This window comes from Mobula birostris, chromosome 11 (assembly GCF_030028105.1).
Source record: "Mobula birostris isolate sMobBir1 chromosome 11, sMobBir1.hap1, whole genome shotgun sequence".
Lineage (NCBI taxonomy): Eukaryota > Metazoa > Chordata > Chondrichthyes > Myliobatiformes > Myliobatidae > Mobula > Mobula birostris.
Genome location: NC_092380.1, coordinates 32887578 through 32959666, shown reverse-complemented (window position 1 = coordinate 32959666; position 72089 = coordinate 32887578). Strand labels below are relative to the sequence as shown.

At 45.1% G+C, this 72089-nt stretch overlaps 1 protein-coding gene across 1 annotated transcript; it reads right to left on the bottom strand.

The window, feature by feature from the left end:
- Positions 1 to 15070: 15070 nt before the first annotated feature.
- LOC140205471 (paired box protein Pax-6-like) lies at positions 15071 to 44190 on the bottom strand. Its single transcript, XM_072273079.1, has 8 exons — positions 44182 to 44190; positions 37558 to 37723; positions 32030 to 32188; positions 25529 to 25611; positions 21186 to 21336; positions 20262 to 20359; positions 17966 to 18122; positions 15071 to 15156 (listed from the first exon to the last, which is right to left on the bottom strand). Exons 1-8 carry the CDS (start codon positions 44188 to 44190, stop codon positions 15071 to 15073), a joined length of 909 nt encoding a protein of 302 aa, XP_072129180.1.
- Between the last annotated feature and the right edge of the window lie 27899 nt (positions 44191 to 72089).

The window sequence follows — 72089 nt, the reverse complement described above, 5'->3', positions numbered from 1 at the left end:
CAGGGGATCTACTGATCATCCCAACCTAGTGACTCTTGTCCAGGAGACCTACTGACCATCCCAACCTAGTGACTCTGGTCCAGGAGACCTACTAACCATCCCAACCTAGTGACTGGTCCACTCAAAGAGCCATCGAGCACTACAGGTCCTTTCACCCATCTAGTCCATGCCATAGTGTTATTCTGCTTAGTTCCATCGACCTGCACCTGGACCATACCCCTCCCATTCATGTATTTATTCAACATGCTCTTAAATGTTGCAATCAAATCCATATCCACCACTTCCACTGGTCTTCCCAATCCAGTGACCCTGGTCAAGATCCAGTGGTTATCACACAGCCAGTTCCAGTGGTCTCCTCTGGCTCACAGTCCACTGCAAGCTGCGGTCTGGGGCTACCACTTACTATATTAAACAAACTTCACATCTCTATGAAAACCTGAACTTTCCTAGTCAATGAGACTGAAGCTCCAGTGGTTTAGGTAGATCTGTTTCACACTCTCAGTGAAAACAATCCACATAATTATAGAGTCCTCCCCTCGAGAGAAACACAGGCCAGTGTGATTAGAGAGTCATCTTCTCCAGACAAGAACAGGCCAGTGCGATAAGGGAGTCACATTCCACAGAGAAGTACAGGCCAGTGCAATTATAGAATCCTAGCCTCTAGAGCAAGGGTTCCTACCCTGGAGTCTGTGGACCCTCAGTTAATCATATTGGTCCGTAGCATAAAAAAAAGTTGGCAACCCCTGCTTCAGAGGAACACAGGTATGACATTACAGGGGCCCACTCTTCACTGAAGTTGAAATAACCAGGCCACCACTGACAATGATGACCAACCGAACTGAGACAAACTCTGCCAGGCCTTGGAAGCTCTGAGTTGTTCAAGCTGTTCAGTGATGACACAAGATATACCTAAATGTAGGAAAATTGTATCTACATTTTTATGGTTATAATAATGTTCAAGTGCATTAGAAATAGCCAGTGAATCAATAGGTCGGAGGAAGAACTGGAAGTTCGGCAAAGGCCTGACTTGTGATACAGTGCCCTTTGTTTTTCTACATGAGTCTTTCAAAGGCACCCTGGACCTCGCTGTAATATCCTGAGGGCGAATTCTTTCTAGTGAGAAAAAAAATTAATGCTACGATCAAAAATGGTTCAAGATTCGGGACTGAATTTAGTGCAGCATCCATTTTAAATGGTGTATGTTCAACATTAAAGGATCAGCAGGGTACTGGTGAAGAAATTCCAACTGGGTGAGCCCTGAGTTTGATCTACAGTAAAAAAAAAAGTTTTCTATTTACAGGGTGCAGGTAAAACAGGCAAAATCTGCTTTTAGTTGTCCATACATGATCATTTCAGAGGACCATCAACAATTACTCTTGTTGTTATATAGGGGTAAGATCATCATCTTAAGGTGACTGGAGGAAAGTATAGTGAGGGATTTTAGAGGTAGGTTTTTTATACCGAGTGGTGGGTGTGTGGAATACACTACCGGGCGGTGGTAGAGGCGGATACCATTAGCGACATTTAAAAGACTATGCACATGGGTGAAAGAAAATTGGAGGACTATGTAGGAGGGAACCGTTAGGTTAAAAGGTCAGGACAACATGATGGGCCGAAGGGCCTGTACTGTACTGCTCTGTGTTCTTTGCTCCATGCCCTTGTGTAAAGGAAGCACTGAGGTTTTAAAAGAAAAAACCATAGTTTTGTAGTCATCATTATGGACAGCAATAAAGGACAGTTGTGCCTACCAGTCCTCAAGCCTGAGACAGGAGTTTAAATTCCATCATAGAAGGTGGAGGATTGAAATTCAAACATTGAGTAAATCTGGACTTTAAGAAGAACCTGGTGGATTGTTGTAAAAGTTTTGGCTTGACAAATGAAAATATAAAAATGTAAGAATCCTGAAACCAAAACAGAAAACGCTGGAGAAAGTTAACAGGTCATGTGGAAGGAGATGCGAAGTTTATGTGTCAGGTCTAGGATCCTTCGTCACAACTCATGTCCCTCCGCAGAGGAAAGGGAACTTGGTTCCCTATCCAATCTAGCTTACCTGCGACCCGGCTCAACAAATATACCTTGCTCTTGAACTACCTTTTCAGTTAAGGGGCGATAAGGGTAAACATTAAGTACTGACGGTCGTGGTGAATAAAATCGTTTTTAATTCTATGTTATTTGATGAAGTTAAACTTTCCAGTGGTGGGATTTGAATTGGGATTTCCCCTTGCTCATTCTGCCTCTGGTTTATAGGTCCAGTAGTTAAAACACTTGGGGTGCATGGGGTGTCCAGGGAGGGGTAGCACCTCTGCTGAAGGACTTGTCGTGTCAATTCAGTAACTCCTCACTCACCTTTGGTCCCTACCGGACAGTCAGCTCTCACCTGTGATTCCAAGTAGCTGTTGGAATGCGACAATGGCCACTGCCTGGCACACCACTTCAACAGGCAGGCTCAATCAGGTGGGGGTAGCCAGGGGACCTTATACCCCAGTGAGATAGGGACATGGCTGTCTTAGCATGAGAAGTCAGTGCTGGCGGACTGGGTGGATAAGAACTATAGTGAGATCCAACGACCAGGAAGGCCAAAGGTGAATGGCATGATGAGGCATAGAAGTCACGGTCAACAACTGCAGCCAAGGAAGACCCCAGTTGTGACAACTACGGGTACGACTTGACTCAGACGTCCAAGGTCGAGGGCTTGGAACTGCCGCAATGCAACCTCTTTTCCACATGAAAGACTCTTCCGAACAGGTTTCCCTGTCATTGTCAGGTATGCTGGACAACCAACCAATCAATTAAAATACTGTCACCATGTAGTAACTCAAGGGCTAAGGCAGTCAAAAGCAAGGTATGAGAAAGTAGTGAAGGTGCAAAGCTAGGAACTCAGAGAGAGAGCTAACTGATACTCCATACACAACAGTGACCACGTTGTCAGGTACACCCTCAGAGAGAGAGCTAACTGATACTCCATACACAACAGTGACCACGTTGTTAGGTACACCTGCACACCTGCTCATTAATGCAACTATCTAATCAGTCTATCATGTGGTAGCAACGCAATGCATAAAAGTGTGCAGACATGGCCAAGCAGTTCAGTTGTTGTTCAGACCAAACATCAGAATGGGGAAAAATGTGATCGAACTGTCTTTGACCATGGAATGATTGTTGGTACCAGAGTATCTCAGAAACTGCTGATCTGGGATTTCACACACAACAGACTCTAGACTTTACAGAGAATGGTGCAAAAAAAAAGAAATAAAAAGAGTGGCAGTTCTGTGGCGAAATTGCCTTGTTAATGAGAGAGGTCAGAGGAGAATGGCCAGATGGATCAAGCTGACAGGAAGGTGACAGTAACTCAAAAAACCACATGTTACAACAGTGGTGTGCAGAAGAGCATCTCTGAATGCACAACATGTCGAACCTTGAGGTGGATGGGCTACAGCAGCAAAAGACCACAACTATAGACTTGGTAGCCGCTTGGTTAGGTACAGGACATATCTTTTAAAGTAGCCACTGAGCATAAAGTTAAGTTGATGCACTAGGAAAGTAAGATCGAAAACTGATGACAATTCATGAGTTTGAGTGTGAACACAGCAGGCTATACGGTACATGGAAATCGTATTTAGGGGTTAATGTGAGGACTGTGTCCTTAAAGACCTATAACCAAGGAGCTACAGAACAAATGGCAGATTAGGCTGGGTCACAGACTCAATGAAACAAATGACCTCCTTGTGAGTCATTAGTTGTCTGTATTTCCATTAAAGTCAAAAGGTGTTTTGGTGTATCCTTGATATCTGACCATATTCTTATTATCAATTACACAGTAAGCATTGTAACCCACTGCTTAGACCCAGACTCAGCACTCAGTCTATTGTGGCATGGTAATGTAGAGGTGGCGTGACGCTTCACACTGCCAGTGCTCAGGATTCAATTCCCATCATTGTCAGTACATTGACCATGTGGATTCTCCGGATGCTCCCATTTCCTCCCACATTCCAACGTACAGGTTAGGGTTAGTAAAGCCATGGGCACGCTATGTTGGCACCAGAAGCGTGGTAGCAATTGCGGGCTGCCCCCAGCACGTATTCGAACGGTTTATCATTGACGCTAACAATGCAGTTCACTGCAGGCTTCGATGTTTGGATGCATACGTGACAAATAAAGCTACTCTCCATTACTTTTACAAATCCACTGGTAGATTTGGCACTGACTCAATGGGCCAAAATAGTGTTTGTCATAAGAAAACGTGGCTAGTAACTAGAGAGGTCCAGTTTTGCCATTGTCATTGGGACTAGAATGGACCTGAGGAGAATTTGTGTTTCATGCAGCTCGTTTTTGCAATGACAAATGTAGTGCTGAAAGAGGAATTCAATCAAAAATTTAAAAATAGGACCAGGTCATTGTTTGAATGTTTTTTTTAGAAGTCCCACAGAACTGAGAAAAGGCCAGGGGAGCAGGACTAATTAAGCAGCCTTTTTGGAAAGCAGAACAGATGAAATGGTGCAGAACTCTCTAATTCAGCTGGTAAAGTTTCCATAAGGAGTGAATTACTGAGATGGGTCAGTTGTGTATATTATCAGTAGCAGGTAATTTAAAAATGCTATCAAACATTTCATATGGACCTCAGTCTAACTGACTGAGAGAGCATGGGTAGGGGGAAGGAATGGGGCTTGTTTTTGCTGTTGTTGTTTTGATGCTTGTTGGGCCGTGAGGTGAGGTGAAGAGACAACAGAGGTGGTGCAGCGTGGCGTCCGTACTTGGTTGGGGGCTGGCCTCTCTTGTTGGTGCTGCCCTCTAGTGTTCAATCGGTGGAATAACATGCTGAATTGCAGGGAACTGTACCATCAACTTGCAGGACATGTTGCTCAGGGTCTTGGACTATAAGTGCGCTTTTGCTCACTATTTTGAAACTGCTGTGTATGTTTTGCACCTTGGCCCTGAAGAATGCTGTTTCATTTGGTTGTATCCATGTATGGTTGAATGATAATTAAACTTGATTTGATTTGATTTCTCTTCTGTTGTGTTGTTCTTCTGCTGAACATTGTGGGCATACTTTGTTGGCACCAGAATGTGTCGCCACCCTGATTAAAAAGTAGCTCTTTTTATGCACCCCTAGTGTGGATTGTCCAACGTAAAAGGATTCTTCGTTGCTGTTTCTGTAACAATTTTGTTTTACCTGTCAGGGTTGTCAGCCCTGAGATGACCCTCGAACCTGAAGGACCACTCTGGGCACAGATGAAATGGTGAAGATGGGCAAGATGAAATAGTTGCAGGCTGCCCTCAGTATATCGTTGCGTGTGTTGGTTGTTAATACAAATGATGCATTTCACCGAATGTTTCAATGTAAACATGACAAATCAACTTGAATCTTGAATCTTGAATCTTGACCTCCAAAAGGACCACAACCTTGCTGTGCTTTGGAAACTTGCACGCCTCAATGACCCAAAGAGGTAGGGCTTTGTGCTTTGGCTCTTGGTAGAGTCACCCGTGCCAAATAAGTCAAAGGATAGAGGCCAGACAGAGTGGTCCTTCAGGTTCGAGGGTTCATTTCAGGGCTAACAACCCTGACAGGTAAAACAAAATTCTTGCAGAAACAGCAACGAAGAATCCTCTTACGTTGGACAATCCACACCAGGGGTGCATAAAAAGAGCTACCTTTTAATCAAGGTGGCGATCGAGATTTCAAAGGCAGGGTTTCACAGCAGATTCTCTGAGTTGAGGAGCAACTAATCAACAAGAGAGATTCATTAGAAAGGGCCAGTGAAAATAGCACAGGTACAAGCGGAGCGGCCATTCTTGAGTGTGCCAGTCCTTAGAGTGTCTTTGGCTCATCGGCTTAGATGAGATTAGATTTGGGTGAGATAGATTGTCTTGTAAGTTACTCTCCCTCTTCTTATTTGTTCATTCCTCATGTTAGTGCACAGTATACTGAGAATTGCTCCAGGGGCAATGTATTGCACTGTGTGTGGGATGTGGGAAGCCTGGGAGACCTCCAGTTTCCCAGACAAACACATCTGCACCAAGTGCACCAAGCTGCAACTCCTGAGAGAACATGTTAAGGACCTGGAGCTGCAGCTCGATGACCTTCAACTCACACGGGAGAATGAGAAGGTGACAGACAGGAGCTACAGGGAGGTAGTCACCCTGGGTTGTAGGAGACAGGTAACTGGGTGACTGTCAGGAGAAGGAGGGTAAATGCACAGCCAGTGCAGAGTACATCTGTGACCGTTCCCCTCAGTAATAAGCATACAACTTTTAGACACTATTGAGGGGGACAACCTACGGGGGGAGCCACAGTGACTGGGTCTCTGGCACTCAGTCTGGTGCTGTGGCTCAGAAGAGCTGAGAGGCGAAGAGGATTGCAGTGATGATAAGCGATTCTATAGTCAGAGGTTCTGTGGGCACAATAGAAACACCCCAGTGGTAAATTGCCTCCCTAGTGCCAGGATCAGGGATGTCTCAGATTGGGTCCTTGGCATTCTCAAGGGTGAAGGTGAGCAGCCAGAAGTCTTGGTGCATATTGGCGCCAGTGACATAGGTAAGCAAGGTGAGGAGGTCCTGAAGAGAGATTTTATGGGAGCTGGAGATAGAAAGCTGAGAAACAGGTCCTCCAGGGTAGTAATCTCTGGATTGCTGCCTGTGCCACGTGCCAGTGATGGTAAGAATAGGATGATTTGTAAGGTGAATGCATGGCTGAGGAACTGGTAGAGGGGTCAGGGTTCAGATTTATGGATCATTTGGCTCTCTTCTGGGGAAGGTATGACCTGTACAAAAGGGACGGGTTACACCTGAACATGAGAGAGTCCAATATCCTTGTGGGCAGGTTGGCTAGAGTTGTTTGTGTGGGTTAAAACTAATTTGGCAACAGATTCATGAAATGTATGGATCTATTTCTTTTAGGATATTCCCCCCCCCCCCCCCAGCACTAGGTGTCTGTTGTCCACACATGTGCATTGTCTCTCTCTCGCTGCAATGTGAATACACCAGTTAAGACCATCTCCCGCGAGCTTGCCTTCATTTAATTGATATGTGGTTGTGCACAGACACAACAAAGTGGTGACAATCACGAACCTGAATTTCAGATAATATCATCAACTGCACCAACAGTTACAGGACAAAACATGAGGAGTTAAGTAGTACAAGAAAGTTGTCACAGACGTTAACAAACACGTGAGTACGGTGCATAGTCACAATGAAAGACACACCGAATTTAAAGTGAAAATAACGCGCCGATGGCTTCAGTCAGGAAAGTTAATGAATTTGATAGTGCTACTGAAGGCTGGGAGTCGTATATGAAGCGGGCTGAACTGTATTGTAACACTAACAATGTGAAGGAGTAAAAGAAAGCCTTTATGCTTCTTAGCTTAATGGGCCCAAGAACATTCAGCTAGTAACCCCTGTAAAGCCAGCAAGCAAGATGCTCAATGAAATTGTTACAATTTTACAAAATCACTTGAGCCCTAAACTGCTGGTAATAGCTGAGAGATCTATATTTTACAAAAGGAACCAGTCAAAAGATGAAAGCATTTCTGAATACAGTGCGGAACTGCGTAAATTTTCCCAATACTGTGACTTTAGCGATGGACCTTCTGATGCATTAAGGGACAGGCTTGTATGTGGCATGCATAGCCAAAGCACTCAAAAGAGGCAATTATCCAAAAGAGACCTAGCCTTAGAATGGGCATTAAGTATTGCAATATCATTAGAGACTGCAGCAAAGGATGCAGCAAAGGATGCAGCAGAAGTACAGAAAATGTTAGACATTAAATTCACAAAATGCCCCTGAATGGTGCAAAAAGCTAAAAATTATTGACATGGCAATTCCTCCCATGATGCAAATAACTGTTGGTTCAAAGAAAGAGTCTACAGAAAGTGTCATAGACAAGGTTACGTACAGAGAATGTGCCAGGTAGACAAAAGGCACAACTGAGTGAAATTCTCAAACACAAAACTAAGCCAATGCATAAAGTTACCGAATGTAAAACAGAACCAGACAACACAGAGTCTGACAAAAGTGAACCGTCATGCCTGGAACTGCATAGTATAACTGAAGCAGATCGCAATATAATATAATATGGATCACAATAGATGTGTCTGGTGTAAAACTGAAAACGGAGCTGGATGCAGGGCCAGCTTCGCCTATAATTCCAGAGGTGGTTTCTAAGGTATCATTAGAGAAGACCTCAGTGATGCTAAAGACCTACACAAGCTAAAAAGTGTTCCCCAAAGTCAAACTGAAAGTGAATCTGTCATATGGAGGCCAAACACAGCAGTTAGAACTTTATGGATTGAAAAATGGAGGGCCAGCACTTTTCGGATGTGAATGGTTGAGAAAAATCCAACTAGACTGGCACTCAATCAAAGTTCTCAGTGTGGCATCAAGAGGCAACTGCAGCCCAAATGGTAGCACTAACCAGAGGCTGGCTCAGCTGCTTAATGCTAATGAGAAAGTGTTTGAGAAGGGAACAGATAAACAGATTGAAAACTTGTCCAAAAGCTGTTCGGGATACCAAAAAGTTCAAAATGCATCCCTGTAGGCACCGCTACACCCTTGGGAGTGGTTGTCATCAACCATGGCAAAGAGTACATATGGATGTTGCTGGGCCATTCATGGACTTCATGTTTCTGATTGCTGAGGATACTCATTCAAAGTGGCCAAAAGTTACAGCAATGAAGTCAACCACATCAGCAAAGACTGCCTCTGCTCTGAGGACTATCTTCACCAGAAACAGCTTACCAGAACAAATTGTGAGTGACAATGGATCACAGTATGCGTCAGAAGAATTCTGACTGCTCATGAAGAACAATGGCGTCAAATATTTCAAGTCAGTTCCTCACTACCCAGCAACAAATGGGTTAGCTGAAAGGTTTGTCCAAACCTTTAAGAAGTTCATTAGATTGATGGACAAGGAGGACATTTCTCTACGGCACAGGGTGGACAACTTCCGTATCAGAACACTGTTCATGTGATGACAAATCAAACACCTGCAATACTGTTCATGAACAGGAACCTGAGATCTTGCATAGACCTCCTGAAATCAGATCTGTGGAGCGAAGTGCAGAATAAACAGTTCAGCCAGTTGCCAAGTGAAGCAGCAAGGAGCTTCAAGATTGGACAGAAAGTCCTAGCACATAATTACTGAGAAGACAAGTGGACACCCAATAGGATAGCTACAAGAACTGGACCACTGATGGACACAGTGGATGTTGGAGATCAGACGTGGAGACATCATATGGACCAGACAGTGAATGCTCAACTGTAGAACACACCTGAGTTGACTGCATCTAATAAGACAGACAGGTTACAGTCACCGAACTTGTTCTGTCTCTCTCGCTGCAATGCCTGGAATTTCTGGAAGCAATTTGGAAGGCACAGGAAGAAGTATTCTAAAGGAAAGATGACACAACCGTTGCTAACAAGGGAAGTCAATGCCAACATAAATGCTGAAGAGAGGGCATATAGAACACAGAAACATAGAAACCTACAGCACATTACAGGCCCTTTGGCCCACAATGTTATGCCGACCATGTAACCTACTCTAGAAACTGCCTAGAATTTCCCTACCGCATAGCCCTTTATTTTTCTAAGCTCCATGTACTTATCTAAGAGTCCTGTAAAAGCAAAAATTAGTGGGAAGTTAGAAGATTGGAAAGTTTTTAAAAACCAACAGAAAGCAACTAAGAATATCATTAAGAAGGTAAAGATAGAACATGAAAGTCAGCCAGCCAATAGTATTAAGAAGATACCAAAAGTTTCTTCAGATACATAAAGTCTAAAAGAGAGACATGAGTGCATGTTGGACTACTGGAAAACAAGGCTGGAGAGATAGTAATGGAGGACAAGGAAATGGCAGACAAACTGAATAAGTATTTTGCATCAGTCTTCACTGTGGAAGACACTAGCAGTATGGTGGAAGATCCAGGTGTCAGTGGTCATGAAGTGTGTGAAGTTACCATAACTAGAGAGAAGGCTCTTGGAAAACTGAAAGGTCTGAAAGTAGATAAGTCACCTAGACTAGATAGCATACACTGCAAGGTTCTGAAAGAGATTGTGGAAGCATTAGTCATGATCTTTCAAGAACACTAGGTTTTGGAATGGTTCCGGAAGACTGGAAAATTGCAAATGGCACTCCACTCTTCAAGAAGGGAGAGAGGCAGAAGAAAGGAAATTAAAGGCCAGTTATTCTGACCTAGTGGTTGGGAAGATGTTGGATTTGATTGTTAAGGTTATGGATTTTGGGTACTTGGAGGCACATGAGAACATAGGCTGTCGTCAGCATGTTTCCTCAAGGGAAAATCTTGCCTGACAAATCAGCAGAATTCTTTGAAGAAATAACAATCAGGATAGACAAAGGAGAATTGGTTGATGTTGTGTACTTGGATTTTCAGAAGGCCTTTGACAAGATGCCACACGAGGCTGCTGAACAAGGTATGAGTCCATGGTATTACAGGAAAGATGCTAGCATGAATAAAGCAGTGGCAGGAGGTAAAGAGTGGGGATAAAGGAAGCCTTTTTTTGTAGGCTGACATTGACTAGTGGTGTTCCACAGTGATCTGTATTGGGACAGCTTCCTTTTATGTTATATGTCAATGATTTGGATGATGGAATTAATGGGGGTTTTTTTGCCAAGTTTGTGGACAATATGAAGATAGGAGGAGGGGCAGGTAGCTTTAAGGAAATAGAGAGTCTACAGAAGGACTTAGACAGATTAGGAGAATGGGCATAGAAGTGCCAGGTGGAATATAGTGTTGGGAAGTGTTTGGTCATGCACTTTGTTGGAAGAAATAAAAGGGTTGACTATTTTCTAAATGGAGAGAAAATAGAAAAACCTGGGGTGCAAAGGGACTTGGGAGCCCTTGTGCAGGATTCCCCAAAGGTTAATTTGCAGTTCGATTCTGGTGTGAGGAAGGCAAATGTGATGTTAGCTGTCATTTCCAGAGGACTAGAATATAAAAGCAAGAAGATAATGCTGAGACTTATAAAGCACTGGTGATGCCTCACTTGGAGTATGCGAGCAGTTTTGGGCCCCTTATCTTAGAAAGGATGTGCTGAAACTGGAGAGAATTCAATGGAGGTTTACAAAAATGATTCCAGGATTGAACAGCTTGTCATATGAACAGCGTTTGATGGCTCTGGGTCTGTATTCACTGGATTTATGAAGAAGAATGAGGGGTGACCTAATTGAAACCTATCGAATGGTGAAAGGCCTTGATAGAGTGGTTGTGGAGAGGATGTTTCCTGTGGTGAGAGAGTCCAAGACCAGAAGGCACAGCCTCAGAATAGAGGGGGGTCCTTTTAGAACAGAGATGGGGAGGGTGGGGAATCTGTGGAATTCTTTGCCACAGGCGGCTGTGGAGGCTGTCTTTATTTAAGCCAGAAGTTCATCGATTCTTGCTCGGTCAGGGCATGAAGGGATATGGGGAGAAGGCGGGAGATTGGGGCTGAGAGAAAAATGGATCATCCATGATGAAATGGCAAAGCAGACTTGATGGGCCAAAAGGCCTAGTTTTGCTCCGGTATCTTATGGTCTCATGGTCTTATGGTCAAGGACAGGCAGAAATGGAGAATCTTTTTTGCTGTCCTAAATACCAGCAGCATAATGGTCAATTAATTAATTATAAGAAAATTATCTTGAATCATACACCCTTATCTGATAAAACTGCAGCATGTATTTTAAAACAAAACAGCATCTACACAGACCAGACCCACACTTCTGTAAGAATGAATGGATTTTATATTTTCAATAACAAGATGCACTGCCATGGACTTGTCTCCGATTGTGTTTTCCTTACTCTAATGTCTTGCTTTTTTTCACTGTCTTGTATAACTTTTGCTCTGTGTGCTGCCTGACATCCTGCAGCAAGTAAGTTTTTCATTGACTTGATTTGAGCATCAGGAGTGTTCCACCTCTGAATTCAATAACTTGCTTATCTATACCAAAGGACAGTAAAGATCCAACCACACAGGCTGACTTCCTTTCTTGAACAACACTGGTGAACAAAATGGGACTTCGTAACACTCAATGGTTCCATGGTTGACAATATTTTTTTCGTAATGAAGCCTAGATTTATTTAATTAATTAGATTGCGATTTCTCGGTGGGGTTTGAGCATGCATCTCAGTAACTGAAGCACCAGGGCACAACTCCACAAAGGCACGGATCATCTCCAGAGCCAGCATACAGTGTGGGGAGCAAGGGAGACAGGTAAGAGGGGATAATGAGAGACACTTCATGTGAAAGGGATGAGTTAACAAGTGGACCATCATAGCTAACTTTCCTTCCCTGTCTCTGATGAATCACACAATTGCAGAAAGGAATAAGGCCATTTGGCCCATCAGTCAGGCTAGCTCTTTGCAAGTGCAATCCATCTATTTACCCCTCCCTTTCCATGATAGTTCTGCAGCATTTTCGCCTTTTGTGGATGTACCAGTTACTATTTTTAAGTAAATCTTTTATGATTCAAGACAAGATCTCTTCTCCCATTCATTCACAGTTATTTCACCTTTTCACAATGAAACTCTTTACCACTTCACCATTTTCATACAACTTTACATGGAGATTACAATAACTACATTGCAATTGAATTCCCTTATCTTTAAAAAAAAGTCAGATCTACAGTACTGTGCAAAAGTCTTAGGCACACATGATGGCTGGTTCTTCGCTTGCGAAGAACAGGAGGGAAGAGGAATCCTCAGGAGCAACGGCACGATCGTTGGTGACTGTAGAAGCCAATTCTGGGTCTGCAGAATCTGGAGCAGTAGGTACACAGGAGCAGCTGGGATGCAGACGCTTGGGTAGTAGGATCCTTTTCTTCAGCCGTTGCTCTTCTGGATTCCTCAGAATTCTTGGCTGCTCCATAGATCAGCGTTCTCCAGTGGCCTCTCACACAAGCCAGCTGCTGCCACTCATTGACCTTGATATTTGGCTGAGAGAGCTGCTAATAAGTTGGTCTTTGTACCTCCTGCGTGGGACACCACGATCTCTCTTGTCTCCTCATTGTGGAGACACGATCCTGCCAGCTGCTACCCACAATGGAGCGGAGGCAGTGCTGATGGAAGCATTCAAGCAACCGGTTTTGCTTGTGGTACAAGACCCAGGCTTCGGAGCCGTATAGCAGTGTTGTGACGATGGCAGCCCTGTCCACCTGGATTTTTGTGGACAGACGCAGCTGATGGCTCTTCCACGCATGTTTCTGGAGGCACCCGAAGGCACTGCTGGCTCTGGCGAGTCAATTGTCAACGTCCTTACTACCGTAGCACCATTGGAGATGAGGCTGCCCAGGTAGGTGAACTACTCAACCGTGGTGAGAGAGTGGTCAACACTGGTGATCCGAGGGGGGTGGTAAATGCCACGAGGGGGCTTCTGATGGAGGATCATTGTCTTCTTCAGAGGGACTGATAACCTGAAAGTCCTTGGAGCTTTGGTGAACTGAGTGATTGCAGCCTGTAGCATGGCTTCTGTGTGCATAAGAAGAGCACAGTCGACCGCATATAGCAGCTTGAGAATAGGCTTTCGTATGGTTTTGTTTGGGCGAGAAGGTGACGGAGGCTGAAGATATTTGCATCAGTGCAGAACCGAATGTAGATGCTCTCTGAGATGGTTTCTTTCACTTCTTGTAGTATTATACTGGTAAAGATGGCAAAGAGCATTGGTGCCAAAACACAGCCTTGTTTCATGCGGGTACTGTTGAGGAATGGGTCAGAGAGATCGCCGTTGTGTTTAACCTGACCACCTTGGCCTTCATGGAACTGCTGCAGGATGGGGAGGAATTTCAGGGGACAGCTGAGCTTCGACAGAACCTTCCGGAGACCATCAGAGCTTGAGACTATCAAAGGCCTTGATCAGATCAATGAACACTGCGTACAGTCCCATGCTCTATTCATGTCACTTCTCCTGTATCTGGCACAGGATGAAGATCATGTCGGAAGTGCTTCTGTTCGCTCTGAATCCGCGCTGACTCTCTGTGAGGTTGCCTTCGGCAATGGTAGGGATGATTCTGTCCAAAAGAATTCTGGTGAGCATCTTCCCAGCGGTGGACCGCAGGGTAACGCCTCTGTAGTTTGAGCAATCCAATTTCTCCCCTTTGTACTTGTACAGGGAGACAATTACAGCATTGCATAAGTCATTTGGGACTGAATCTTTACTCCCAACAGAGTGTGATCAGGTTTGTGAGTTTGCTCAGGAGAATGTCTCCACCCATTTTGTACACTCCCACTGGGATCCCATCAACGCCTGGGTCTTTACGGCAATTCAGCTTAGAAATAACGGCTTTGACCTTGTCCAGACTTGGCAGGCCATCAAGCTTAAGCCTGACCTCATGCTGGGGGAGTAATTTCAATGGATGCTTCTTGTACTTGATGATTAACCCCGAAAAGGCTCTCATAGTGCTTTGTCCATATGTGCTATAGACATGCACATATATATATATAGTCAGGGTGCCTAAGACTTTTGCACAGTACTGTAGTAATTTTATGTATTGCACTGCACTGTTGCTTTAATAAAAAACAAATTTCATGACATATGTGAGTGATGATAAACCTGATTCTGATATGGGTCTCTATTGTGGACTGAGAGTGGGAAGAGGGCAGGGAGAGAGGAATTATAGTTGGAAAAAGGGGAAGGGAGAGGGGAGCAAGCAGGTGGCATCAGAGAGACATTCAGTAATGATCAATAAACCAATAGCTTGGAATCGAATGACCTTGCCTGCACCCACGTCACACCCCCGCCCCTTGGCACTCCTTCTCTGCCACCTGTCCCACAGCCCTCCTGCAGTGCTCCACCCTCACCATTCCCAACATCTTTTGCTCCTGCCAGATTTACTCGATCTCCGTTCCATGTTGACAAATACAGTACTATGCAAAAGTCTTAATAGGCACCCAAACTATATATATGTGCCTGAGACTTTAGCACGGTCCTGTACATTAACAGCCTGTCAGTCCTGGTTACGCCAAAGGAGTTCCACTTTACTCAGCTGGGTGGATTCATATTGCACTGACACCTCTGAGCCACTGACGGCAGAATCTGGGGAGAACTCAACTTTGTCTTTGTGACTCATCGCTCTCCCTCCACCCCTCCTTACTGCAGCCGGGGCCAATACTGAGCCATCTCTTGGTCACCTCCGGGAACCTGAACTGGCACCGACATTCCAGGGGAGATGAGCCCTGTGTGAAAACACAAAATATATGAAATAAAACTAACACAGCCTGGAGAGTCATGACACATGAAAAAGAAAGTTCTGGGAATACTCAACAGGCCAATGAAGAGAGAAACAGAGTTAATGTCTCATGTTAATCATCTTTCGTGGAATGCCCTTGAATTACTGTTTGAAAATAATGTATCTTCATCATTCTCTAAGTTTAATTCATCATCATTGTTCTATGCCGTGCCATGCGATGTCGATGATTATGGTCTTTGATCATGATTGTTTTCGGCAAACTCTTCTACAGAAGTGGTTTGCCATTGCCTTCTTCTGGACAGTGTCATTACAAGACAGGTGACTCCAGCCATTATCAATACTCTTCAGAGATAGTCTGCCTGGCGTCAGTGGTCACATAACCAAGACTTGTTGCTCATACGACCATCCACCACCTGCTCCCATAGCTTCACATGATCCTGGTCATGGGGCTAAACAGCTGCTACACCCCGCCCAAGGGTGACCTGCAGGCTAGCGGAGGGAAAGAGTGTCTTAACACTTCCTTCGGTAGAGACGTACCTCCACCCTGCCAATTAATGAAGGAATCATTGTATTAACGAAGAAACTAATCCAGATTAATCAGTGATTACTCTGAATTAGTTCATTCATCATTACACCGTATGTATTGAGTCCTCTCAATGCTTTGATATTGGAAATTCCTTTCAAAAATCTGCTTGCTCCAATTTTGGGGTCTCTCAGTTACCCAGGATCTGGTGTTCAACACCATTCCAATAAGACAATGCAGAAAACCAAGACTACAGCCCAATTTTGTCCAACAATCATCTTCCACATCTTCTGTGTTACAAGCCATCGGTGGGTGGGGGCGAGGAGGTCCTGAGTGGATCTGGACTTGATTATGTTCCATTCTCCACTGACTGTATTTTGCTGGAGAAATAATCTTGCTGTAATTTGGAGACATTTCTGTCATTTCATCCTCTGGTTGTGTTGTCTGTAAGTCAAGGATCAAGGACCAACTCATTTGCCATGTTCATTTACTTACACGGGGAACTTGCTGGGCATGACATGCATCTAAAACAACATTCAACAATTATAAACAATAAAGATAGAGGCTAATTGACAGATATGGAATAAAATGAGCATCAATACATAAATATCAGCATGTATTTACAATGTAAACAGTATTGTAAAGTGATTTAAACTGTTTACAGTGCTTTGCAGTGACAGGATTAATACAAACAGATAGAGGAGGGTGGGACTTTCTAGAATGGTTGATCAGATAAACAGCCTGGGGGAAGAAGCTATTAAGAAAGTGTGAAGTTTTTGTTTTAGTAGTCCTAATCTAACAAAACTTGTCAACTCTGCGCCCGTGTTTTTCCGGCTTGGGATTCTTTTCTGTAATCAATGATTTCAAACAGACTCTGCAGTTCATTCCACAAATAGATTTTCAGATTGCTGCCGTGCACTACTTTCATCAACCCTGAGACTCTCCGGTGCCATACATTATTGAAACAGACTCTATACACTAGCAACACGCACAAAATGCTGGAGGAACTCAGCAGTCCAAGCAGCATCTAGGAAAAGAGTACAGTCGATGTTTCGGGCCGAAACCCTTCGGCAGGACACTTTTCCTAGACTCTGTCCCTGTCCCACATCCAGCTCACTGGTGACGATATGGGCACAGGGACCAATGAATAAACTTCCCATTGACTATAGTCTTGCAGCCGTATTTACATAGTGAGATCCCACAAACAGTATCAGATAATCTGTTTCGAGTGATAACGGTTGAGAAATATCCGTTAATCAGGAGACGAGTGAATTCCCTGTTCTTTGTCGGACGTGAGGCTGAGTAGATTAACATCATATCTACCTCTTAGACATTGGTGAGGCTGCAGCTAGAGCACCGCACACCGTCTTGGTTATTAAGATGAAAAGAATATAAAGAAGATCTACGAGAATGTCTCCACCTGAAACATCAATGGGTTATTTCTCTCCATGGATGCTGTTTGGCTCACTGAGTTTCTCTAGCATTTTGTGTACGTTGCTGAAGGCTTCCAGCATCTACAGAATCTCTTGTCTTTACAAGAATGCCATCAGTGCTCAAAGGTCTGAGTTATAGGAGAGGTTTGGCAGTCCGATGCTTCCTTTCTTGAAGCGTGGATACCAAGGGGAGAAACTGTGGAGTTGATAACATAATCTTTTTCCCAACAGGGAATAGGAATCAAAATCTAGCGGGAACAGGTTGAAGGAGAGTGGGTAAAATTTCTAGAGAGCTGATGGACAACTTCTTCACGTACACTGTAGGGAATGAGTTGCCAGAGGACGTGGTAGAGGCAGGTACATTAGGAAAGGTTTAGAGGGATCGGGGCCAAATGCAGACAAGTGGGACACCTTAGTGGAATACCTAGGCTGGCATGGACAAGTTGGGCCAAAAGGCCTGTTTCTATGCTGTATTAATCCCTGATTCTATGACTGTGGAATGGAGATCAGCTTGTGTACTCCAGAGCAGATAGAATTCACACCCAAAACTTTGCGATTCGACTCACGTGAATCCATCAGCTTGACAACAGCCTGCATTAGCTACACGAGGACACGTGTAGGATTACTGACATTGGTTCAGAAGTCTGAGGTTGTTAGTGTGAACAAGGTCACGTGCAATGCCTTCCAAGGCAGAATAGCATACAAATGCTCGTAACATAAACACAGAAACGACAGCCATATTATCAGCACGGGTTCATAACTCGCACTAAAGATGGTGTCCTGCTGAAGCCTGCATCATATCCATGCCACTTACGGCATCGACTGCTTTTGGCACTCACCTGTGGAGGTGGCGCCTGTAGTAGCCAGGGGCTGGGAGTTCAGGTGTGGCTGCATGTGGGGTGGCGTGTAAGTGTCATAGCTCCGCACCGTGACTGAAGGGCTGGCTGGAATTAGGCAGGAATATGACGAGGTTTGACTCGGAACCGGCTGGACAGGCTGCTGAAAGAAAACAAAGAGAGAAATATTCACTTTCAAGTGCAGACATCACAGATCCGAAACTATGCTAGATGTTTGGAACAAGTAACACAGTTGCCTTTGTGGAAAAACTGAAGGGACTGGAACAGAGATAAACAGCAGGAATACGGTTGGGACCGGGCTGTGCACTTTTCTCACTGCTGCCATCAGGAAGAAGGTACAGGAGTCTCAAGACTCACACCAGCTGGTTCAAGAACAGTTCCTACCCCTCAACCATCAGGCTCTTGAACAAAAGGAAATAACTACAACCATTTAAGGGCTCTGTTATATTGTTATTTCATGATAATTATTTATTGCTATTTATTTATTAACTACATTTGCACAGTTTGTTTATAGTTTACAGATCATATTTACAGTCACTGTTCTATAGACTTGGTAAGGATGCCCACAGAAAAAGAATCTCAGGCTTGTAGGTGGTGACATGTATGTACTCTGATAATCAATTTTACTTTGAACTTTTGAATTTCCAACTGAGGGAGTATCACACAGTCAGTATTGAGGGAGAGTCACTCTGTCAGTACTGAGGGATCTCAGACTCTCAGTACTGAGGGAGAGTTACACTGTCAGTACTGAGGGATCTCAAACTGTCGGTACTGAGGGATCTCACACTGTCAGTACTGAGGGATCTCAAACTGTCGGTACTGAGGGAGAGTCACACTCTCAAGTCAATTATGGGCTTGGTGGTCCTCTGAACAATGACCCCCCCCCCACCCTTCTCTCCAAACCTCCATTCTCGCGTTAGCAGGAATTTATCATCTGGCCAGCAGCAAACCAGTGTATGGTCACGGTCGTCCTTTGTGCCATTTCTTCAACAGTGTCACCTACCTTCTGTCATGTGAGTGAAGAGTTTACACATAGCAGTGGATAACATTTACAAATTGCTGGAGAATCTCAGCAGGTCAGCCATCATCTATGGCAATGGATAAACAGTCAACATTTCAGGCCAAGGCCTTTCATCAGTGCCTGACTTGCTGACCTCTCCAGCATTTTTTGTGTGTTACTGTGGATTTCCTGCATCTCTTGAGTTTATGAGATGGACAAGTCCATCGTTTACCAGTGGTATGGTCAGACCTTGGCTACTTTACACATCTCTCATCATTAAACACAGACAATATCTTGATCCGTGTCTCGGACACAGTCACATTGTCAAAATATCCAATGGCATGTCACTAGCCAGTGCAGGGACAGCTGAATCATGTACGTGTGCAAATTGTGACACAAAACAGGATAATTCATTGAATATCACACCTTTAGTAATGTTGGGCATCGTGAGAAGTCCCAATGGATCGTTATCTGTATGACGTGTCCCAGATATACATCAGCTTGCTTTGATTGAGGTAATCATGAAGAAGGCATGTCAGCAACTTTAGTTCGTTAGGAGTTTGAGGAGGTCTGGTCTGTCACCAAAGACTTTGGCAAATTTCTACAGATGTCCGGTGGAGAGCATTTTGGCTGGTTGCATCACCGTCTGGTCCAAGGCACAGGATCGTAAGAGGGTAGTGGACCCAGCCAGCTGCCTCCTGGCCACAACCCTCTCCACCGTCGAGGACATCTTCACGGCATCATGCCCTCTTCTTGTTACCACCCTCTGGGAAGAGGTAGAGGAGCCGGAAGACCCACACTGAATGATTTAGGAACAACTTCTCCTCCTCCACCATCAGATTTCTGAATGGTCTATGAACATTTCCTCATTCTTCATCCTTTCCACTATTTATTATTTTTGTAACTTATAGCATCTTTCTTTTTTGTGGGGAGGTGGGGCTGATGATCGAGCGGCCTTTCTTTTCTTTTCTAACTTGGTTCATAGCTACCCGGAGAATTGAAGAGTTTCAGAGTTGTATAATTCAACAATAAAATGAGCCTTTGAACCTTTTTACATCTTACACTGTGCTGCTGTCACAAAACAAGATATATGTAATATGTGATCCTGATTTGATCCCGTTCCCAATTCCATGTCCAACAGTAAGAACATTGATTGGAGCACTGAGGCACAGACCCAACTATACAAAGTGTCCACGTGGACCATAGACTTCCATCTATCCTGACGAGCTGCCAAGCAAGCTCAGTTGGCACCCTTCCATGTGCAAACGTAATTCTTACCTGGAGGGGGAGATTGTTTGCCATGGCAAAGGATGGCATTGGGGGAAGCCCGCTGTAACTGTTTGTCAAAGAGGCTTCATTCCTGCTCATCATTGGACCTGGGGTCAGGGAGGGGGTGAAGAAAATAACATTAGTATAAATATTCAATGCACTCAAGAGAGGGAAGACCTTCCACAACGCCATAAGCACTGTTTAGCTAATGATGTGGTTACTCCTGCAAGATAGGATCCACACTGGCTTGTTCATGCACAGAAAGTTCCAGAAATGGTTGGTTTTTAGTTGGTATCTGAGAGATAGATACAGGTGAGAGGCCATCTACTCCTCTTCAAAATGGCCCTGCGATTTTCTTTGCCTACCAGACAGGACACACAAGAGGCTGCAGATGCTGGAATCTAGATCTCAAACCAAGCTACTCGCGGCCAGAACAACGCTTTACAGCCTGTCCGCTGTTCAATTCCCTCCGCTGACTGTGGGTAGTTTGTACGTTGTCCCCATGACCCTGTGGGTTCGGAAGAGGAATGACAAATACGGGCTGGTCTGCACTATCCTTGCTATTTGATTTGACATAAACAATACATTTCACTGTATAGCTCGATGTAGATGTGACAAATTAAGCTAATCTTTCATCTTTAATCTGCTGGAAGAGCTCAGCAGGTCACACCTCACTTATGGAGGGAAATGGACAAGCAATGGTTTGGAGTCGAGTCCATTCATCTGGACTGCATTTTGAGAGCAGGTTGGGTCCTTGGCAAGAACATCTCATCCAAAAGGAGAATGAATCCGGCGGAGCGTAAAAGCAGCTATAAACAGCAGAATGCTGCTGTCATGATCACCCCCTCCCTTTACTCGCTCCCATTGCAAAGGCAGGCCTCCAGCTCAGAGGAGCACGCTCAGCAGGCCTAGAGCTTGAGCTGGTCTAATCACCTGAGGTGGTGGGCTGTGGGACTGGCTGGTACAGCGATGGCGAGAAGCTGCTGTTGATGGGGACGTGGCTCGGGCCGCTGCATGCCTGCCGGCGCTGGTTCCGGAGCTTCTCTTCCCTTCTCCACTTGGCACGGCGGTTCGAGAACCACACCTGGTCGGGGTGAGAAAGGCAGAGTAACACAAGGCCCCCAGTGAGCAGTCAGCCTCGTGGACATTGAGGTGAGAATGCCCTCTTCATATAACTGCATCAGGGACCCGAATACACACACTAACAGTCCAGCAACAGCTTCCTCCCTCCTGCCATCAGACTTCTGAACCCACGTACACTACCTCACTAATTCGGCTTTTTCTTGCTCTACTTCTTTCATTTTTCTATGTATTTCTTATTGTAATTTATAGTATATTTTATGTCTTGCACTGTACTGCTGCCACAAAACAAGAAATTTCACAACGTTCACTCAGTGGCCATTTTTATTTAGTACAGGAGGGAACTTATAAAGTGGCCACTGAGTGTATGTTCATGGTCTCCTGCTGCTGTGGCCCATCCACTTCAATGTTCAACACGTTGTGCATTTGGAGATGATCTTCTCCACACCACTGCTGTAATGTGCAGTTATTTAAGTTACTGTCACCTTCGACCAGTCTGGTCATTCTCCTCTGATCTCTTTGGAAAGTGGCAGATAGGGATGGGCAATCAATGCCCAGATCCCAAAAAGAACTTCAAAAATAAAGAGTTGAAGAAATTACACACTTCAACAACAGAATTAAATTTGTGTGTTTGTTATGTGCCATGTCATATGACTTGGGCGATCATGGTCGTTCCATGACCATGATTGTTCTTTGAAATTTTTCTACAGAATTAGTTTGCCATTGCCTTCTTCTGGACAGTGTCTTTACAAGAATGGGTGACCCCAGCCATTTTCAATACTCCTCAGAGATTATCTGCCTGCTGTCTGTGGTTGCATAACCAGAACTTGTGATATGCACTGACTGCTCATACGACCATCCACCACCTGTTCCCATGGCTTCACATGACCCTGGTTGGGGGGGGGGGGTGTTAAAAAGGTGCTACACCTTGCCCAGGGTGACCTGCAGGCAAGTGGAGGGAAGGCGCCTTATAGCTCCTTTGGTAGAGATGTATCTTGACCTGTCACCCAAAGAATTAAATTGCTCAGTTAATAAGGAAGAGGGCCGAGAATAAGTTGTAACATAGGTTAATCTGAAAAGGTTTAGCACACATTTGAATCATTCTTCACTGCTTTTTAAAACACTGGGGAACTGAGCGGATAGTTTTGAAGAGTGTTGATTGTTATAATATATGCTATATGGCAGACAATCTGTGCAATTAAGAATTGAAGACATTGATAACTAGAGTTGAGATGTAATGTTACAAGACCGCCCTTCGAGTATTGTACGCTGACACCAGAGACTGCAGTTACTGGAAATCTGGAGCCACGCACATGAAGTTGGAGACACTCAGTGGGTCAGGCAGCATCTGTGGATGGACAATCAACAATCGATATTTTAGGTTGAGACCCTTCATCTGGACTGGAAAGGAAGTGGGGGATAGAAAATATAAAATGCTGGGGTGGGGATGGAGCAAGAGCTGCCAAGTGATAGGTGGATCCAGGTGAGTAGGAATGATGTCGGAAGCTGGGAGGGGACAGGTAAGTCCAGGTGAGGGGGGGAGTGGGAATGATGTCAGAATCTGCAAGGTGACGGGTGAGGAGGGGAGTGGGAATGATGTCAGCAGCTGGGAGAGGACAGGTGGGTTCAGGTGAGGGGGGAGTGGGAATGATGTCAGAATCTGCAAGGTGACGGGTGAGGAGGGGAGTGGGAATGATGTCGGCAGCTGGGAGGTGACAGGTGGGTTCAGGTGAGCGGGGGAGTGGGAATGATGTCAGAATCTGCAAGGTGACGGGTGAGGAGGGGAGTGGGAATGATGTCAGCAGCTGGGAGAGGACAGGTGGGTTCAGGTGGGAAGGGGAGTGGGAATGATGTCGGAAGCTGGGAGGTGACAGGTGGGTTCAGGTGAGGGGGGAGTGGGAATGATGTCAGAATCTGCAAGGTGACGGGTGAGGAGGGGAGTGGGAATAATGTCAGAAGCTGGGAGAGGACAGGTGGGTTCAGGTGAGGGGGGGGAGTGGGAATGATGTCAGAATCTGCAAGGTGACGGGTGAGGAGGGGAGTGGGAATGATGTCGGCAGCTGGGAGAGGACAGGTGGGTTCAGGTGGGAAGGGGAGTGGGAATGATGTCGGAAGCTGGGAGAGGACAGGTGGGTTCAGGTGAGGGGGCGAGTGGGAATGATGTCAGAATCTGCAAGGTGACGGATGAGGAGGGGAGTGGGAATGATGTCGGAAGCTGGGAGAGGACAGGTGGAAGTTTTTATCTGCAGGTCTGGTCACTTGCATAAAGGACTGAGGAGGAGAATTATCTTCAATAGAGGCTGGTGAATCTTAGTAATTCTCTAGCCTGGGTCTCTGAGCAGACTCACTCATTGAGTTCATTTAAAAGAGAAATGGATAGATTTCTCGATAAGATGTGAATTGAGGTATTTAATGACAGAAAATCAGGCATGATCTTGTAGGACAGTGGAGCCAGATGGGGACATCCTTTTGCTAATTCCTACATGTTCTAGACGTTGGTAGGTGGAGAAGGGCAAAAATCTATAATAATCTCAATGAATGGTTGAACAGGGTGATCAACTACTTAACACTCTGACAGAGTCTGAGCAAAGTTTACTGCTTCTGAAGAAGAAGCTAATCAGTCCTATAGTACTGTGCAAAACTCTCGGGCACATGTAAAATAATTCTGTAAAGCGATGCTTTCAAAAATAATGAAATGAAAAGTTTCTAAATATCAAAAAATTACTATAAAGAGCAGTAAACAGTGAAAAACTAGATCAAATCAATATTTGGTGTGAAACACCCGTTCCCTTTTAAACTGTAACAATCTCTTAGATTCACTGTTGTGCAGTTTTATAAGAAAATTGACTAGTAGGTTGTTCCAAGCATCCTGGAGATTTTGCCACAGTTATTCTGCAGGCTTTGGCTATCTTGTTTGCTTCTGTCTCTCCAGGTGATCCCAGACAGCCTTGATGATGTTGAGGCCGGGGTTCTGCAGAGGCCATCCCATCTGAAACCATATAAAAAATCTAGGGCACCTAAGATTTTGTACAATGCTGCATTTCTCCTCTTTCCTCATATTGTTGTAATGCTTCCCGATTCCAATTCCCTTTCGGCTGCATCCATCTCCCCCGGGCAGCGTATCACGGATTATAAACCAAAATCACTTACATCAAAGTTCATTTATTATCGAAGTATGTATACATTATACAGTCTTAAGATTCATCTCCTTACAGGCAGCCACAAAACAAAGAACCCATTGAAAAAAAGACTGCCAAAACAGAGGAGAAAAGGCACACAACCCGTGCAAATAATAAAAGCAAACGAACAACATTCAGAACTGAAGCTTTAAGACACGGAGCCAGGCATCACTGCAGCCAAAGCAGACCACAGCCTCAGTTCAGCACAGAGCTGAGTAAACGTCTTGGAACAGCAAGCAGAACCAGGCAGAAGCAGCCCGTCCCTCACCTGCAGTCCCGACACCCTGGCCTTTTCAATCTAGCCCAGCACTTTAAACATTGGGTCAGTCCTCGCTCTCGGACTGCTCAAGGGCCTGGATCCCACCACCACAACTCAAACCGTAGCCAAACTTTACACTTCAATCAGACATCGTGACTTCCTCATTCCCACCTCCACCTCTGCTTGCCTCGACCATGCATTGCATGGTACATTTAATATGGGGGGTGTTTTAACAGCATGGTCAAAACAATAACAGGGCAAGATTAAATGTGGGGTTACCTGTATTCATTTTATAAAGATCAAAGTTCAAAGTAAATTTATTACCAAAGTACATATATGTCATATACAATCATTTTCTTGTGGGCATTAACAATAGCTCATCCTGAACCAATGTGGATAGCTTCAACCACCACAAATCTGAACTGACTCTATGACCTACAGACTCACTTTCAAGGACTTCTTACAACTTATTTTCTCAGTATTATTTTTTATTTTGCACAGATTGTGTTTTTTTGTACATTGGTTGTTTGTCAGTCTTTGTTAATGTATAGTTGTTGTGTAAATTCTATTGTAATTTTGTTCCTATAAATGCCTGCAAGAAAATGGACTCAAAGTAGTATCCGAGCTATGTACTTCGATAATAAATTTATTTCAAGCTTTGAACAAGGATCTAAGGAGGACCTTATTTGATTAGACAACTCACTGAAGAAATGCTGAGTTATTTATACTCATAGTGACATGCGACCCTCTCCGGTTACCTGTATTCTGGCTTCAGGCAAGTCGATTTTGGCTGCTAGCCTTTCTCTGGCAAAGACATCTGGGTAGTGAGTGCGTTCAAATTCTTAAGGAAGAAATAAAAAGAACCAAGTTTACAGTGTGTCCTACACAAGAGCCATTGTAGAAAAAGTAAAATTCATTTAACTCTAGGATTCATCTCCCCACAGATCCCATATGATTGCATCCAGCTGTAGTCCAGGAATTGTACTGTAGCATCATGGCTAAGTTAATTAATTGCTAATTGGTCTATTATTGGTAATTGTTTTTTAATTGTCATGTGTACTGAGATATGTGTTTTTGTTTGCGTGCCATGCAAGCAGAACATTCCATACTCAAATACACAAAGCAAATAGGAATGGAATTGGTTTCTATTGTCATATATATGGAGATACAGTGAAAAACTTACATCCAGAGACTTCAGAGTGTTCTTAACAGAATCCTCCTTAAATTTTCATACTCTTTAATCTGTAAATAGTAATACTTGATTCTGTGCTCTTAATGAATATTAACAGTGCAGAATATAGTGTCACAGTTTTTAAGGACTAGCTTTATTTCTCACACGTACATTGAAACATACAGTGAAATGCAATGTTTGCGTCAGATCAAATCAGTGAGGATTGTGCTGGGCAGCCCACAAGTGTTGCCATTTTAAGAGCGCCAACAACTCACCAACTCTAACTGCATGTCTTTGGATTGTAGGAGGAAACCAGAGCACCTGGAGGAAGCCCACACGGCCATGGGAAGAAACTACAAAGTCCTTACGGGCAGCAGCAGGAATTGAACCCTGTCTGGTGGTCGTGAGCTGGTATTGTAAAATGATGCACTAACCACTCACTGCCGTGCTGCACAGAGTTACAGAGAAAGTGCAGTGAAGTAAGTAAAGCCCAAGGGCCAAGACTAGGTAAAGTGAGAGATCAGGAATTCATCTCTTAACATATGGGAGATCTTTGTAAGAGTTTTCTAACAGCAGGATAGAAGCTGTCCTTGAGGCTGGCTGTACATGCTCTGGAAGGAGGGGACAAGGGACAATGACCAGGGTGGAAGGGGTCCTTAATTATGTTGACCTCTTACCCAAGGCAGTGAGAAGTAAAGACAGACTACTATCCAGAAAGCTGAACTGTTGATTGAGAGGTGAGAGGTTGCACCTCACAGAAGGGAACTTAAATGCAAGTAAACAATTAAATGTGGAATACTAGGCTCGGAAACTGAGCATTGGGGGCTCTTAGTGAGATAACAGGCTCTTAAAGGTAGTTGAGATGTCATAATTTTGGGGAGACCTCACTTGAAATATTGCGTGCAGTTCCAGTCACTTACTCTAGGATGTCGTTAAACTGGGAAAGAAGCAAAAAAGAATCATAACGATGTTATTGGGACTGGAGGGTTTCAAAATGCAAAGTAAATGTATTATCAAAATACATTTATGTCTTCATATATATCCCTGAGATTCAATTTTCTGATGGGTATTCATAGTAAATACAAAGAAACAGCAATGAAAATTTGCACACAACGCGATGGACAAACAACCAATATCCAAAAGACAGCAAACTGTCCAAATACAAAAATTATTAATAAAAAATAAATAAATAATAAATATCAAGAACATGAGATGGGAGTCCTTGAAAGTGAGTTCCTGGGTAGTGGAACCAGTTCAGTGTTGGGGTGAGTGAAGTCTAAGGCTCGGTCTACAGTATACCTATGAGGGGTGTAGATAGGGTAAATGCAAGCAGGCTTTTTCCTCTGAGGTTGGGTGGGACTACAACCAAAGGTCATGGGTTAAAGGTGAAAGGGGAAAAGTTTAAGGGGAACATGATGGGAAACTTCTTCACTCAGAGGGTTGTGAGAGTGGAAGCACAAGTGGTGCATGTGAGCTCAATTTCAATGCTTAAGAGAAGTTTGGGTAGGTACCTGGATAGTAGGGATATGGAGGGCTATGGTCCCAGTGCAGGTCAATGGGAGTAGGCTGTTTAAGCAGTTCCGGCATGGATTAGATGGGCCAAAGGGCCTGTTTCTGCACTGTACTTTTCTATGACTCTATGAGTTACAAGGAGGCACTGAATCAGTTAGGACTGTTGTCCCTGGAGCAAAGAAGACCGAGGGATGGCCTTATAGAGGATAACAAAATCTTGAGCAGCATAGATAAATTGGGTAGCCACAGCCTTTTTCCCAGAGTAGGGAAATCTAAAACTAGAGGGCGCTTAGGGTGAGAGGGGAAACGTTTTAAAGGGTCCTGAGCAGCAAGTTGTTGCGGTCATACAGAGATGGGTATGTGGAGCGAACTGCCAGAAGAAGTGCTAGAGGTGGGTATAATGACAACAATTTTAAAGATTTTTTTTAAAGTTTAGCTTTATTTGTCACATGTAAATCAGAACATTGAAATATGCAGTGAGACGCAGCGTTTTGCAAGGATTGTGCTGGGCAGCCTGCGAGTGTTGGCAAGCTTCCGGCACCAACGCAGCATACTCCTAACCCTAGCCTGTACTTCTTTGGACTGTGGGAGGAAACCAGAGCATCTGAAAGAAACCCACACAGTCACAGGGAGAACGTAAAAACTCCTTACCGACAGCAGGGGGAACTGGATCCCCCATCTTACAGCTGGGGCTGTAAAGCGTTACGCTAGCAGCTACACTATTTGATGTTTACGCTACCTCGCCATGTATTCAACCTGAGCCTGAGGCTCCGGAGGGGTCCTGTACTGTGGAAGACATCCTGCCTTGTCCCTGTGCCAAAGACGCCGCGCCCCAGTGGCCTCAATGACTACAGACCGGTGGCATTGACCTCCCACATCATGGAGAGACTTGTTCTGGGGCTGCTCCGGCCTATGGTCAGGCCACACTTAGATCCCCTCCAGTTCGCCTACCAGCCCCAACTAGGAGTTGAGGATGCCATCGTCTACCTGCTGAACCGTGTCTATGCCCAGCTGGACAAGCCAGCGAGCACTGTGAGGGTCATGTTTTTTGACTTCTCCAGTGTATTCAACACCATCCGCCCCGCTCTGCTGGGGGAGAAGCTGACAGCGATGTAGGTGGATGCTTCCCTGGTGTCATGGATTCTTGATTACCTGACTGGCAGACCACAGTACGTGTGCTTGCAACACTGTGTGTCCGACAGAGTGATCAGCAGCACTGGGGCTCCACAGGGGACTGTCTTGTCTCCCTTTCTCTTCACCATTTACACCTCGGACTTCAACTACTGCACAGAGTCTTGTCATCTTCAGAAGTTTTCTGATGACTCTGCCATAGTTGGATGCATCAGCAAGGGAGATGAGGCTGAGTACAGGGCTACGGTAGGAAACTTCATCACATGGTGTGAGCAGAATTATCTGCAGCTTAATGTGAAAAAGACTAAGGAGCTGGTGGTAGACCTGAGGAGAGCTAAGGTACCAGTGACCCCTGTTTCCATCCAGGGGGTCAGTGTGGACATGGTGGAGGATTACAAATACCTGGGGATACAAATTGACAATAAACTGGACTGGTCAAAGAACACTGAGGCTGTCTACAAGAAGGGTCAGAGCCATCTCTATTTCCTGAGGAGACTGAGGTCCTTTAACATCTGCCGGACAATGCTGAGGATGTTCTATGAGTCTGTGGTGGCCAGTGCTATCATGTTTGCTGTTGTGTGCTGGGGCAGCAGGCTGAGGGTAGCAGACACCAACAGGATCAACAAACTCATTCGTAAGGCCGGTGATGTTGTGGGGATGGAACTGGACTCTCTGACGGTGGTGTTTGACAAGAGGATGCAGTCCAAGTTGCATGCCATCTTGGTCAATGTCTCCCATCCACTACATAATGTACTGGGTGGGCACAGGAGTACATTCAGCCAGAGACTCATTCCTCCGAGATGCAACACAAAGCGTCATAGGAAGTCATTCCTGCCTGTGGCCATCAAACTTTACAACTCCTCCCTTGGAGGGTCAGACACCCTGAGCCGATAGGCTGGTCCTGGACTTATTTCATAATTTACTGGCATAATTTACATATTACTACTTAACTATTTATGGTTCTATTACTATTTATTAGTTATGGTGCAACTGTAACGAAAACCAATTTCCCCCGGGATCAATAAAGTATGACTATGACTATGACTATGACTCCCCTCTTTTAGTGTTTTGTACTTTATCCCCGAGTCTGTCACTACTGTTCTGACTGGTTATCATCAGTTTCTCAAGCCACTCTTTCTGCCTCTCACCTTGTGCTTTGCATACGGCTCAGTCGGTTGCAGTTTGAGTTGGAAGGGAGTAGAGTTCAAATCCCTCTCCACAGATCCGAACACTCTGAACTATGGCTAACTCTTCAGTATAGTACTGAGGGAGTGTTGCACCACTGAATATACTGCCTTCTCCTAGAGACACTAAGCTAAAAGTTGCTTATCGTCTCATGTGGATGGAGAATTAACACATGGTGCTGTTTTGGCGAACAGCACTCGAGATTCTAAAGAGGAAACCAAAACTTTTTATAGACATGGAAAGAGCGAAAGAGTTGAGAGTAGGTGTTGGACTACAGGAAAATAACACTGCAGAGGTAGTAAGGAGGAGGCAAGGAAATGGTGGAAAAGTTTAATAAGCATTTTGCATCAGTCTTCACTGTGGAAATCACTGGCAGTACGCCAGAAATTCAAGTATGTTGGGGCAGAAATGATGGCAGTTGCTATTACTAGAGAGAAGGTGCTCGGGAAGCTGAAAAAGTCAGAAAGTAGATACGTTGCCTGGACCATATGGATTACATCCCATGGTTCTGAAAGAGGCTGAAGAGATTACAGAAGCATTAGTAATGATCTTCCAAGAATCACTAAGTTCTGGCATGGTTCCAGAGGATTGGAAAATTGTAAATTTCACTCCACTCTTCAAGAAGGGAGAGGGGCAGAAAGGAAATTATAGGCCTGTAAGCCTGTTCTCAGTGGTTGGGAAGATATTGGAGTCAATTGTTAAGAATGTGGTTTTGTGGTTTTGGGGTACTTGGAGGCACATGATAACATTGGCCAAAGTCAGCATGGTTTCCTTAAGGGAAAATCTTGCCTGACAAATCTGTTGGAATTCTTTGAGGAAATAGCAAGCAGGTTAAACAAAGGGGAATCAGTGGATGTTATGTACTTGGATTTTCAGAAGGCCTTTGACAAGATGCTGCACATGAGACAGCTTAACAAGATAAGAACCCATGGTATTTCAGGAAAGATATTAGCAATGAAAGAGGATTAACATAGGCAGAAGACAAAGAGTGGGAATAAAGGGAGCCTGCTCTGGTTGGCCACTGGTGACCAGTGGTGTTCAGTGTTGGGACTGCTTCTTTTTACGTTATGTGTCAATTATTTGGATTACAGAATTGATGGCTTTGTGGCCAAGTTATGGATGATACAAAAATTGGTGGAGGGACAGATAGTGTTGAGGCTGCAGATGGACGGATTATGAGAATGGACAAACAAGTGGTAGATGGAATATAGTGTCAGGAAGGGTATGGTCATGCACTTTGATAAAAGAAATAAAGGCGTAGACTATTTTCTAAATGGGAGGAAAATTCAAAAAGCTGAGGTGCAAAGGGACTTGAAAGTCCTCATGTAGGAATCCCTAAAGGTTAACTTGCAGGTTGAGTCTGTGATGAGGAAGGCAAAATGCAGTGTTAGCATTCACTTCAAGAGGACTAGAATATAAAAGCAAGGATGTAATGTTGAGGCTTTATAAGGCACTGGTGAGGCCTCACTTGGATTATTGAGGGTTGTTTTGGGCCCCTTACCTAAGAAAGGATGTGCTGACATTGGAGAGGGTTCAGAGCAGGTTCACAAGAATAATTCTGGAAACAATCGGGTTTTCATATGAGGAGTGTTTGATGGCTCTGGGTCTGAATGAGGGGCGATTTCAATGAAACATTTTGAATGTTGAAAGGCCTAGATAGAGTGGATGTGGAGAGGATGTTCCTATAGTGGGGGAGTGTAGGACCAGAGGGCACAGTCTCAGAACAGAGGGATGTCCATTTAGGAAGTTCTTTAGCCAGAGGGTGGCAAATCTGTGGAATTCATTACCACAGGCTACCGTGATGGCCAAGTCATTAAGGGTATTTAAGGTAAAGGTTGATAGGTTCTTGATTAGTCAGGGTGTGAAAAGTTATGAGGAGAAGGCCAGGAGAATGAGGTTGAGAGGGAAAATGGATCAACCATGATGAAATGGCAGAGCAGACTTGATTGTCCATATGGCTTCTGTGTCTTATGGTCAAAGATGTACGGGTAAGTCGGAGTTAGTAAGTTGTGGACATGCTCTGTTGGTGCCGGACATTTGCACTGTCCCCAGCACATTCTCAGACTGTGTTGGTCGTTGGTGCAAACAACACATTTCACTGTATGTTTCCATGTCTCAATGTACATGTTAAAGCTAATCTTTAATCTTCGGAAGAATGAAGTGAGGTCATGCAGTATTGAGCTACAGTGAGGGAAAGGCAAAGTTCTGGAGTCAGGTTTGCTCTGTGTTTATTTACACGAGTCGCGTGGCCCTGTGATACCTTTCTCCAGCGCCTCGATCTGATCCTGTGTGAAGGAAGTGCGGTTTCGCTGGAGTTTCCTCTTAAGCTGGAGTCGGATCTGGGACTCATCGGAATCTTCTCCATTCACGCTGATCCCACTGCCGCTTTCTCCCCTGACCTCCAGCTGCTGGCAGCTGTCTGTTTGAAAGCAGAGGGGTGCACAGTCAATGTTTCTCTGGTAGGAAGCTCCCTCGCCTTTGGGTTAAGTGAAGTAGCTCTCTAAAGTGTACTGGTCTTAGAAGAAGGGAAGATGAGCTTAAACAGCGTAACTCAAGTCCTCTCAGAATGTTCCAAAGAGCTTCACCACCACCGGAATCTCTCTGTTGCCATTGGAAACACGGAAGCCACCGTTTGCACAGCAAGATCCCACTAACAGTGCTGTTGTGATTGCAGCACCATCTGTTGCCAAAATGAAGAGTGAGATATACAGATTGCCTGGGGCACTACAGAATGACTTGTTCACTGCCTTCCAGCCACCTGAGAGCAGAAAGGGCCTCAGTTTCAACATCTCGTATATATAAAGGGTCACCCAAAACTTTGACTATCTGCCCCACTCCACAGATGCTGCCTGACCTGCTGAGTGTTCTCTGTTTTGAGATATTCGCCTTCAGTTGGGTAAATTAAACTGCATTAGGATGAAAATATGAAAGGTGTACCCTTGAGTTAAAGAGACCCACAGCACAGACCAAGACACTTATCTACCCGAATTCAATTTGCCTGTGTTTGGCCCAATTCCCTCTAAACCTTCCCTATGCATGTACCTCATCCAAACATTTTTAAACATAATTGTACCCAGCTCTGCCATTTCCTCTGTGAGCCTAGCCTTCACTATCATTCCACTCCCACCTTAAACCTATGCCCCTCTGGCTTTAGAGTCCATGGAGCACCGAACATTACAAAATAATACAGGCCCTTTGACCCATGACGTTGTGACTTTCTCCAAGAGCAATCTAGCCCTTCCCTCCTACATAGTCCTCCATTTTTCTTTCTGTGGGTGCAGAATCTTCACAATTACAGACAGCAGGGTTCCTTCAGGTTGTCATAGCCAGGGAGAGAGTAGCGAGGATAAGCTCCCACTGTCTATTGAATGCTCCCAGGTACATGTGTATCAAATAGCCTCGGCGACCAAGTCCAGCTCCTAGCCTTCACCCACAATGTTTTAACTACTCTATGATCAATCTAACCCTTCCCTCCTACATAGTCCTCCACCTCTCTCTCATCCATGTGCCTATCTAAGAGTCTCCTAAATGCCCCTAATGTATCTGCCTCTACCAGCACCCCTGGCAGGAGGCTCCACACACCCACCACTCTCTGTGTAAGGGATTTACTTCTGATGTCCTGCCCCCATACTCCAATCACCTTAAAATGATGCCTTCTCATGTTAACCATTTCCACCCCGGGAAAAGCTTGAGGGAGCCTACTCAGGGGTAACAGTGTCACCCACGGAACTAGAAGTGACCGACCACACACTCAGCCTGCAGGACCAGGGGAAAGCAGGAGAGGCCAAAGTCAGGCCACTGTTGGCCACCTTACTCCTCTGCACTATAGCCAATTCAGGCCAACATGGTGCACAGTATGATTGCTAAGAGGGCATCCGCAAGGTGCAGGAACCTCAAGCAAAATAAGCACAACCGCTGTAACCATGGGCGCCACAGTAACATAGCAGGTAGAGTGACACTATTACAGCTCAGGGCATCAGAGTTAGGAGTTCTATTCCGGCTTCCTCTGTAAGGAGTTTGTACGTCTTTCCCGTGACTGCGTGGATTATTTTTCCAGGTGCTCCCGTTTCTCCGACAGTCCAAAGGATTACCGGTTAGTAGGTTAATTGGTCGTTGTAAATTGTCCTGTGATTAGTCTAGGGTTAAATAGGCAGGCTTCTGGGTGGTGAGGCTCGTTGGGCTGGGAGGGCCTGATTCACATGGTATCTCTAAATAAGATAAACCAACTACTCAGGAAACAACAGGACAATGTTAGTCAAAGTTTAAATGACAACCAAAAAGCTGCAGACACCAGAAACCTGAAATAAAAAAAGCAAAAGTGCTAGGAACATTCAGTAGGTCAGGCTGCATCTATGGAGAGACAAATAAAGTTTAGCATTTCTGATCGCAGCCTCTCCCAGACAAATAAGATAGTTTAAAGTTATGATACAGAATAGGAGCGAGAATGGACAGGTAACTCAAGCCATCCTTTGGCAGCAAAGTGGGAGGTGGGGTGTGAATGACAGTGAAAGACAGTCTGGAACCAGAGGACCTGGAAAATTAACAATTGGAACTTATCGTCCAGTTTCCAGCAGCAACGTCGCTCCCTGCTCTGTCTCCAGCAGTTTCTGTGAACTGGTCCAACGGCTTGTTGAACAATTCAGGGGCAGGGCTGGAGGGTGGGTGTACGGATCGGGCTAATGGCCATGTGACCATGAAAGCCACAAGGGATGTCCAGCTGTGGCTGCAAAAGAAGTCCAGGGCCACGTCATACAGCGTAATATCCTACTGGCTGGTGGGTCACCATGGAAACATCCACTGTCATCAGGGAAAACAACCTGTGCTTACGGAGCAATATTTCTATCAATCCTGCCTAATACTAGCGGGCATGCATTAATGTGAGAGGGGCTAAGTAAAAAGGGAATAGAGTCAGAGGCATAGAGCACTACAGCACAGAAACAGGCCCTTTGGCCCATCTAGTCCATGCTGAACCGTGATTCCACAAAGTCCCATTGACCTGCACCTGGACCAAAGACCTCCATACACCTACCACCCATGTACTTATCCAAACTTCTCCTAAATGTTGCAATCAAACCCACAACCACCACTTCCACTGGCAGATCATTCCACACTCTCGCCACCCTCTGAGTGAAGAAGTTCCCCCTCAGGTTCCCCTTTCACCCTTAACCGATGACCTCGAGTTCGAGTCTTCAGCTGAAGAAGCCTGCTTGTATTTGTAGCCCTCATAATTTTGTACACCTCCATCAAATATCCCCTCATTCTCCTACACCCCAGGTAATAAAGTCCTAACCTTTCCCTACCACTCAGGTCCTCAAGTCCCAGCAATATTATTGTAAAGTTTCTTTGTACGTTTTCAATCTTATTGTTATCTTTCCTGTTGGGGGGGTAGGGGTGGGTAGGGGAGGCAGGTTCTTTACATCAAAAGTGGGAGGTGCCTGGAATGCTTTGCCTGGGATGATGGTGGTGGCAAATACAATAGAGGCTCTCAGATAGGCTCATGAATGTGCAGAGGATGGAGCGATGTGGCCATTGTGTAGGCAGAAGGGATGCAAATAGACCTTTACTTATTATTTTAATTAGTTCAGCTCAACACGTTCCTGTAATAATCAGTTCCAGGTCCGATGGTCTAAATCCCAGAGAGAATACTCCACAGTCAATATACTTTTCTGACTGTTGCAGACAGAGCAGCTTTCCAGAAGCATGTTGGAAGCTGGATTTATCTATACTTACAATTCTCAGTTGAGGGAAAAATATTGGACAGAGAGATTTCCCACTGCGGGAGAAGACAAGGACAGGGGGAGATTTCCCCCTGTGGGAGAGGGTAAGGACACGGGGAGATTTTCCCCTGTGGGAGAAGGTAAGGATACGGGGAGATTTCCCCCTGTAGGAGAGGGGAAGGACATGGGGACATTTCCCCCTGTGGGAGAAGGGAAGGACAGGGAGATTTCCCCCTGTGGGAGAGGGTAAGGATACGGGGAGATTTCCCCCGGTGGGAGAAGATAAGGACACAGGGAGATTTCCCCTGTGGGAGAAGGGAAGGACATGGGAGATTTCCCCTGGTGGGAGAAGGGAAGGACGGGGGGAGATTTCCCCCTGTGGGAGAAGGGAAGGGTGGGGGGAGATTTCCTCCTGTGGGAGAAGGGAAGGACGGGGGGAGATTTTCCCCCTTGGGAGAAGGTAAGGACACGGGCAGATTTCCCCCTGTGGGAGAAGGGAAGGACACGGGCAGATTTCCCCCTGTGGGAGAGGGTAAGGACAGGGGGAGATTTCCCCCTGTGGGAGAGGGGAAGGGCAGGGGGAGATTTCCCCCTGTGGGTGAGGGGAAGGACACTGGGAGATTTCCCCTGTGGGAGAAGGTAAGGACACAGGGAGATTTCCTCCTGTGGGAGAAGGGAAGGACACGGGGAGATTTCCCCCTGTGGGAGAAGGTAAGGATACGGGGAGATTTCCCCCGTGGGAGAAGGTAAGGACACCGGAAGATTTCCCCCTGTGGGAGAAGGTAAGGACACGGGGAGATTTCCCCCGGTGGGAGAAGGGAAGGACAGGGGGAGATTTCCCCCTGTGGGAGAAGGGAAGGACAGGGGGAGATTTCCCCCTGTGAGAGAAGGGAAGGACACAGCAAGATTTCCCCCTGTGGGAGAAGGGAAGGACACGGGGAGATTTCCTCCTGTAGGAGAAGGGAAGGACACGGGGAGATTTCCCCCTGTGGGCGAGGGGAAGGACTCGGGGAGATTTCCCCCTGTGGGAGAAGGTAAGGATACGGGGAGATTTCCCCCGTGGGAGAAGGTAAGGACACCGGGAGATTTCCCCCGGTGGGAGAAGGGAAGGACAGGGGGAGATTTCCCCCTGTGAGAGAAGGGAAGGACACAGCAAGATTTCCCCCTGTGGGAGAAGGGAAGGACACGGGGAGATTTCCCCCTGTGGGAGAAGGTAAGGCCTCTGTTTTACATCTGAACCTCCAATAGCACCATCCCACTGCTCTGCGCAGAGAGGGAGAAGCACCTTGTGTTCAGGCTCCTGAAGTGGGACATGAACCTGCAGTAAACAGGAACAGAACTACAACCTGGTCTGTCCACAGGCAGCAGAGAAAATATTATCGCTGGAGAAGACTACCTGGCTTATCAGATCAACGTCCGGCAAATAGGTTCCATCCGGCCCTCATCCCACCTTCCAGATTCAGGTCCACCACTCTTCAAACTGTTGAAATGTGGTGAGGACTCACAGCCTGCATTTGGAGCACTGTGAACAGTTTTGGACCCCATATCTAAGGAAGGATGTGCCAGCATTAGAGAGGGCCCAACGGGGCTTCACAATCATCACCTCAGCAATGAAAGGGTTAACGTGAAAAGAGTATTTGAGGGCTCTGGGCCTGTACTCGCTGGTGCTTAGAAGAATGAGGGGAATCCTTCAGAATATTGAAAGACCTAGATAGATTGGACATGGAGAGGATGTTTCCAATAGCGGGAAAATGTTGGACCAGAGGGCACAGCCCGAGAACACAAGCATTGTTGCTTTAGAACAGAGATGAGGAGGAGGGTGTTGAATCTGTGGAATTCAGTGCCACAGACGGGTGTGGAGTAAGGCCAAGTAATTGGGTATATTTAAAGCAGAGTTTGATAGGTTTTGACTTGTATAGGCATCAGAGGTTATGAGGAGAAGGAAAGAAAATGGAGTTGAAAGGGAAAGTATTTCAGCCATGATTGAATGGCAGACTTGATGGGCTGAATGGCTTAATTCTGCTCTGATACCTTATGGAGACATATCTTTGTGCCGAGTCACTGGCATTACCTGCACTGGCCTGTCCTCCCACTGAGGTTCCCTGGTACCAGCCTGACCGTGCTCCCCAGCTCCCCGGCGGTACGTTCAACATCCGTAACTTGTTGTACATCCCATCGGCTCCCATTGGGTGATCCTCAGCAGCCAGGGTGCGCAGAGCTCCGCCTGCAGACAGAACCTAACACAGGAAACAGAATTCTGGGATCAGTCTGCTCAGTACACTAGGAACACAACAGACACTGATACAGGCAGTTGGGAGGTGAGTGCAATGGATTCGTTTTAAGAAACTTATTTGGAGATACAGTGTACACAGGCTCTTCTGACCCAACGAGCCACACTGCCCAGCAGCCCAGAGCCCAGTACTTAACCCTAGCTTAACCGCAGGACAATTTACAATGACCAACTAGCCTACAAACCGGTACATCATTGCACTATGGGAAGAAACCAGAGCATCCAGAGGAAACCCACGCGCACAGCAGCGGGATTTGAACCCGGGTCACTGGCGCTGTAGAGCGACATGCTACCTGTTGCCTTATAATGTAAACAAGGGGGCAAGTTACAGAATGGAATCTGATTGGGGGACATTTATCTAAAATCCCTGCACTAGTGAGTTGTGGACTAAAATATAATTGAGGGTTTGAAGGGGGGGAGTATACATTTTATTCATTCCAAGGGCATGAGAATCACCGTCCAACATTTATTGATCATCTGTGTCTGCCTTCTTGAGTTAACAACAAGCAATCTTCTGGACAAAGTCAATAGGGCAAGCAGCATCCTTGAAGATGTTTCAGGTCAGTCTTTACCCAGGTCTCAACCGGAAATATCGACAATTTCTTCCCCCTACAGAGGCTGCTCGACTGCAGAGTTCCTCCAGAGTTGGTCTGGATTCCAGCATCTGCTGTCTCTTGTGTCTCCGTCTGAACTGTTGTAATATTTCATCCAAAGCATTCCCACAGTGCTGTTGGAGAAGGTGCTCCAAGAGTTAGACGCAGGTGACAACGAAGGAACACTGATATACTGTATTTCAGGATGTGGGGTGACACTGGTCATAGCCGGGGGAGGAGGTGGAGATGAGCTCTCACTACCTATTAAATTCTTGCAACGGCCTGTGTCTCAAATAACCAAGTCCAGCTCCTGGTCATGCTTGAATTTCCAGCATCTGCAGAATTCCTGTTGCTTGTCCTGGTCTTCACATGTAGTTTAGCTACTAAGCCCAGTGGAACCAATTCTACTGACAGGAGAAGGGGCAAAGGGAGGCTACTGGAGCCTTAAAACAAGTCATTCTGGGCAGATGGGGCTTGTCAGCCATGGTAGGCAGTTCATCTAGGAGAAGGAAAACTCTGATCTCAAACCCCCACTGCCTTGCAGCTGTACCCGCTCATGGGGAAGGCTTCAGGAGTAAACCCCAAAGAAAAGTCCCTGTGGCAGTCCTACACAGAGTTCAATGCTGACTGGTAACTCCAATGACACTGCTGTGCCAAACTGCATTGGTCTCTGCTGTTCATTTGGATTCATCAGCTGCGTGGAGAAGGAGAGCCTGCTGGATGGGCAACAGCTTACTCTCCATGTCGTACTGTCCTGGCCTGTGTATCAACAGCTTGCTCTCCATGTCGTACTGTCCTGGCCTGTGTATCAACAGCTCACTCTCCATGTCGTACTGTCCTGGCTTGTGTATCAACAGCTCACTCTCCATGTCGTACTGTCCTGGCCTGTGTATCAACAGCTCACTCTCCATGTCGTACTGTCCTGGCTTGTGTTTCAACAGCTTGTTCTCCATGTCGTACTGTCCTGGCCTGCGTATCAAAAGCTTGCTCTCCATGTTGTACTGTCCTGGCCTGTGTATCAACAGCCGCTCTCCATGTCGTACTGTCCTGGCCTGTGTATCAACAGCTCGCTCTCCATGTCGTACTGTCCTGGCCTGTGTATCAACAGCTTGCGTTCCATGCCGTACTGTCCTGGCCTGTGTATCAACAGCTCGCTCTCCATGTCGTACTGTCCTGGCTTGTGTATCAACAGCTTATTCTCCATGTCGTACTGTCCTGGCCTGTGTATCAACAGCTTATTCTCCATATCGTACTGTCCTGGCCTGTGTATCAACAGCTTGCTCTCCATGTCGTACTGTCCTGGCCTGTGTATCAACAGCTCACTCTCCATGTCGTACTGTCCTGGCTTGTGTATCAACAGCTTATTCTCCATGTCGTACTGTCCTGGCCTGTGTATCAACAGCTTATTCTCCATATCGTACTGTCCTGGCCTGTGTATCAACAGCTTGCTCTCCATGTCGTACTGTCCTGGCCTGTGTATCAACAGCTCACTCTCCATGTTGTACTGTCCTGGCCTGTGTATCAACAGCTTGCTCTCCATGTCGTACTGTCCTGGCCTGTGTATCAACAGCTCACTCTCCATGTCGTACTGTCCTGGCTTGTGTATCAACAGCTCACTCTCCATGTCGTACTGTCCTGGCCTGTGTATCAACAGCTCACTCTCCATGTCGTACTGTCCTGGCTTGTGTATCAACAGCTTGTTCTCCATGTCGTACTGTCCTGGCCTGCGTATCAACAGCTTGCTCTCCATGTTGTACTGTCCTGGCCTGTGTATCAACAGCCGCTCTCCATGTCGTACTGTCCTGGCCTGTGTATCAACAGCTCGCTCTCCATGTCGTACTGTCCTGGCCTGTGTATCAACAGCTTACTCTCCATGTCGTACTGTCCTGGCTTGCGTATCAACTAACGCAGACAGCTGGGATGCAACATCCATGGTCAACCCCAACCATCCAATGGAGGGCCTCAATGGTGTGGCTCAAAGGGGAACTTCCAGGTAGTGCTGATCCCTGTGGTGAGGAGAATGGATTTTGGAGTGATGTCTGAGCTGCCTTGCCCTGACTGAGCTCAAATTTGTTATGTGCTGCTGGGACTGCTCTCGTCCAAGTGAATGCTGAGTGTTCCATCACACTCCTGATGCTGGAAAGGCTTTGAGGGCATCAAGCATGATCTACTCACTGCCAGATACATAGATACTGTGTACTGGTTTAAGTTCAGTTCAAGTTTATTGTCATCTGACTGTACGTATATACAACCAAATGAAACATCATTCCTCTGGACCACAGTGCACCCACAAAACAAATATCACACACAGCACATAAAACAAAATATCACCATAAATGTTAATAAAATATAATTCAAAATTGCATGAAGTTTGCAGAACTGGTAGACAGTAAACGGTTCGCTGTCCTAGTGACGAGACCTTGGTGGTCTCACAGCCTAAGGGGAGAAGTTGTCTGCCAGTCCTGTTGCTCCTGTACCTCCTTTCTGAGGGCAGTGGCTCAAAGAGTTCATGGAGCACAGGGGGACTGTGGTCACCAGAGCAAGTGAGAGACTGAATCTCTCTCAGCCGCAACGTGTCTGTGATGGTCCAGCGGTGTATCTGGTCGGTGGTGGCACTCGAGGATGTCCATGGTGGGGGAGTCAGCAATGGTAACAGTGGTCACAAGATCAAAATAAAATAATGTACATTCAGGATTGAGTTACTGATGGGAACCAAATTAAAGGGGATTTGAATAAAATTCTACTTGCATTAGAGTAGGCTGGAATTATAACTGCAGGTTTGAAGGGAAGGTGGGTATATTCTTCCATTCATTTACAAGTTTTGAGCATTTCAGGCCAGTATTTGATACTCCTCCATAACCACCCTTGAGAATGGTGAGCTACCACCTTTAACTGTTCCACCCCAAAGATGCTCCCACAATTCTGTTGGAGAAGGAGGTTCTAAGAGTTGGACTCTCTCTTGTCAGAGATATTTCAAGTCGGACCCTTGTGTGTGCTGTCTCAGAATTATAAATACAGAGAAGTTATACTATATAACCCAAGTGATTGAAGTGGGAGGCCGTGTTTAGATTTCCAGAAACGGAGGAGTGAGATGCAGCCTAGAATCTAATTGGGGTGGATGAAATGATCAGGTAGCTTTTATGAGTTCAGGTTGCCATGGTAACATAGCAGTTACGTAAAGCTTTCCAGCACCAGCAATGAGGGTTCAATTCCCGCCACTCTCCCTGTGACCGAGTGGGTTTCCTCCTGGGGCTCTGCTTTCTTCCCACATTCTGAAGATGTACAGGTTACGGTTAGTAAGTTGTGGGCGTGCTACGTTAGTGAGTTGTGGGCGTGCTATTTTAGTGAGTTGTGGGCGTGCTATGTTGGCGCCAGAAACATGGCGACACTTGAGAGGTGACCCAAGCTCATCTTCGGACTGTGTTGGTCATTGACACAAAACAGCACATTTCACTGTGTGCTTTAATGTTTCAATGTTTGTGTGACAAATAAAATTAATCTCTTGCTACAGGGTGAAAAAAATCACACTGGTTTACACAATGTGTTGAATAACAATGCCTAGGACATGAGAAATGTCATCAGCTTTTACCTATTAGAGTTTATAGAAAAGTACAGCACAGAAACAGGCCCTTCAGCCCATCTAGTCCATGTCAAACTATTTAAACTGCCTATTGCCTACAACCTGCACCCAGACCTTATCTCTCCATTCCCCTTCCATCCATGATCCTACCTAAACTTTCCTTAAACGTTGAAATTGAAATTGCATCTATCACTTCCAATGGCAGCTTGTTCCACACTCTCACCACCCTCTGAATGAAGAAGTTTTCCCCTCACATTCCCCTTTAGCATTTTGCCTTTCACCTCTAACTCATTACCACTAGTTGTAGCCTCATCCAACCTCAGTGGTTGTATTTACCCTATGTATACCCTTCATAATTTTGTATACCTCTATCAAATCTCCCCTCAATCTTCTATGTTCTAAAGAATACAGTTCTAATCTTTTCAATCTCTCCTTATAACTCAGGTCCTCTAGTCCCAGCAACATCCTCGTAAATTTTCTCTGTACTCGTTCAACCTTATTTACATCATCCCTGTAGGTAGGTGACCAAAACTACACACAATACTCCAAATTAGGCCTCATCGATGACTTATACAACTTCAATATAACATCCCAACCCCTGTACTCAATATTTTGATCTATGCAGGCCAATGTGCTAAACATTTTTTATGACCCTATCTATCTGTGATACTAATTTCAATGAATTATGTATCTGTATTCCCAGATCCCTTTGTTCCACCACACTCCTCAGTTCCCTACCACTCACTGTGTAAGACTTTCCTTGGTTGATCCTCCCAAAGTTCAACACCTCACACTTGTTGGCATTAAATTGCATCTGCCATTTTTCAGCCTGTTTTCCATCTGGTCCAGTTCCCTTTGCAAGCTTTGATAGTCTTCGTCACTGTCCACTGCATCCCCAATCTTGGTGTCATGCACAGATTTGTTGATCCAATTAATCACATTATCATCCAGATCATTGATCTAGATGACAAACAACAATGGACCCAACACCGATCCCTGTGTCACTCCACTGGTCACAGGCCTCCAGTCAGAGAGGCAACCATGTACCACCACTCTCTGATTTCTCCCACAAAGCCAATGTTTAATCCAAGTTACTGCCTCATCTTGAATGCTGAACCTTCTTGAGAACTTCCTATGCAGGACCTTGTCAAATGTCTTGCTAAAGTTCATGTAGAGCACATCCACTGCCTTGCCTTCATTAACTTTCCTGGTAACTTCCTCAAAAACTCTATAAGATTGACAGGACATGACCTAGCATACACAAAGCCATGCTGATATCCCTAATCAGTCCATGCCTATCCAAATACTCATATGTGCAGTCCTTTAGGATACCTTCCAGTAACTTTCCCACTACTGATGTCAGGCTCATTGTCCTACAATTTCCTGGCTTATTCTCAGAGCCTTTCTTAAACAGCTGAACAACATCGGCTATCCTCCAGTCCTCCAGTACCTCATCCTTCGCTAAAGCTGATTTAAATATCTCTGCTAGGATCCCTGGAATTTCTGCACTTGCCTTATACAGGGTTCGAGGGAACACCTCATCAGACCCTGAGGATTTGTCCACCCTAATTTGTCTCAAAACAGCAAACACCTCCTCCTCTGTAATCTGTATAGGGTCCATGACCTTGCTGCTGCTTTGCCTCACTCCTATGGACTCTGTGTCTATCTCTCAAGTAAATACAGATGCAAAAAAATCCATTTAAGATCTCCCCCACTTCTTTTGGCTCCATGTATGGATTACCATTCTGACCTTCCAGAGGGCCAATTTTGTCCCTTGCTCTGAATATATCTGTAGGAGCCATTAGGATTCCCCTTCACCTTGTCTGCTCGAGCAACCTCATGGTTTCTTTTTTAAACGTTCTATTGAATTTCTTATGCTCCTCAAGTTCCTCCCTGCTTATACCTGCTATGAACCTCCTTTTTCCTTAATCAGGGCCTCAACATGTCCCAAAAACCAAAGTTCCCTGCACCTGTTATCCTTGTCTTTTATTCTGACAGACAAACACAAGCTCTGTGCTCTCAAAATTTCACTTTTTAAGACGTACCAAGTACACCTTTGCCAGAAAACAGATTGTCCCAATCCATACTTGCCAGATCCTTTCTGATACCATCAAAGTTGTCCTCTCTCCAATTTAGAATCTCAACATGAGGACCAGAGATATCTTTCTCCATAATTACTTTGAAACTAATAACATTATGATCAGTAGATGCAAAGTGTTCCCCTACTCAAACTTCTGTCATCTGCCCTGTCTTACAGGAGATTTAATACCGCATTCTGTCTAGTTGGGACTTCCATGTACTGATTAGGAAACTTTCCTAAACACATTTGACAAACTATCCCATCTAGTACTTTTACAGTATGGGTGTCCCTGCCAATATGTGGAATGTTAAAATCACCTACATACTATCACAACCTCATGTTTCTTGCAACAGTCTGCAATCGCCACAGGTTTGAGAGAATAGGCAGGACCTTGATTTCACAGCTCAGGATCCAGTGACTTGTTTCAGTAGGGAGACAAGAAGGGCAAAACCTACAAAACATGAAGTTATAAAATCAAATCAATTAAATTAACTTGCCTCAGTCATGAGATTTGAGAGAAGAATTTTTGGACCAAGAGATGAGGTGCATGAGGAACCTCAGAAAATGACTTTCAATTGATGGTCGACCATAAGTATAGGTGAGAAACTCTCTGCCAGTTTATGATAGCTTTCTTTGGTCCATTAGGTAGCAGAAGCTGGAACCTTCAAAGGCACAGACAGAGGAGCATTAATAAAGTCATTAGTTACTTCAAATTGTAATTCTTTTCCAAAAATTCCAATAAACAAGTGAAAATGCTTCTTTTATAAAATGTAACTTTCCATCTCTGCTTTCTCTATTCCCACTGCCTCGCCTTGTCTTTCTGAAGGATCTCGTTATCATGTCTAAGTGTAGACACAGCAAACTTCGTCAGACAATCTACTGTGGGAACCACCACAAGACGCTTTGCTGGGGGGGGGGGTCAGTCACAGTGTTGTCATCAAAAGGCAACTTGACCAACTGCATCAGTGAATAGTCTGCTGGGTTACAATAGGATGCAGAGTGGGGCTGAGAAGTGGCAGATGGAGTTCAACCCAGATAAGTGTGAGTGGTTCATTTCGGAAGATCAGATTTGAAGACAGAATATAAGATTAATGGCAAGACTCTTGGCAGTGTGGAGGATCAGTGAGATCTTGGGGTCCATGTCCATAGGACACTCAAAGCTGCTGCACAGGCTGACAGTGTTGTTAAGAAGGTGTATGATGTGATGACCTTCATCAACCATGGGACTGAGTTCAAGAGCCAGGAGGTAATGTTGCAGCTATATAAGACCTTGGACAGACCCCACTTGTGGTACTGTGGCAACACACATAAAAACTGTTGGTGAATGCAGCAGGCCAGGCAGCATCTCTAGGAAGAGGTGCAGTCGACGTTTCGGGCCGAAACCCTTCATCAGGACTAACTGAAAGAAGAGATAGTAAGAGATTTGCAAGTGGGAGGGGGAGGGGGAGATCCAAAATGATAGGAGAAGACAGGAGGGGGAGGGATGGAGCTGAGAGCTGGAAAGTTGATTGGCAAAAGGGATATGAGAGGATCATGGGACAGGAGGCCTAGGGAGAAAGAAAAGGGGGAGGGGGGAACCCAGAGGATGGGCAAGGAGTATAGTGAGAGGGACAGAAGGAGAAAAAGGAGAGAGAGAGAGAGAAAAAAAATTAGTAATAATTAATTAATTAATTAATTGATAGATAGATAGATAGATAAATAAATAAATAAATAAATAGCGGATGGGGTACGAAGACTAAGGAGCACCAGGCCATTGTCTCCCACACCATCACCAACGTTATCCGCTCAGGGGATTTCCCATCCACTGCTAATCCTAACCTAACTATAAAACCCACCGATAAGGAGGGTGCTGTTGTAGTCTGGCGCACTGACCTCTACCTTGCCGAGGCACAGCGACAACTCGCAGATACATCCTCTTATTTACCCCTCGATCATGACCCCACTAAGGAGCACCAGGCCATGTCTCCCACATCATCACCAACTTTATTCACCCAGGGGATCTCCCATCCACTGCTACCAACCTTAATTCCCACACCTCGCACTTCCCATTTCTACCTCCTACCCAAGATCCACAAACCTGCCTGTCCAGGTAGACCCATTGTCTCAGCTTGCTCCTGCCCCACCGAACTCATTTCTGCATACCTCGACACTGTTTTATCCCCCCTTGTTCAATCCCTTCCTACCTATGTTTGTGACACTTCTCACACTTTGAATTTTTTCAATGATATTAAGTTCCCCGGCCCCCACCGCTTTATTTTCACCATGGATGTCCAGTCCCTATATACTTCCATCCCTCACCAGGAAGGTCTCAAAGCTCTCCACTTCTTTTTGGATTCCAGACCTAACCAGTTCCCCTCCACCACCCCACTGCTCCGTCTAGTGGAATTAGTCCTTACTCTTAATAATTTCTCCTTTGGATCCTCCCACTTCCTCCAAACTAAAGGTGTAGCCACGGGCACCTGTATGGGGCCCAGCTATGCCTGCCTTTTTGTTGGCTTTGTGAAACAATCCATGTTCCAAGCCTATTCTGGTATCTGTCCCCACTTTTCCTTCGCTACATCGACGACTGCATTGGCGCTGCTTCCTGCACGCATGCTGAGCTCGTTGACTTCAATAACTTTGCCTCCAACTTTCACCCTGCCCTCAAGTTTACCTGGTCCATTTCCGACACCTCCCTCCCCTTTCTTGATCTTTCTGTCTCTGTCTCTGGAGACAGCTTATCCACTGATGTCTACAATAAGCCTACGGACTCTCACAGCTACCTGGACTATTCCTCTTCTCACCCTGTCTCTTGCAAAAACGCCATCCCCTTCTCGCAATTCCTCCGTCTCCACTGCATCTGCTCTCAGAATGAGGCTTTTCATTCCAGGACAAAGGAGATGTCCTCCTTTTTTAAAGAAAGTGGCTTCCCTTCCTCCACCATCAACTCTGCTCTCAAGCGCATCTCCCCCATTTCACGCACATCTGCTCTCACTCCATCCTCCCGCCACCCCACTAGGAATAGGGTTCCCTGGTCCTCACCTACCACCCCACCAGCCTCCGGGTCCAACATATAATTCTCTGTAACTTCCGCCACCTCCAACGGGATCCCACCACTAAGCACATCTTTCCCTCCCCTTCCCGCTTTCCATAGGGGTCGCTCCCTACGCGACTCCCTTGTCCATTCGTCCCCCCCATCCCTCCCCACTGATCTCCCTCCTGGCACTTATCCTTGTAAGCAGAACAAGTGCTACACATGCCCTTACACTTCCTCCCTTACCACCATTCAGGGCCCCAGACAGTCCTTCCAGGTGAGGCGACACTTCACCTGTGAGTCGGCTGGGGTGATATACTGCGTCCGGTGCTCCCGATGTGGCCTTTTATATATTGGCCAGACCTGACACAGACTGGGAGACCACTTTGGTGAACACCTACACTCTGTCCGCCAGAGAAAGCAGGATCTCCCAGTGGCCACACAGTTTAATTCCACATCCCATTCCCATTCTGACATGTCTATCCACGGCCTCCTCTACTGTAAAGATGAAGCCACACTCAGGTTGGAGGAACAACACCTTATATTCCGTCTGGGTAGCCTCCAACCTGATGGCATGAACATTGACTTCTCAAACTTCCACTAATGACCCACCTCCCCCTCGTACCCCATCTGTTATTTATTTATTTATTATTTATTTTTTTTCTCTCTCTCTCTCTCTCTCTCCTTTTTCTCCCTCTGTCTCTCTCACTATACCCCTTGCCCATCCTCTGGGCTCCCCCCCTCCCACTTTCTTTCTCCCTAGGCCTCCCGTCCCTTGATCCTCTCATATCCCTTTTGCCAATCACCTGTCCAGCTCTTGGCTTCATCCCTCCCCCTCCTGCCTTCTCCTATCATTTCAGATCTCCCCCCTCCCCCTCCCACTTTCAAATCTCTTACTAGCTCTTCTTTCAGTTAGTCCTGATGAAGGGTCTTGGCCCAAAACGTCGACTGTACCTCTTCCTAGAGATGCTGTCTGGCCTGCTGCGTTCACCAGCAACTTTTATGTGTTTTGCTTGAGATTCCAGCATCTGCAGATTTCCTCATGTTGGAGTACTGCGTTCAGTTCTGGTCACCTCACTATAGGAAGGATGTGGATACCATAGAGACACTGCAGAAGAGATTTAAAAGGACGTTGCCTGGATTGGGGAGCGTGCCTTATGAGAATAGGTTGAGTGAACTTGGCTTTTTCTCCTTGGAGCAACAGAAGCTGAGAGGTGATCTGATAGAGGTGCTTAAACTGATGAGAGGCATTGATCGTGTGGATAGTCAGAGGCTTTTTCCCAGGGCTGAAATGGTTAACATGAGGCGACATAGTTTTAAGGTGCTCGGAAGTAGTTACAAGGGGTGTACAGAGAGTGGTGGGTGACAGCGACAGTGGTGGAGGCGGATATGATAGGGCCTTTTAAGAGACTCTTAGATAAGTACATGGAGCTTAGGAAAACAGAGGGCTATGTGGTAGGGAGATTCCAGGCAGCTTCTAGAGTAGGGTACATGGTTGGCATAACACTGTGGGCCGAAGTGACTGCAATGTTCTGTAGGTTTCTATGTTCCTAGCCCAGTGTCTGTGAGGCCAAAGGAGATGGCGTATCCAGGCGTTGGAGGATTGTGTAGGTGAGAGGGAGGGAGGAACAGGGCTTGTTTTGCTGTTGTTGCTGTGTCACTTGGTATGTTCTGTTTTGTTGTGTTCTGTGACCATGCTACATTGGTGTTGGAATGGGTGGCCATATTTGCGGGCTGCCCCTCCCACATCCTCGAGTGTGTTGTTAATGCAAGCGGCACATTTCTCTGTATGTTTTGATATACTTGTGATAAATAAATCTGAATCTTCTCATGCTGACATAATCCATGTATTTTAGCAGCCAAAGGGAGGAGACTGAGGGTTGAGGGGAGTGCGAGGATGCAGCTTATAACTGCCAACAATATATAATTTGATAATTTGGCAATCAAAAGAAAAGTGGAATGACTTTACCAGAAGAGCCTCTCAGCAGGCTAATTTTGGAAATTAGAGAAAATAAAGAAATATTAAACCAAAGGTTAATAGAATGATGTAATTAATTTGCCCTGTGGACACAGCCCTCCCCACCAACAAGGACATATTGAAAAGACAGAGCCTCAGGGAGGCAGCATCCATCTCTAAGGACACTCTCCTTCCGGGACGTGCTCTCATTACTACCATCATCTTCAACAGGTGATGTCTCAAACAGGTAGCATCCATCATCAACCTTGCACTCAATATCAGCAAAACTAAGCAATTGATTGTGTGCTTCAGGAAGGGGAGGTCGAGGGAACACACTCCAGTCCTCATAGCAGAAAGGGTGAGCAGTGTCATGTTCCTGGCTGTCAACATCGCTGAATATGTAACCTGGGGCCCAACACATCGCTGCAGTTACAAAGAAGGCACGACAGTGGCTATATTTCATTTGGAGTTTGAGGAGATTTGGTGTGTCACCAATAACACTCGCAAATTTGTACAGATGTACCATGGAGAGCATTCTATTAGGCTGCATCGCCATCTGGTGTGGAGGGGCCATTGCGCAGGATCAGAAAGTTGTGAACTGAGCCAACTCCATCATGGTCACCAGCCCCCTCACTTTCAAAAGGCGATGCCGCAAAAGGGCAGCCTGCATTATTAGGGACCCCATCACCCAGGACATGACCCCTTATCATTACTCTTCATCAGGGAGGAGGTACCGGAGCCTGATGACACACAGAAAACTGCTCCACTAAAAGACTTCTGAATAGACAATGAACCCGTGAACACTCACTATTTTTTCCTCTCTTTTTGCACTATATATTTAATTTATTCTTCTTTATATACAGGTCGAATACCCCTTATCCAAAAATCCAAAATCCAAAATCCAAAAAACTCTGAAAGTGGATTTTTTTTTTGAGCACGGACATGATGTCACAAATGGAAAATTTCACAAGGCGTTGGGAAGATTCCCAAGCGATGCACAGGTCTCTACACACCACAGACATTTCTGAAAAGTGACTTTACATGTGCAATGAACAGAAGTTAATGAAAAATAGAAAAATACTTCATAAAGTGAAAAATGAAGATCTTGATCGTGTATTGGAGCGGATTCATCAGCATCAGAGTGAATATAAGCTGCTTAGTGATATGCTAATCATGAAACAAGCAAAGGTTTATCACAATGAACTGAAAATAGAAGGTAATTGTGAATATTCAGCAGGCTGGTTGCTGAAATTTAAGAAAAGGACAGTATTCATTTTTCTAAGATATAAAAAAATTTTAAGATAAAATGACAGCTGATCATGAAGCAGCAGAGAAATTCATTGAAAAGTTTGCGAAGATCGCAACTGATGTAAATCTAACACCAGAACATATCTACAATACTGTTTGTTTTTATACCCTACGTAAAACCTAAAAAACTATTTCCTCTAATAAAGTTTACTTCTATAAAACTATTCAGCAAAAAAATAGAAATAAAGTTTAAATTTTATATTGTGCCTTTAGAAATCTCAACAACATGGCTTAGAAGAACAACCTAATACACACCTTGTACTGTTCTTTGACATGAAATAGATTGTTGAATCCGACCTGTCAACATCCAGACAGAGCAAAGTGCATTGTGTCAAAGTTTTGCCTGTTACACCCCTCGGAGATCAGACCCAAGGCCCATGGTAGAATAAATCAGGTCTTAGTGGCCGCTTTGGGTTTCTTTTTGAAACTGGGTTGCACTTGGCAAGGTGCTCTGCCAACACAGAAGATAGACAGGCAGTCTCACATACAGTTTAACAAACACAACAACAAAGAGAGACACATAGTCACAGACAGATTCATAAGCTCATAAACACATGCAGGCTCACTCACGCACAAAAATACATGCATGTATGCATGTACAAAAAGACACGTAAAGCTACACTAGATAAACAGAAGGAAGTGTGCACCTTTGTGCACGTGCATGCACACACACACATATATGCACTAACAGTACACGGACATACAACCACACACAAAGCACACATACTCAAACACACCCTCACAGGCATTGCTATCTTGTCATATCTGTGGTGATATCACGTGTAATGACGTGTAAGAACGTGATTCGAGATCGAAGTTGGTAGGAATTATCAAGAAACTGATGCACAAAATAAAAGATAGTGGAGATGATTTTTTATAAAGCTTTGTTAGCCTATCGCAGTACTCCACTTAAATGTGGATTTTCACCTGCTCAGCTCTTGATGGGACACCGTTTGAGATCCAATCTGCCTTCTGAGAACAGAGGAAGGTGAACAAGTGAAAAGATAGAAAGATGAACACAAAGCAAAGCAGAAAATATACTTTGACAGATGGTCTCATCCATTACCTGAACTGCACCAAGGAGATGAAGTAAGGATACAAGACAAAATGAACACATGGACACAGAAAGCTATGGTACTTGAAGAAGTACAACCCAGATCATACATGGTCCAAACAGAAGAAGGAGCAATGTTAAGAAGAAATCACAAAAACCTTAAGAAAGGGACATCTTCAGAGTTTCAGTTAACTGATGCAGACCAGATAAAACATGGAAATAACAAAACACAAGAACTGTGTGAACCACTTAGAAGGTCTACTCGTGTTCGTGAACCCCCAGAGAGACTGATAGAGACATGTTAAATTATGCATTTGTTCTGGTTAATGTTGTTAATTGTTTTTCTTTTTAAGGAAAGAAAGATGTGGTAATATCACGTGTCATGTGTAGGAACATGATTGGAGAGAGTTCTGAGCATGCGCAGAAATGATAGAATAATCTCAAACATGACTGTAAGAAACGTGGTTTAGTTGTTGCTGTAAATAAAAGTTCCAAATTCTTCCAGAATGTGATTCTTTATTGTTAACCCACTGTACGTATAAATATAAGAGCACAACGATATCAGCAGACAACTCCACTGGGTGCAAGAGGGCTGCTACTTGTAATACACTCAGTGACCACTTTATTATCATGTCATGTAAATTGTCATGTACCATTCAACCAGGTCTTCTAACATACAGAAAGAAACTACAACAAATTCAGAGTGGATCACATTATTAATGCTTTTATTATTTTACTTGCAAGGGGAGATACACTTCCAGCCAAGTTTCATCTGGAAAAACAGCTCCAATCTTCTGTTGAACCAAAATACTTTTATGCATCTTTTAAACAAGAGAACAGTAATTACAGTCCTCCATTATCTTTATCTTACCTCATTCTGACATTTGATCTTTAGAGGCCCCATTGTGTTCCCTCTGTTGTCAAAACATCTTCTCCGGCCATAAAGCAAATCGTCTGTCATAAAAACATCTTCCTCTCATAAACACAGACTTGTGTAAATTTTACCATGCAAACCAGCAGAGCATCTTGGGATTTCATAGGCTCCATCTTGTTCAGATTACATTTTTAAAAAGTTATAAATTCATAAAAACTTCAGGGTTACAGATATATTTCCACAACTCCTAAGGCTAATAAAGAGACCATAGAGTGTATGTTTGTGGTCTTCTGCTGCTGTAGCCCATCCACTTCAAGGTTCAACATGTTGTGCATTCAGAGATGCTCTTCTGCACACCACTGTTGTAATGTGTGGTTTTCTGAGTTACTGTCACCTTCCTGTCAGCTTGAACCAGTCTGGCCATTCTCCTCTGACCTCTCTCATTAACAAGGTGTTTTCACCCACAGAACTGATGCTCACTGCTTTTTTTTTGTTTTTCTCACAATTCTCTGTAAACTCTGGAGACCATTGAGTATGAAATCCCAGATCAGTAGTTTCTGAGATACTCTGGCAGAATCAATCATTCCACGGTCAAAGTCATTTGGATCACATTTATTCCCCCTTTCTGATGTTTGATCTGATCAATATCTGAACCTTTTGGCCATGTATGCATACTTTTATGCATTGGGTTGCTGCCACGTCAATAACGAGCAGGTGCACAGGTGTACCTAATAAAGTGGCCACTGGGTGTATAATGTATAACGTAATGTTGGTGCTTGCCCACAGACTGAAATGTCAGCCACTGGCTCCCTTTAGTTAGCCAAGCCCCCGACCGTAACTGGCACCTCAGCTACTTCAGCCCTTGGAGTTTGAATAAGAGAAAAAAACAAAGAAAGGAGAATGGTGTGTTTTAGTGTATTGTGCCCTTCCATGTGCATGTGTGTATGAATCTCTGTGTGTGTGAGGGAGAGAGAGGGAGGGCTGTAGTTAATATTAATTTAACCAGCCCATCAGCAGGAATCAGTTCAGTCGCCAGTGTTATGGCTGTCCATTAATGCTGATAGACAATCAGACACTAAACAAAATCAGAAACATTTTCAGTGCCAGTGAAGGGTCCTTGAGCTAAGAGTTTGACACATCTTCACTCTCCACGGACGCTGCCTGACATGCTGGGTGCTGCCAGCATTTTTCCGTTCTCGTTTCAGATTTCCAGCATCTTACGCTTATCCCTCCTGATGGACCCATGCTGGGTGAGGTGGTTAGCTGACAATTCACCTCCTGTGCTCTATTTATAATCGACAGACAAGGACAGCTGCAGTGCATCACCACACGCCCACCATTGCAATATTGATGAGCCTCTGGCCTCAGTGATCTCAAACAACTCACAGTTAGACATTAACCAGATGAAGGTAGTGGATAACTTAGTGGCAATTTTAACCACCCTAGATTGTTGTGTAGGGTTAGTGCAGCCCAGATGTGGCGAGATTTTGTCCCCAAAAGCCTTGGAATTAGAATTGGAATTGGTTCATTATTGTCATGTGGATGAGACTTTCAGGGCAGAGGTGATTAGTACAAGCAGGCATAATTTTAATGTAGAGGGGGGGATGTCAGAGGTGTTTTTTTTTTACACAGGGAGTGGTGGGTGAGTGGAACGCCCAGCCGGAGGTGGTGGTAAAGGCTGATACATTAGGGACATCTAACAGAATCTTAGATAGGCACGTGGATATAAGAAAAATGAGGGGTTTTTTGGGAGGGAAGAGCTAGAGGGAGCTTGGAGTTGGCACACTGTGGGCCGAGAGGACAGTAATGTGCTACACTGTTCCATGGTCCAGGTACTGATATACACCGAATGAGTCTCTGCAAGCCGTCTGTACAGAGCATTTCAAACATGAACACATTGAGGTAGTACAAGGTCAAAGCAGTTTCAGATACAGAATAAAGCATTACAGTTAACAAGGAAGTGCAGTGCAGGTGGACAATAAGGTTGGTGAATGAAAAGGAAGTCTACCTGCCGAATCTACCTGGCTCCTAAAACCCGATGCTTTCACTTGTTCACAGATGGTGGGTGTCACTGGTAAGGACAGATTCATTGGCATCCCTCAACTTCCTTTCATACGGCGCATCTTCCCCACCATTCACCATGCAACCTGCTACAGATGTAGCGTGGAGAGCATTCTAGCCGGTTTTACCACTGTCTGCTATGGAGGGGCCACTCCACAGGATCGGAAAAAGCTGCAGAAAGTTGTAAACTCAGCCAGCTCCATCATGGACACCAGTCTCCCCAGCATCAGGGACACCTTCAAAAGGCGATGCCTCATGAAGGTGGCTTCCATCATTAAGGACCCCCAACACACAGGACATGCCCCCTTCTCATTGCCACAGGAGCCTGAAGGCACACCATGTTTCAGGAACAGCTTCTTCCCCTCCACCATCAGATTTCTAATGGACGATGAACCCACCAACACTACCACAGTTTTTTTTTTGCTTTCTTTTTGCAATACTTGGTTGATTTAATTTGTTCTTATTGTAATTTATAGGTTGTTTATACTATCATGTATTGCTATGTACTGCTGCCACCAATTTCATGAGATATGCCAGTGATATTAAATCTGATTCTGATTAAGGGCCCTCATCACTCTGGACATGCCCCTTTTCTCATTGTTACCATCGAGGAGGAGGAACATGAGCCTGAAGACACACATTCAACGTTTCAGTAACAGCTTCTTCCCCTCTGCCATCAATGAACAGTCTGAACAGACAATGAACCCGCAAACACTGTCTCTTTCTTTTGTTCTCTTTTTGCACGATTTATTTATTTTTATATATTCCTTATACGGAAACTTGTATGACTTGCAATGTACTGCTGCCGCAAAACAACAAATATCATGACAAACATCAGTGATAATAAACCTGGTTCTGTTTCCGAGACAGGAGGTCCGGAGGTCCAGAGGACTACCTTCCTGCAACCATCAGGCTCTTGAACCGAAGTACAAAACCCTAATCACTGTGCTTCTGCAACGCTGTGACCACGTTGATCACTTGGCACTAAAATGGACACTTTTTTGATGAAATAGTGTTCTTCTAAAGACTGTGTTTAATTTATGTGTTTCTTGTGAGCATTGCTTACCTGATGCGGTGTGCCTGTGATGCTGTTACAAGTGAGTTTTTCATTGCACCTATACACACGTGAATTTGTGGATTTGACAATAAACTCCACCTCGACACAGACAGCCACAAACCTCTCTCGCACGACCATGGATCTCGCTCAACCCACCATCACAAAAGGTGCCGGAAAGGGGCCAGTAACATTAGGAAGGATCCCTCCCACCCTGCTCATGGACTGTTTGTCCCACTCCCATTAGGGAGGAGGCTACGAAACATCCACGCTACGACCAACCAGAATCAAAAACAGTTACTATCCCCAAGCTGATCAACACTTCCACCCACTAACCCACCCCTCCACATCACCAAACACCACTACCTTATTAATTTTGTCAGTCACTTGATAAGACCACAAGATATAGGAGCAGAATTAGGCCATTTGGCCCATCGAGTCTTCTCTGCCTTTTCATTATAGCTGATCCATTTTCCCTCTCAACCCCATTCTCCTGCCTTCTCCCGTAAACTATCACGCCCCGGCTAATCAAGAACCTATCGACTTCCACCTTAAATGCATCCTATGGCTTGGACTCCATAGCTGCCTGTGGCAACAAATTCCACAGATTCATCACCCACTGGCTAAAAAAACTCCTCCTCATCTCCATTCTAAATGGACGTTCCTCTGTCCTGAGGCTGTGCCCTGTGGCCCTAGACTTACCCACTATAGGAAAGGTCCTCTCCACATCCACTCTATCTAGGCCTTTCAATGCTTGCTAGATTTCAATGAGATCCCACCACTAACTCCCACCCCCACCACCATTCTTCTAAATTCCAGCAAGCACAGGCCCAGAGCCATCAAACACTCCTCACTCCTCGATAACCCTTTCATTCCCAGAATCATTCTTGGGAATCTCCTCTGAACCCTCTCCAATGTCAGCACATCCTTTCTTCGATAACGGGCCCAAAACTAGTCACAATATACCAAGTGAGGCCTCATCAGTGTCTTATAAAGCCTCAGCATTACATCTTTGCTTTCATATTCCAGTCCTCTCGAAATGAATGCTGACATTGCATTTATCTTCCTCACCAATGACTCAACCTGCAAACTAACCTTTAGCAAACCCTGCATGAGGACTCCCAAGTCCCTTGGCACCTCTGATTTTTGAATTTTCTTCCGGTTTAGAAAATAGACTCTACCTGCCTCTCCACCAATCTTCATATCGTCCTCTAACATTGCCACAAAGCCATCAATTGAATCAGCGAAGTCATTAACATATAACATGAAAGGAAGTGGTCCAAACACCGACTCCTGTGAAACACCACCAGTCCTTGGTAGCAGACTACAAAAGGCTCCCTGTATTCCCACTCTTTCCCTCTTGCCAATCAGCCATTCGTCCATCCATGCTAGTATCTTTCCTGTAATCAGCCTCATGTGCAACACCTTGTCAAAGGCCTTCTGAAAATCCAAATACACAACATCAACCTATTCTCCTTTGTCTATCCTGCTTGTTATTTCCTCAAAGAATCCCAACAGATTTGTCAGGTAAGATTTTCCCTTAAGCCTTGTGCCTAGAAGTAGAAGGGTGGGTTAGTAAATTTGCTGATGACTCAAAGGTTGGAGTGTTGTGGATAGTGTGGAGGGCTGTCAAAGCTTACAGTGGGACATTGATAGGATGCAGAACTGGGCTAAGAAGTGGCAGATGGAGTTCAACCCAGGTAAGTGTGAGGTGGTTCATTTTGGTAGTCAAATTTGAAGACAGAATATAATATTAGTGGTAAGACTCTTGGCAGTGTGGAGGATCAGAGGGATCTTGGGGTCCGTGTCCATAGGACACTCAAAGCTGCTGCGCGGGTTGACAGTCTTTTTAAGAAAGCATATGGTGTGTTGGCCTTCATCAACCATGGGATTGAGTACAAGAGCCATGAGGTAATGTTACAGCTATACAAGACCTTGGTCAGACCCCACTTGAGGTACTGTATTCAGTTCTGGTTACCTCACTACAGAAAGGATGTGGAATATATAGAAAAGGTGCAGAGGAAATTTACAAGGATGTTGCCTGGATTTGGGAGCATACCTTATGAGAATAGGCTGAGTGAACTCGGTCTTTTCTCCTTGGTGCGAGAGAGGATGAGAGGTGACCTGATAGAGCTGTATAAGATGAGAGGCATTGATTGTGAGGATAGCCAGAGGGTTTTTTCCAGGGCTGAAATGACTAACATGAGGGGGCATAGTTTTAAGGTGCTTGGAAGTAGGTATAAGGGGGAAGTCAGAGGTAAGTTTTTCACACAGAGAGTGGTGGGTGCGTGGAATGCACTGCCAGCTACAGTGGTGGAGGCAGATATAATAGGGTATTTTAAGAGACTCTTAGAAGGTACATGGAGCTTAGAAAAATACAGGGCTATGTGGTAGGGAAATTCTAGGCAGCTTGTACAGTAGGTTACATGGTCAGCACAACGTTGTGGGCCGAAGGGCCTGTAATGTGCTGTAGATTTCTATGTTTCCTAGCGCCACTTTATGGATATACATTAATCTATGTGTATGAGCTATCTTATGTGTTTATATCTATTGTGTTTTTTTATTATCATTGTGCTCCACATCTTACTGTGTTGCATCTGATCCGGAGTAACAATTATTTCATTCTCCTTTACATTTGTGCACTGGAAATGACATTAAGCAATCTTGAAACTTGAATCTTATATTTGCTCGAAGGTCTTGTTTTTGCAAAGTCCTTTTTTACTTTCTCTTCCCTGTCTTGTATAATTTATGTTCTGTGTGTTGTCTGTAGCTACAAGCAATGCTGTTGCAAACAAGGTCTTCCTTGTACCTGTACCTCACTGTACATGTGCACACAACAATAAACTCGACTTGACTTCCAAATAACCTGACTGAGTTGCTTTATCATCTCAGGGAGTGGTTAAGGGAGACTGGTGTTGCTAATCGGCCAGATCAGGCAACAGAGGCAGCTTGCCTGCCTTAGCTGAACCATGTGTTTGTACAACTGAAGCTGAATGATCATTATAGATGCCAGCAGTTGCTGAACTAAATATTTTAGCTACTCACTGTGTTTATCTGTGTATGTTTAAATGTCTATGAGCATGGATGTGTGTAAATGTGTACATATGGTTCAGTGCTCATATGTGTTTGTGTGTGTGTGTCAGTCTGTCCTGCAATTATTTCTAGAATTTTCTATTTTTAATTTTACATTTATACGTGTATTAAAAATATAAAACTAAATTCGAAAAAACTCTTCTCAGGCTTCCAGCCGGGTACAGGCATCGATTATACCTGACATTTCGATGACAAACTCTGCCACCTTCATCAGGGATGATGCCTGAGCATGTCTAGTCCAGTAGTATTTATACTTCCATATTCCACCCCTCCTGATTGGTTAGTCCTCATCCAATCAGGTTTCTGCTCTTCCACCTTGTTTACAATCGAATTCCAATTGGACGATGGGGGTATAAATACCACCGGACTAGACATGCCCAGGTATCATCCCCGATGAAGATGGCAGAGATTGTCATCAAAATGTCAGTTATAATTGATAGCTGACTGGAAGCCCAAGAAGAGTTTATCATATATGCTGGGAAAGCACAAGATTCTTTTTTAAAACAAAATTATTTTCTCTCTTTCCCAATTCAGATGAGTATGCTGGACCCAAAAGTTAACTTTCTTTCTTTTACCACAGCTGTTGTCTAGTCTGCTGAGACTTTCCAACATTTTCAGTTTTTTTTTAATTTCAGGTTTCCAGCATCTGCAGCTTTTTTTTATTTATTATTGCTGTTGAAATCCCTACTACTAAATCTTCAATTATGACTAGTCTTGGTGCTGTTCCTTCAGATCTGTCACAAAGTTTTAGAAGTTAAAATAATTGCTCCTGCTATTCCTGACCGTGGGAAAATAGCAGCAAAATCTTAGATTTCTATTGGACCTTTAACCTGCGAGAAGGGCTTTATAGCTATTTGTTGCTGTATGTTCTGCTGAACATTGTGGGCATGCTCTGTTGGTGCTGGAATGTGTGACGATACTTGCGGGCTGCCTCCAGCACATCCATAGGCCGTGTTGGTTGTTGTACATTTTACTGTATGTTTCAACGTACCTGTGATAGGTAAATGGATCCGAACCCGAATCCAGCCTTTGTGTCTCTCCACACAGCAGCCAGAGAGGTTGACTCTGAAACACGCTCCTCAGTTCAGGAGCAATTATGAATGGATTAACAAGGCTGCTGCTGCTGATGGACACACTGCAAATAAATACCCAGAAATCAAGTAGCCATCCTATGTACAGCAAAATCATTAAAGGCTATCAGACCATAAGACCAAGGACAAGATTTAGCCCATTTGGCCTATCAAATCTGGCCCACCATTCCATCGCGACGGATTCATTATCCCTCTCAACCCCATTTTCATGCCTTCTCCCCGTAACCTACAACACCTTTACTCATCAAGAACCTATCACCCTGTGCTTTAAATATACCTAGACTTGTCCTCCAAAGCCATCTATTGCAATGAATTCCACAGATTCATCGTCCTCCAGCTAAAGAGATTTTTTCTCATCTCCATTCTAAAGGGACATCCTTCTATTCTGAGGCTGGGATTCTCCCACTATTGGAAACATCTTTCAGCATCTGCTCTAGCTAGGCCTTTCAATATTCGATAGGTTTCAAATAGATACCCCCCTCTTTCTTCTAAACACTAGTGAGTACAAGCCCAGAGCCATCAAATACTCCTCATATGTTAACCCGGAATCACTCTCGTGAACTTCCTGTAGACCCTCTCCAATAGCAACGCATCCTTTCTCCGATATGGGGTCCAAAACTATTTGCAGTACTGCACCTGAAAGTCCTCACCACCTTTGAAAGGTATGAAGATCAGTGGACAGTAGGACTACAGACCAGAGGCTGGGATGTGTGAATAGGCTGGGTGGCACCGGTTTGTTGGACATGGGCCTGATAGACCAAATAGCATTTAATGTATAATATATAAATATGTATGGCGAGTGAGTGCTGTCAAAACTTGGGTGCCTACGCAGATTTGTCAGTCTCATCCATCAATGACATGAGTGATTGTTCTGTCAAAGATGCCATTCAGTATTTCAAGTGGAATGAAGCAAGGGTGCACCCTGGCGCCAGTACTGCATAATCTGTCCCTCACGTGCACGCTACGCCATGCATTCAGCACTGTACAATGTGCGATATACGTATGGTACGGGATGGACGGATCACTTTTTGACTTGCGTCGCTTGAGGGTTTGTATGAAAACAATCAGTAATCTCATTTGAGAAGCCCTGTACACTGATGATTGTTCCCTTATGGCCACACACAGAAGCCAGTCTACGGCTGCTTGTCCGTAGGTTTGCAGAAGCCACTCATCTGTTCGGCCTCACAGAAGTCCTGTTCCCAGCCCAGTCCCATGTCTACTGCAAGCGCTCCATTCATCTGCGCCGAGGAACAGAGGACGAATTCAAATAGCTCGGAAGTGTCATTTCTAGTGCTGGCTCCCTAGACAAAGAAATCAGTGCTAGGACTTGCCAGGCCAGTCAATCCCTCAGGCGCTTGTGTTCACATGTATTGAACCAATATAACATTCGAAAAGTCACGAAACTCAAAGTGTAGAAAGCGGTCGTCCTTAGTAGACTAATCTATGGCTGTGAAACTTGGACTGTACACAGAAAGAACCTTAAAAGGCTGGAACCTTTCCATACACGTAGCCTGAGATCAATCCTGGGCATCCACTGGCAGGACCGCGTCACCAACCTGAACGTCCTCGAAAGAGCAGAGAGCACAAGCATAGAAGCAACGATCCCGCAAGCCCAGCTTCGCTGGACAGGGCACGTTATACACATGGAGGATTCCAGAGTATCCAAATACAATTGCCATCCGGAGAGCTCCCGCAAGGACCAACAGACTGGTGGCGACCTCGTAAGAGGTTCAAGGACTGTGTGAACGCCTACCTCGCACATGCTGACATTGTACCCAATCAGCTCGAGTGGAGTGCTCAGGACCGGGCTGGGTGCCGTGCCCTGGTGAGACAAGCTTCCAACAACTTCAGGAATAGTCTCTGTGCAGATCTGGTCACCGCTCGAGAGAGGAGGAAAACAGCCACATCAGTTGCTCCAACTGCAGCCAGACAGTTTACCTGCCCTCACTGTCTGCACTCATGCCTTTCTAGAATCGGACTGCAGAGCCACCTCAGAACGCACAATTGATGAGCTGCACAGACAAATGTCACTGTCGGAAATGACAGACAAACAACACATATAAATATAGCTGATGTTCCTTCCTTCATAAGTCAGATTATAACAGGTGCACCACAACTCAGTATGCTTAGACCCCTACCTTACTCACCTTACGCTTACTGTATGACTGCGTGGCTAAACTCAACTCCAATGCCATACGCAGTTTTGCTGATGACACCACCGTCATAGGCCAAATCAAAGACAGTCATCAATCAGTATAAAGGAGGGAGATTGAAAATCTGGCTGAGTGGTGTCATATCAACAGCATTTCACTCAATGTCAGCAAGACCAAGGAGCTGATTATAGACTTCAGGAGAAGGAAGCCAGAGGTCCATGAGCCAGTCCTCATCAGAGGATCAGAGGTAGAGAGGGTCAGCACCTTTTAATTCCCAGGTTTTATTATTTTGGAGGACATGTCCTGGACCCACGTGTGAGTGCAATTATGAAGAAAGCACGGCAGCACCTCTACTTCTTCAGGAGTTTACGGAGACTCAGCGTGACATGAAACTTTGACTTCTGTAGATGTGTAGTAGAGAGTTGGACAGTATATTGACCAATTGCATCACAGCCTGGTATGGAAACACCAACACCCTTGAACTGAAAATCCTACAGAAAGTAGTTGATATGGCCTAGACCATCACAGGTAAAGCTCTCCCCACCACTGAGTACATTTAAATGAAACACCGTCACAGAGAAGCAGCACCCATCATCAGGGACCCCACCACATAGGTCATGCTCTCTTCTCACTGCTGGAAACAGAAATAAGGTACAGGAGCCTCAGGACTCACTCTACCAGGTTCAGGAAAAGTTACTACCCCTCAACCATCAGACTCTTGAACCAAAGGGGATAACTTCACTCAACTTCATTTGCCCCATCATTGAAATGTTTCCACAACCTCCTCACTTTCAAGGACTCTTCAGCTCATGTTCTTGATATTTATGATTATTGATTATTATTATTATTATTATTATTATTATTTCTTCTTTTTAGATTTGTGTAGTTTGTGGTCTTTTGCACTCCGGATGAACACCCTAGTTGGGCGGTTTCATTGATTCTATTATGGTTATTGGATTTATTGAGTATAACTACAAGAAAGTGAATGGTGACATAGAGTATATGCACTTTGATAATAATATTTACTTTGAACTTTGAACTATAATCACACGATATTCAGTTCCATTCCTGAAAAACATCTCAACAAACTCAGACATGGGCTGAGAACTGGCAATATTTGCCCCTTAAAAGTGCCGGGCAAGACCAATATCCAAAGAGAGAAAATCTAACCATTGACCTTTGCTTTCCCATCAAGAACTCCTCATTTTCCTGGCTAAGTACATGGACAGGAGAGGTATATAGAGCCATGGGCAAAACACAGGTAGATTGGACTAGTTCACTGGATAACCCAGTTGGCATGTTCAGTTGAGCCCGAGGGCCTGTTTCCATACTGTTTGGCTCCATGACTAAGACTTATCATCCTGGTTGTCACCCAGCCAGATAGCTACATACTCTCATCATTATCATTGTGTGCCGTGCCATATGACATGGGTGATCATGGTCTTCCATCTGTTTAACCAGCGAAGGATTGTTGCTTAGAGGGAAGACCCCTTGCATGCTCTATCCATGACTATGATTGACCTTGGCAAAGTTTTCTACAGAAGTGGTTTGCCATTTCCTTCTTCTGGGCAGTGTTTTTACAAGACTGGTAACTCTAGCCATTATCAATACTCTTCAGAAATTGTCTGCCTAGCACCAGTGATCACATCACCAGGACTTGGGATATGCACCAGCTACTCATATGACCATCCACCACCTGCTCCCATGGCTTCACGTGGCCCTGATCAGGGGCTAAGCAGGTGCTACACCTTGTCCAAGAGTGACCTGCAGGATAGTAGAGGGAAGGAGTGCCTTACACTTCCTTTGGTAGAGACGTATCTCTACCCCACCACCTTAATCCTGTAGATGATTGATTTGTTGTCCATTATATCCAATGTTGATAAGGAAACCTGTGCAGGAGAGTTTTTGAAGTGGAAAAGCAGTTGTACTGAGATGGTTCCACTCTCTCAACCTTGGGAAGCCAAGTCCAGTGGTGCGAGTAGTCGTCACAGCTGGGGTCTTCCCTGGTTGCAGTAGATAACCATGAGTTCTTCTGTGCCTTGTCATGCCCTATGGTCTCCATGAAGCCTTGCAGAACCGCCTTCCTGGCTGTTACATCTCACTGTTGATCTCATCTGCCTAGACCAGAGCTGCATGGCTACATATCCCAGTTACATTGATAAGATAATGATAAATAACACAATGTGTGTGTTGCTCAATGTTTTCAGCATCTGCAGTCCCTCTTGTGCTCATGAGCTACAGACAGGCTGTGGCTACTAAAGCAGTTCAGATGCTCCTGTGTGTGAGTCAATTCCTGATAATCCAAAGACTTTTTACAAAGTCAAAAAGGAGGTACAGGAGACTGAAGACACACAATCAATGTTTCAGGAACAGCTCCTTCCCCTCTGCCATCAGATTTCTGAATAGACAATGAACCCAGGTACACTACCTCAATATTTTTCCCTCTCTTCTTGCATGACTTATTTAATTTAAATTTTTTTAATATATATCTTATTGTAAGTTGTAGTTTTTATTGCAATGTATTGCTGCTGCAAAATAACAAATTTCATGACATCTGTCACCAATATTAAACCTGATTCTGATTTTTTTTCACCAGAAAGATAGTAGCCTTACTAAGCAACACACACACACTTACTGAGCACAAACACACACACACACTCACTCACACACACACGCACACATACACAAACACACACACACACACACACACACTTACTAAGCACAAACACACAATGTGTTATTTAACATTCTCATTGCCTTTATCGATGTCTGTAGCTCGTCTCTCTGGGTGATGAGTCACACAGCTTGCTAATGGCCCTTCAGCCCCGCTGGTCAACGCTAACCAAGCTCGTCCCATCTAAAACAAGAGAAGATCTGCAGATGCTGGAAATCCAAGCAACGCACACACAAAATGCTGGAGGAACTCAGCAGGCCAGGCAGCATCGATGAAAAAGAGTACAGTCGACATTTTGGGCCGAAACCCTTTGGCAGAACTAGAGAGAAAAAGCTGAGGAGTAGATTTAAAAGGTGGGGGGGTGAGAGAGAAACACAAGGTGATAGGTGAGAGCTGAAGGGGAGGGAATGAAGAGCTGGGAAGTAAATTGGGCTGCGTTTGGCCCATGGCCCTATATACCTCTTCTGTGGGGAGCTGTTGATGGTAATGTTTCGATAGAGGGCAGCCAAGGATGGGCACTGAATGCAGGCCTGGCCAGTGACAACGTGGTCCTGGGTTGGGGGATGGCCCCACCCATTGGTACTGCTCTCTGGTGTTCACATGGTGAAGACAAGCCGGACTGCGTACATCCGCGGCTGCTCTACCATGTACTGAGCACTGCTGCGAGCTTGTTCCTGTAGAAACATGGCTCCACGACAACATCCATGCACCATCAATCTGCAGGCCAGGACACTCAGGGACGTGGCTGGATTTTTTTCTGACGGTATGTTTGTCGGCTTTATGTGCTTTATGTACTGTGTGCTGTGTGTGTGCCCCTTAGTACTGTGCTTTACACCATGGCCCCAAAGGCACACGGTTTCATTTGGTTGTATTCATGGGAAGGTTGAATAACAATTAAAATTGAACTTGATCTTGATCTTGAAAATTAAATAAATTAAAAATGCCAACAAGCTAAATAATCACTGATGACAGGACGTTGGTACTGTGACTCAATAGCTTCCACTTTCATCTCCCATGCATTCCCAGCACAAACTCTTCATATGTCTTCTTAACCCTATCAACTTGCACGGCAACTTTAAAGGACTTTTGGATGTGATCCCCAAGTTCTCTCTGTTCCTCCACACAGCAAAGAATCCTGCCGTAACCCTGTACTCTGCTGTCAAGTTCGACCTTCCAAAGTCAATCTCTTCACACTTTTCCAGATTGAACTCTATCTGCCACTTCTCAGCCCAGCTCTGCATCCTATCAATGTCCCACTGTAACCTACGACAACCTTCTACATGCTCTACAGCCCTACAAACCTTCGTGCCATCTGCAAACTTACTAACCCACTCTTCCACTTCCTCATCCAAGCTCTGTCTAAAAATCACTAAGAGCAGGGCTCCCAAAACACCACTGGTCACCAAAGAGCAAGAGCTGACCAATCCACAGCGGCCAAACTGGATGGTTCTGCCAATATCCACAAGTAAAGCCAACAATGGATGCTGGGAGTCATCGTTCGCTCTCTGTCCTTCATCCCAGACCCTAAACAGTCTGCACACCACAGCTAGCACAAGGGTTTACAGAGCCAACTGTAAGTTCAGAGTTCAATTCCTGCCGCTGTCTGCAAAGGGTTTGGACACTCTCTCTGTGACCGCATGGGTTTCCTCTGGTGCTCCAGTTTCCTCCCACATTCCAATGACATACCAGTTAGTAGGTTAATTGGTCATTGAGAATTGCTCTGTGGTTAAACTTGTGTTAAATAGGTTGGTTGCTGGTAGTGCAGCTCATTGGCCACAAGGGAATTTTCCGTGTTTTGTCTCTAAGTAAAAATAAACAGACTAAGTGAGACTGCATCTGCTGGAAATCTTGGCATTGCACACAGTATATGTTATTTAGCAGTAGGGGTAGTAGGTTGTGGGCATGCTATGTAGGCACTAGAAACGTGGTGACACTTCCGGGTTGCCCCAGCACATCCTTGGACTGTGTTGGTTATTGACACAAAGGTCACATTTCACTGTATGTTTTGATGTGACAAATAAAGCTAATCTTTAATCTTTATTAATGCACAAATCACTTCCCTTTTACATTTTTAGTGTTACACAGTACCGTATTTGTCAACGTGGGGCGTAGAGCAGGTATATAAATCTGGTGGGTACAAAGGATGCTGAGAATTGTGAGGGTGGGACGCTGCGGGATGGGTGTAGGGCAGGAAGCAGGAAAGGAATGCCGGGGCAGGGGGAGGGGGAGTGAGTGACGTGGGTGCAGACACACACAGCTCTGAGACACCAGGCAAGGTCAATTGATTCCAAAAAATAGGTTTATTGATTATAACAAAATGTTTCTCTGCTTCCTGCTCCCTCTCCTCTCCCAACTATGATTCCTCTCTCCCTGCCCCCTTCCCACTCTCAGCCCACAAGAATATCAGAATCAGAATCAGGTTTATCAACACTCACATATGTCATGAAATTAGTTTTTTTTGTGACAGCAGTACAATGCAATGCAAGAAATTACTATAGTACTGTGCAAAAGTTTTGGGCGCCCTAGCTATATATATATGTGTGTGCCTAAGATTTTTTGCACAGGACTGTATGTTCCAGTGAACTTGATGAGTTTAAAGGGAGAGGGAAATACACAAGCACTCCAAAGCCCAAATTCAGCCACAAACCCACCCATGTTCCTGAACCATGGAGCTCCAGGTCCCAATCCTGACTCTATCCACACATCTGGACCCGGCCTCAAACTGGGACCCCAACTCACATTCCATGGTAATGAGTGAGCCAGATGCCAGACAACTGGATGCTCGTCCTTGATTGTCTCCTACGTAACATGTCTGTAATACCATAAAACATAGGGGCAGAATTAGGCCAATCAGTCCGTTGAGTCTGCTCCACCATTCTATCATTGCTGATTTATTATCCTGCTCAACCCCCATTCTCTTGCCTTCTCCCGTAATCTTTGATGCCCTGACTAATCAAGAATTTATTAACCTGCACTTTAAACATACCAAATGACTTGGCTTCCACAGACGTCTGTTGGAATGAATTCCACAGATTTAACACCCTCTGGCTAAAGAGAAACCTCCTCATCTCTGTTCTGAAGGGGCACCCTTTCCATACCATCAGCGGCCGATTACAAGCAAGCATTTGCAAAACTGCACAATGTTGTCTATAAGGTAGAAACAGCTCATCCTGGCACGTTTCAAATTACAGTTGGTGACTTTAACCATCCCTGCCCAATTATCACCAGCACGTAACCTGTTGCATCAGAGCTCCCAACACACGAGGCCACTGCTACACTGCGATAAGGAACGCCTATCGTTCCTTCCCGAGACCGCATTTTGGCAAGTCGGATCATTTGGCTGTACCCCAACTACCTGCATACAGGCAGAGCCTATAGAGCAAGGCTCCAGAGATCAAGACAATTCAGAGGTGGTCGTGAGAGGCTGAGGAATGGTTACAGGATCGCCTTGAGTCGGTGGACTGGGCCGTGTTCAAGAACTCCTCTGAGATCCTGAATGACTACAACAGGGTCGTTACAGACTTTATTAAAACAGCTGTGGATGAGGATGTCCCCACGAAATCTGGGTTCAGGGGTTCCCCAATCAGAAGTCCTGGATGAACAATGAAATCTGGAATTTGCTGAGGGCCAGATCAGAGGCATTTAAGTTTGGAGGTGAAGAATGCTACAAGGGGGTGCAGGTATGATCTCCGGAAAGCCATCTCTCAGGTGAAGTGGAGACTCTGGACTAGACTGGAATCGAGGGATGCTCGACAGCTGTGACAGGGTTTGAATGCAATAACCTCCTACAAAGTTAAATCTGTGACATGGGGAGAGCAGAGCTTTGCTTCCAGATGAGCTCAATGTCTTCAGTCCCTTACTCACTCTTCCTTCAGTTAGTTCTGACGAAGGGTCTCGGCCTGAAACGTCGACTGCACCTCTTCCTACAGATGCTGCCTGGCCTGCTGCGTTCACCAGCAACTTTGATGTGTGTTGCTTCACTGTCTTCAGTGTTCGCTTTGATCACCAGAACAAGGAGGAGCCATCCCACACTCCCATGTCTCCCCATGATCCCTTGGTCTCAGTATCTGAGGATGACGTGTGGGCTGTCTTCAAGAGAGTGAATACAAGGAAAGCACCTGGTCTGGAAGGAGAACCTGGCCGAGTACTGGTGCCCTGTGCCGACCAGCTGGCTGGTGTAGTCACAGATATCCTCAATCCCTCACATGGCAGTGTGTAGCACCCATCTGCTTCAAGCAGGCTTCAATCGTGCTGGCACCCAAGAAGACCGTGCTAACCTGTCTGAATGACCATCACCCAGTGGCACTTACATCCACACTGATGAAGTGTTTTGAGAGGCTGGTGTTGAAGCACATCAGCTCCTGTCTGAGTGGCCACTTGGATCTGCTCCAGTTCACCTACTGAAGCAACAGGTCACAGCAGATGCTATCTCATTGACTCTTCACACAACCCTGGAACATCTGGACAGTAAAGATGCATATATCAGGTTTGTCTTTATCGATTACAGCTCGGCATTTAACACCATCATCCTCTCAAAACTAATCAATAAACTCCAAGATCTGGGCCTCAGTACTCCCTCGGCAGTGATGAATCAGCACACAAGAGGAAGATTGTAAATTTGACTGAGTGGTGTCATAACAACAACCTCTCACTCAATGTCATTAAGACTAAGGAATTGATTGTGGTCTTCAGGAGAGGGAAACCAAAGGTCCATGAACTAGTAATTATCAGAGGATCGGAGGTGGAGAGGGTCAGTAACTTTAAATTCCTGGGTGTCACTATCTCAGAGGACCTGCTCTGGACCCATCATATAAATATTATTGCGAACAGAGCACAACAGCACCTCTACTTCCTCAGGAGTCTGTGGAGATTCGGCATGTCATCAAAAAACCTTGGCAAACTTCTAAAGATGCGTGGTGGAAAGGGTGCTGACTGGCTGCATTTCGGCTGGTATTAGAACACCGATGCCTTTAAGTGGAAAATCCTACAAAAGGAGGTGGATTTGGCCCAGTACATCACGGGTAAAACTCTCCCAACCATCGAGCACATCCACATGAAACGTTACTGTAGAAAAGCAGCATCCACCATCAAAGATCCTCACCACCCAGTCCATGCTCTTTTCTCACTGCTGCCATCAGGCAGGAGGTACAAAGCCTCAGGACTCACACCACCAGTTCAAGAACAGTTACTACCCCTCAACCATCAGGCTCATGAACAAAAGGGGATAACTACACTCATTTAAGGACTCTTTTATCTTGTTATTTAATACTCGTTATTTATTTATTATCTGCATTTGCTCAGTTTGTTTACAGTTTACAGTTCCTGATGTTTACAGTTTACAGGTCCTGTTTATAGTTACTGTTTACTAAGAATGCCCGCAGAAAAAGAATCTCAGGGTTAATGTGGCAACAATGTATGTACCCTGATAATATACTTTACTTTGAACTTTGAAGTTTGAATCTCTCAAGAGCTCGAACATAAATCTCTCAAACATCTCAAGAGCTGTGCTCTTGGGCCCTAGACTGCTCCGCTATAGGAAACACCTGCTCCACGACCACTCTATCTAGGCCTTTCAACATTCGACATCTGTGCAAAGCAGTCTGCAGCGTTTTAAGGCTGTTCACCACCAATGTCTCATGCGGTGGGTGGAAAACGCCAAGCCAACCAGCAACAGCCACATCCCAAGAAAAGGAACTGTCAGTCATTGTCGAGCTGTTAGAAGACCCTTGTTGCTGGACTGCCTAATGCTTCTCCTGTTCTGCCTGTGTTACCAAGGAAACATTCTGCTTGCTGCTCCCCCACAGGCAGTTCAGGCCAGAGGACTAAGAAAACTGTAAAGAGCGGCTTCCTTGACACACCATGACATTCCTAAATGTGATAGACTAACAACTATAAATATAACTTTTTCCAAGTAAGAAAAACTGTGCGTGTTTCTATTCAGTATGAATGGATTTAACTTTTGGGAAGGAAGGAGTAGAATCAGAGATGAACCTTTCAGGCTCTGGGTCTTGTTTTATGAGTAAATAAGGCAGCCAATTTATACATTGCAGTTTACTATGAACTTAAATCAACATAAAACTGGGGTTCCTGGGTGTCAGCATCTCAGAGGATCTATCCTGGGCACAACATATTGATGCAATCACGAAGGAAGTATGCCAGCGGCTACACTTCTTTAGGAGTTTCAAGAGATTTGGTATGGCAGCAAATACTCTCACAAGATTCCACAGATGTACTGTGGAGAGCATCCTGATTGTCTGCATCACTGTCTGGTATGGAGATGGGGGGGTGGGGGGTGGCAACGGTACAGGATTGGAGTAAGCTGCAGAAAGTTGTAAAATTAGTCAACTCTATCATGGGTACCCGCCTCCGTAGTGTCCATGATATCTTCAAGGAGCGGTGCCTCAGGAAGGGGACATTATTAAGGACCCCAACCACCCAGGCCATGCCTTCTTCTCATTGCTACCATCAGGAAGGAGGCAAAGAAGCCTGAAGGCACACACTCAGCAATTTAGGAACATCTATGCTCCTTCAGCCAGAAAATGCAGGATCTCCCAGTGGCCACCCGTTTTAATTCCACTTCCCATTCCCATTCTGCCATGTCAGTCTACGGCCTTCTCTACTGTCGCGATAAGCAACACCTTATGTTCTGTCTTGGTAGCCTCCAACCTGAAGGCATGAACGTCAATTTGTCGAATTTCTAGTAATTCACCTCCCCCGCCATCTTCACCATTCCCCATTCCCATTTCTCTCTCTCACCTGTATCTCTTTCACTAGTCAACTTTCCAGCTCTCTACTTCACCCCTCCCCCTCCTGGTTTCACCTATCACCTTGTGTTTCTTCCTCCCTCTCTCCCCCCACCTTCACACTCTGACCTCTCACCTCTTTTCCCTGTCCTGCCGAAGGGTCTCAGCCCGAAACGTTGGCTGTACTCTTTTCCACAGATGCTGCCTGGCCTGCTGAGTTCCTCCAGCATTTTGTGTGTTACTTTAATTTCCAACATCTGAAGATTTTCTCATGTTTGTGACAGCTACTTGCCCTCTGTCCATTTCTAAATGGACACTGAACCCATGAATGCTATCTCACTACTTTTTATTTCTGTTTTTACACTGCTTATTTTAATTTTACTATTTAATATACATATATATAGTTACTGTAATTCAGTTTTTTCTATATTTACCATGTATTGCATTGTACTGCTGTCACAAAGTTAACAAATTTCACCACATATGCCAGTGATACTAAACTTGATTCTGATTCCATTTTTACTGGTGATCGTTGGGTTCCCTGGACAGCTTTCTGTTTCCATCCTACATTAGCTAACCAGTGAAGAAGTAATTAATTTCTACTTCCCCTTTTGTACCCTGCCTTCGCTGACCGAGATATGATCTGCTCAACACTGGGGGAAGCCAAACACAGATAGGGCGACTGCTTTGCAGTAAACCTCCATTCAGTTCACAGGAGAAACCCAGAGCGTGCAGTTGTCTATATCACATTCAGTCTTGGCCACGCCTGTTCTGACCTCAGCCTTTGGCTTTCTCCACTGTTCCATGAACTTCAATGAAACGTCAAGGACGAGCACCTCATCTTGCAGCTCGGCACATTACAGCATTTTAATCTCAACACAAGGCAGGGACTTTTCTACCCTGGAGTGTAGAGGCTGAGAGGTAATGTCACACAGCAGGGGTTCCCAGCCTGGGGGTGACAGACCCCCTCAGTTCATGGTATGGG

Coding starts and splice junctions, on each gene's coding strand:
- LOC140205471 (XM_072273079.1), bottom strand. Junction 25,612..32,029: donor GATCGAGGCGCTGGAGAAAG/GTATCACAGGGC, acceptor TTCTTCCTTAAG/AATTTGAACGCACTCACTAC. Junction 20,360..21,185: donor CCCACAGCCCACCACCTCAG/GTGATTAGACCA, acceptor CCCTGACCCCAG/GTCCAATGATGAGCAGGAAT.